The 72,089-nt window shown below is 42.0% G+C and overlaps 2 protein-coding genes across 2 annotated transcripts; both read left to right on the forward strand.

Annotated features, from left to right (window-relative positions):
* Positions 1-2,023: 2,023 nt before the first annotated feature.
* Positions 2,024-30,923, forward strand: otop1 (otopetrin 1). Its single transcript, XM_067991454.1, has 7 exons — positions 2,024-2,105; positions 10,317-10,709; positions 15,432-15,568; positions 15,661-15,719; positions 17,774-17,904; positions 21,208-22,157; positions 30,019-30,923. Exons 2-7 carry the CDS (start codon positions 10,349-10,351, stop codon positions 30,187-30,189), a joined length of 1,809 nt encoding a protein of 602 aa, XP_067847555.1. The 5' UTR covers positions 2,024-2,105; positions 10,317-10,348; the 3' UTR covers positions 30,190-30,923.
* A 24,464-nt stretch (positions 30,924-55,387) lies between these two features.
* Positions 55,388-56,713, forward strand: drd5a (dopamine receptor D5a). Its single transcript, XM_068007504.1, has one exon. The coding sequence runs from the start codon at positions 55,388-55,390 to the stop codon at positions 56,711-56,713; it is 1,326 nt and encodes a 441-aa protein (XP_067863605.1).
* Positions 56,714-72,089: the final 15,376 nt, after the last annotated feature.

Below are 72,089 nucleotides of genomic sequence, written 5' to 3' on the forward strand. Positions count from 1 at the left end.
GTGTCCATACTTAAGAAAAGACATACTTGCTCTCGAGGCAGTACAAAGAAGGTTCACTCGGTTAATCCCGGGGATGAGGGGGCGGACATATGAGGAGAGGTTGAGTAGATTGGGACTCGACTCATTGGAGTTCAGAAGAATGAGAGGCGATCTTATTGAAACATATAAGATTGTGAAGGGGCTTGATCGGGTGGATGCGGTAAGGATGTTCCCAAGGATGGGTGAAACTAGAACTATGGGGTATAATCTTAGAATAATGGGCTGCTCTTTCAAAACTGAGATGAGGAGAAACTTCTTCACTCAGAGGGTAGTAGGTCTGTGGAATTTGCTGCCCCAGGAAGCTGTGGAAGCCTCATCATTAAATAAATTTAAAACAGAAATAGACAGTTTCCTAGAAGTAAAGGGAATTAGGGGTTACAGGGAGCGGGCAGGAAGTTGGACATGAATTTAGATTTGAGGTTAGGATCAGATCAACCATGATCTTATTGAATGGCGGAGCAGGCTCGAGGGGCCGATTGGCCTACTCCTGCTCCTATTTCTTACGTTCTTATGTTCTTATTCTCTAGTATAGAACTACCATGACCTTTCCCACTATAGAACCCTAAAAGTAAAATTCATCACAAACATACATGCAAAAATTCACATGTACCTATTACCTTGGCTCCTGCCACTGACTTCCCAAGTTCAAAATCTTTATCATCTCAGGCATAAAACTTGTGAATTTGCTAACGGCATGACCATCCAAACACTATCAAAAGATGAGGGTGCATTCCAACTGTACATAAGTTACACCGATGTGAGAGAGCATGTGTTCTGATGTGTCAAGTCCCACCTTTATGTGCAGCAGATTGTAGCTGGGGCCATGTGGTACTTGGTCCTAGCCACAGTTAGAATAGCACAACAGAGTACAGTACATCAAACCTCAAAATATAGGCCTATTTACCTGGTTGGTATGTCTATAACCAAAGTTGCATGTTGTGGTAGTAAAGAGATTTCTCCCTTATGGTGACAGCCAAAAAATTCATTCAACTGCATGTGCACTGAGGCAATAAAACTTGCCTAAATATGGCAAAAAACCAAGTGGCTCATTGGTTGGCAAACTACATTGCTACCAGCTGGTGAGTACATAATCCTGGCAAGAATTAAGTTCATTCTATGTGGGCAATTTTTTTCATGTTGTATTAAAAGGTATTTGCATGGAAACCATGCAAAGTAGTCACCACAATTTTGTTAATTGGTTATGGTTACAATGTTTGCCAGTTATGCTAGCCATCTATCTTGGATCCCAAGCATATGGGTTCCTTAAAAAGAGACACACTATTAGAGGTTTGCATCATTGACAATATGCTCTTGGCCAAGTGTGAAGTGAAAACTGTTCAAACATTTGTGTAAAATTATTTTTTGAAACTAATTTTATTTATGTATTGTTTGGTTATGGTCCTCGTAATGGATCACAGCAAGTTTCTCTAACCCTGTTCACGTACTTGTGATTCAGGGAGTACTTGTTGCACTGGCTCTTATCATGTCATTTGAACCTAAATGGGAATGCTTGGGTGGTTTTGTTACTCAATAGTTAAAATTAAAATCTATTTACTGTTGTATGTATATTATATAAGTCAACTAATTAGGAGTTATAGCACTAATAGAAAATTCTAAAGTTGCCACAAAGTAACCAAACATTATTAGAACTCCTCATTGTGTAACAGCGTTTGTAGTTCAGTCATTGCATGTTTTAGTTGAGTGCTTTTTACAGATATATGAAAGTTGATTCCTATCTCCATTCCAATAATACATGGATTGTTATAAGGATATGGGATCTGTCATTGAATTTGACTTAGTTCTGTTTTGCAACATTGTAATTAACTCTACCTGTCAGTGTGTGTATACCATACACATTTGGAAGGACTGAAACAAGACTGGTATTTTCACATTTGTAATGCTGCAGCACCCAGTATGTCTGTAAACAATCTACTGAATTTAACCAATTTCTTTTTACAGCTTTAACATTGCACTGTGGCCTGTGTGGTCTTTCTTTACTCCTTTTGTCCTTTTCACTCAATTTATGGGTGTCGTAATGTTTGTGTCACTGCTGGGATGATCTGCAAGTAAGTTTCTAATATTACTAGTTCTAACTGTTTTATCTTTAGCAAAATATATTTTTTTTCTTGTATTAATATGGGAATTACTGCAGTTAGTGGTGCTAAGCACTATCGACAAGCAGCTGCAGGGTCCAATCCCCAATTTAAGCTGCTAATTGATCTCAGTTGGGGTGGTACTTGTTCTCAGCACTCCTGGTCTTGGTAAATAGGGATAGGGGGAAATCATCCAGGCTTGCTCACAATTGCTTTCCAGTAATCACTGCTGGAAAGTGAGTATATGTGGATGTTGGGTGAGGCCCTACATAATTGAATACCTTGCCTTACACTTACTGACCAGAGTCACATGGTGAATAGCTACTTCAAAGCACCCATAGAACCATACCCTAGCAAGAATCAATGCCTGGACAGGAGAGGAGCAGAAAAAATTGGAAGACAGTTTGAATCAGTTAAAGAGTAGGTTTTGGAATCTGAAAAAAAAACCTTTGTCAACTGACGCCAGTGGAAGATTTTAATTTTCTAATTTAATTACCGTTCTGTTTTTTTTATGTAGCAGTAAAATATTTGAGTATTTAGCTTAAGTCCTTTTACAAATGTATATCTAAATTCTAATTCTGATCCTGATCTCTGGCTGAAAGTAAATTGAGTATCTTTATGTTCTTCTGACACGGTGACTTTGTTACTCTTCTAGTTTGTAGTAAACTTTGCTAAATTAGGTAACCATTGACCCAGTCTAAAGGAATACAAAGCACACATGTATTCCGTGTCAAAAAACTTTTGGTTTCAAGAAGTGAATTGAGCACAAGTGCATCTCTGCCATTCACTTGGTCGAATAAGATACAAAGGACAAAAGTCCTGAAATCCACAATGCCATGTGCATGTTTTCAACTTAATTTTCAATTATTTAAAATAAAAAGGTATATTTGCCTATGTTCCCTTTTCCTCCCCACCTCTTCCTTAGTTATTGTAACCTAGTGTAAAGAACAGACAAGCTGCTCTTATTGTCAGTGTTATGTAATCAGCTGCTTGGAGGTGCATAAGAGCAGGCCACCTGTCTCTTTCACTATTTTTTGTTTGTAAATTTCTGCCTTTCCTCCCTGGCCTTCATTCACTGCCTTTCCCATGACAGCTTTGGGGACTGGAAGCACGAAGAATTGTTCATGAAAACCAGACGTTTTACCAGTACAAATTTTTGATCAGCAAGGGAGTCAAAGGATGTGGGGAAAGGTCAGGAAAGTGGAGTTGAGGTAAAAATCAGATCAGCCATGATCTCATTAAATGGCGGAGCAGGCTCCAGGGGCTGAATGGCCTACTCCTGCTCCTATCTCTTATGGTCAGTCTTCAGCACAACGCTTAAGGGTCCACCATTCTGTGCTGCCTCACAGCTCTGGTTCTGATTAGAGTTATTACATGTACATCACCATTATTTACTTTTCACCAAATTAGCATGCCGGGTAACCTTTCAAAAATAATCCTTCAATGAATACTTTCACATTGCATAGGTAGGAGTAGATAAAATTAACTTAATTATAGCATTGCTAGAGTTGTCCAATTGTCAGTGAAATCGTAGGTCAGTATTTTAAATGTATATAAGTGCATTGCAGGTAATTTTACTAAGGAATTGTTTTTTATTTTCTCTCATTTCAGAGCTCAGCTTGATGTTTCCTGTAAATAACGAATTTGTCTTTTAAAGGCTTGCGATTGTCTCAAAATATTCAAGTAAATGAAATGGAAAGCTTTAGCTCAGTGAATTTCACTGGCGTAATGTTTTTTAAAAATAAGCACGAGCATAATTTATCCATGGTCCATAATTAGGTTTGCTGCACTAGATTGCTTTTATACTAGGTAAAGAAAATCACAATTGTATGCGATTCTGTGAATAAGACTACACAACAGTGTAATTAAAGAATTCAATAAAATATATTTGTAAATCATGAACAAATAATAATATATAAAAGTGACCTTTGAACACAACTTTAGAACTGCCTGCAATTAGAGCAGGGATAAGATATTTAAGGGATAATTCTACGTATCTGTGTTGCCAGTGGGTGAGACTCCCTGATGGCATGTACTGCCAAGGAAAATTGCTCCTTTATATACAAATTTGTAAGCCAATGACTGGTATAAAACAGAAAGAGAATCCAAATGAGTGCATACTTTAATTTGTTCTCCACTTTTTTCACTCCTATGATTGCTGTCCGAAACCTGCAGAAAGAGGGTGGGCAGGTAACCTGATCCCAGGCCTCTGCAAGTGCCCTTCTGAACCAGCAGTTAGTACTTTTTTTCCTCCATTCTTTCCTGAGGGGCAGCACCTGGCCAGGGCTGTGCGTTTTGTTTTAGTGGATTGAGTGCCCCAACGACTGCTCTTCAAAATAAAGAGCAGGTTAGAAAAGTTGTCACTTTAGCAATGCAGTACCGACTTGGAAGGAGACAGCTCTTGCACATCACCCAGTGGCTGTTAGAGAATGGCAAAGGCTCTCAAGCAAGTAGTCTGCTTGTTTTCCCTGCCAGAGATTGCAAGTGATGTGGAAAGACCCTCAGTGAAATGTTGAAGGGATTGTGTGTGTGTGTTTGTGTGTGTAAGTAACTTAAAACAGAATATGCTAAGAATTTGAATGTGCTTTAAATGGATGGAGATTGCTGTTTCTTTTGGCCTAACTCCATTTAAAAATAGTATGTGGACTCTTAAGCGTGCGTTTGACAGTACTTTTGTAATCCAGTTGTAATATGCCTTTAAATTTAAATAGCATTTCTACAGTATATTAAAACCATTGGAACATTAGTGTATAAACTAAATGAAATGATGTTTTTTTTGCCTCTTGTTTAAAATGTATGTTGCCAATATATTCCTCAAGTTTGAATAAAAATGTAAAGTATCTGAAGACCAAAATGTTTGCCTCAACCAGCTACTTAACGTATATAATATTCATCTGATTGTGTTTTGTTTTTGTATGGTCTTTTGGCAAAATATGAAAAATTAAATGTACTGATGTAATAAATAAAATTGATGCTGTGTGTGCTCGTCGCTAAAATCATGATCTCCAGTGTCTCCAAGAACGTATGAATTCTGTTGCTCCACTAGGGCAGCAGGGGCGATTATACCCAGCAGCGATAGATGTTCTTGAAGTGAAATAACAGTGCTTACCCACAATAGTATCCACACCCCTTGTGGTTGCAACAATCTCTGTCTAAGCAATGTTATGTTTCAAAACCTGCCCAATGAGATCAGTGCTATTTGTTTTCAGGTATCTTATTTTGAAACATCATTAATGAAATAGACTTACTGTGCTGGCAGTAGCTAACTACCAAATAAGAGTGTTCTGCAGTATAAAGTGTACAGTGAACAGTTTGTCAATTTGTATGCAAGAAGATTTAATATCCAAGTTAAGAACATAAAAGTGCATTTGAAATTCTGACACTGAAGTTCCAGAAATATAAGCTTTCTTTACTGCTCTGAAATGATTGGATATCATAAATTTATTAAATTACTGAATGGAGTCACACAAGGTGTTTTAACTTATGAGGTTCCTAAAATAGTTTATTTGCAGAGGAATAATATGATTGCTGTGTTATTTTCTATTACTTGGACACGTGCTTCAGTTTTCAGGTTAATTCTGAAGTTTCTAGGTCTGCGATTAACCCCTTAGTTACTGATTGGTTTTACTCAGCCATGGTTGCTACATGGGATGTTTAAGAGCTTTCACATATATTTATGGTGGAGAAATTGCAGAAAATAATTAAGAACAAATGTTAAAATGTATAAGTTGAAAGAAAGCAATGCACATAAACATTGATCTTTATGCAATATTTTAAACAGGTGAGCATTTAGTATACATATGGTCGTTTATCACTTGTATGGCATAAATAGCAACCAGAACTCAAGGTCCTTTGCTATGCTAGTCATTTCCTTGTGGGTACTTAAATAATGTCAGTATTAGACTATAGCAATCAATCATGATTTTTATAAATTAAACTCTTGCTCCTACTTTTGACTTAACACAATTTAAGTAACCTTTCCAAATTAAAGAGCAGAAATAATTAGTGCAGAATGAAGACCATGCAGTGTCATTCATGCAATCTTTGAAATGGCTCTTGCATGTATGCCCACAGGGATATTTGCAGGCCATTCAAGAAGGTGGTCTTAGGCTCTAGGTGCACAGTTACTGACCTAAATTAGTAAGAGTATTGAAGATGCTTAGAAATGTACTTCTGCAGAAATGTATAACCTTTATTAGCTGAAATCTTTCAAGATTTGATCATAGACCACACAATAGTTATTCAATTATACTGGCTTTGTAATACACAAAGTCCATGATTTTAGGAAGTCTCAATCCCTGAAGGCATACTGATGTAAATGTGGTAAAGGACATTTCATCCCACATGTGCTAGACCTGCCTCTTGTTGGGTATGGTTCATCATAAAATCAGGCCAACTTTGAAAATTACTACCTGTGCTGCATTAGCCATATACCTGTTGGGCCATTACGTAAAGATTCTACTGGAGATGAAAGATCTTGTTTCTAATGCTTAGTGACTATCTTTCAACCCACCCCGATCATAGATGCATTCCTAATCACTGGGCGAACACCAATATTGCAACTTGAACAATATGGGCGAATGAGGCATAGCCTCACTAAGAGACTTAAGGGGAGTGTGGCTAAATCTTGAAAGATTTCAGGTTCTTAGTTATCAATTTGTGCAGAAGTTTGAGTATCGGTGGCATACTATTGAAAATTTGAAGTGCTCACGCACTTGGAGATTAAGATCATCCTTTTGAAATGGTTTTATACATCACTTGTAGGTATGGATGTGCGAATCTTTCCAAAGGTTATTTGAATGACAGGTATGTGCTGTGTTCTGTACTGTATGATATTTCTCTTTTAAAGACTCCTTTAATTACATATATAGAATCTACAGCATAGAAACATGTCATTTGGCCCAACTGGTCTTTGTTCCACATTCGCCTCTTCCCATACTGCCCACGTATCCTTGCGTTCCCTTCTCCCTCATGTATGCATCAAGCCTCCCCTTAAATGTATCAGTGCTATCTGATTCAACCGCTCCCTTCGGCAGTGAGTTCCACATTCTTATTTCTCTCTGTAAAGAAATTCCTCCTAAATTCTTTATTTGATCTATTCGTGGTTATATTATGCCCTTTTGTTCTGAACTCACTCATAAGTGGAAACAATTTCTCCAAATCCACCCTATTAACCCCCTTCATTAGACGCGACCTGATAGCGGTCTTTAAAATTAAGTTTTCTTTCCAACTAAAAGAACCTAGTCAGATCAATCGTTCCTGATAATTGCATCCTCTCAATTCTCAACATCATTGTAGATCCATATGATGTAAATTATTGATCATCTGACTTGCAACATTGTAATAAATAGGAAAAAGTAAGTGTAATGACAGCTATATATTTTTAAAAACTCTTAAGTATGCCAGCTGGAGCAGTCGTGGGAACTGCAATCGTCATTGGTGTACCTGAGCTAGGAAGGGGGACAATCAGATGAGGTTAAAACTCCTGATCTTATCTACTGGTCGCTGCTGGAAGTCGACATGGAAAGACTTTGGATAGGAATAGGATCAGGCTTGGCTGTGATGCCCCTCATGTTGCTTAGCCTGATGTTCAGTGCCCAAACCCGCACATGCGAATGACTTCATGGGTGAGATACCAGGAAACTGATGGTGTCTTAGAGTTGTTCAAGTAAGTGTGGAACTGGTCCACTGCATTCTAAAATATGGCTTTGCAGTTGGAGTTACCTGTAACAGGTGCAAACTCAAACTGCTCCTTTCTGGATCTCACACGACTTTGTTATAGTGTACTTGGGAATCAGATCAGGCCCTGGTTCTCATGTTACAGGGCTACTTTTGTGCCGATGTGACAGCGACAGTATAACTGTATCCTATATCTTTAAATCAGGGCTAAATCAAGACGTTTGGGGTTACCTCCACCCCCCTCTCCACGGCCTCTTAGACGGAGGAGGTCCAGTAATAAAGGTTGAATTTTTATTCTATGGTTCCCAGGCGTGCATATCCGCGGAAAATCCACACATTTATATGTAAAATAATAATTTTGGTGTTTTTCCCTATTCTATTCACTGATTTGTTTTTGTTCCTAACACAGAGGCCAAAGTTACCAATTGTATTCAAAAAGCTCCACTTATTGATTTTAGAGGTCCGATTGAAACATTACCTCAAACTTGTTTTTCTCTGATCAAAAGATTGCTCTTCATGCTATCTTCCCGTGTCACTATTGGTCTTTCCCTGTTTCTCTCGCCCGTGCTGAATTTTATGTTTCTAAAAATGTTCGCAAAAAAATAGAGTACATATTATTAAAACTAGCATGAGTCAGGAAATTTCAGTAACCCCTGCTTTCTCCCCGCGTCTATATTAATCTTCCCTTTATCGCTTTTTCTCGTTGTTATACTGACTGATTTTGCTGCTTTCTGCAACCTCCCTGATCTCTAGACTTTCTGAACGTTTGTCTTTCTCTCCAGTCATCTCACTGCTGTCATTCTCTCCAATGATCTTCAGCCTTTTCATACAACGATCTCCCAACTGTCCTCCCTATTACCAACCTTTCTGGATAAGATATTCTCCCAGCTCTCTTCCCCGAACCCCTGACATATCTGTAGAATTGCTCTGCCTCTCCCGCTCCCCAACTCTCTGAACCTCCTTGACCAGTGGGCACCGCAGGACGTTAAACTGCTTCATTTAGATTGTGATCTAATTTTAGTTTTTGCATCCTTCAGTTTAATTGGACTACCTGCAGGAGTGTTTTATTGGTGGTGCCATCCTCAGATTGAATGGGACATTTGTGCTGTTTTGTGTTCCGTTGACACTGGGTTACTCAGTGGCACCCTTTTGGGGCTAATTAAAACTGCCCCAACCCTCTGCTCCCTAGATCCCTGGAGAGCCGATCAATGGACACAACAATTTAGCAGGATAGAAAAGATAAATCAGAGTTGCCTAAAGCTTGTTGCTCCTCGACGTTACTGCGCAGGCGAGTCCCGCTGGTTCCTGATACCTTGTATAAAAAGCATGATGTGGAGATGCCGGTGATGGACTGGGGTTGACAATTGTAAACAATTTTACAACACCAAGTTATAGTCCAGCAATTTTATTTTAAATTCACAAGCTTTCGGAGATTTTCTCCTTCCTCAGGCAAATGTTTCAAGATCTAATGTTTCGAGATCTTGAAACATTTGCCTGAGGAAGGAGAAAATCTCCGAAAGCTTGTGAATTTAAAATAAAATTGCTGGACTATAACTTGGTGTTGTAAAATTGTTTACAATTATAAAAAGCAAGACAGCGAGGCAGGCCAAGGTGGCCCTGCTTAAAAGCACACACAGTAAATAATTAGGAACTAACAACAATCTTAACACGTCCTGACACCAACAATCAAAGTCCCCTTTCCACAAAATGAGGAAGAAAATTAAATAAAACCATTTTGCGTTTGTGTACATTAAATTTATTGTAAACACAACCCCTGTAATCAGCACTAGGGTCGGTTTGATAACGCATTAACTAAAACTTAAATAATATAGATAAGTTTGGCACAAGCCCCTTGCTAGGGTGAGCACGTAACTTCGTGAATGGTTACCAACTGAAAAGGAACAAAGCAAAGTGGAAAGATGGGCTGGTTCAATTGGGTCAGTTCCCACGGAACAGGACCTGTGAAGTGAGATAGAATGGGATTGGATGTCAGTCCGACTCCTGTACACTTTGCAGACTCATAGTGACGCCTTCAAATATGTATTAAAAGGCACGGATCGGGTCACTAAATCGTTTGCAGACGGAGAATATCGGGACCCTGCTCGCTACTTCCAAGCTTTTCGGAAACTATACAGAGTGAGATATTAGGTAACGTTTTTGGTTAAACATGACAGAACACTTTGGCAATATAAACACAACGCGCGAATATTACCTGGTGTAGTGAGAATCAACGTTTCACTAGTAACGTGTTGGTGAATGTCTAACGCAGAACAATGTCAAGTAGAATTAAATATAACGATATGAAAGTTTCTGAATTCAAAATGTATTAAAATAAATTTGTCTCTCTATGTCTATCTATCTGGCTATCTATATCTATGTTTGTTAGTTAAAGATAACCAATAATAGTGAAAGTAGACTTTATTTTATCCGTCTGGAATGTATTTACAACTGGAGGGGATTGTAAATGAAAGTATTATTTAAAGGTTGTTTCCTCTTTCCAATCAGGCTGTGCCCACATATCCAGTCCATAGCTAGAGATGGATGAAGGGTGCAGATTAGAGGTTCTGTGTCACCGCAAGCGGTGCTCCAGCAAGTGTTCAGCAGTAGAAGATCAAAGCTTCAGGAAGTTCACTAGCGACCTACCAGAGGCCTGCCCTCTGAAAAATGCCGTTACCCTGAGCGCTCAGTACGGCATCAACATGTTTGTGCTGGGCCTGGTGCTGACGGTGGCAGCGGCATTTCAGAAAGCCGGAGTGGCACAGGAGCACATCTTAGCCTACCTCAGCACCCTCATGGCGATGCAGCTGGCATGGATGCTCTGGTACTTCTTAAGAAGGCACGGAAAGAGAGGGCTGGTCACGGATAAAGATGCCCACGCCGGACCAAGGTGGTTGAGAGGTACAGTACGCAAGTATGCGATGCTAGACTACATTTCAGAGAACATAAATTGTAATTTCTGACGTGTACTGTGACATTTATTTGGATATATTCTCAAATTGCGATGTTTTATTAAAGGCGCTATAATACAGATTTTACTGGGAATTGTCTGTAAAAACATGTTTATATGTTAGGTTTATGATCCACAGTCACAATTACTATCCTGGTAATAGCACGGTGTAGTTGTCCCGTGTGGCTGTATTTTAATATGATGCCATTTGGATCAAGTGGAATATTTCTCATATCTCGAACAATGTGCCAGATTACAGCTTGTGATAAATTCGACTGCAGCACAGATGGTTTTAATGTCACCACTGAAGTGTTTATTTGTATCTTCACACTAACAAGAATTGGGCTTTAGCATTATATGGGGACAGGGGGAGGGATCGGCGCATAACATGTTAACAGAACGTTTGTGAAAGTAATGAACTACAAATGATTTACAGCACGTCAGATATGAATTTAAAGAAATGGGAACAAATTTCTAGCGCACATAGTAAGAAGATAAAGACACCCGTAAAAAGTTCCAATTTGTCAATTAAAGTCTTGTAAACAATTTTACAACACCAAGTTATAGTCCAGCAATTTTATTTTAAATTCACAAGCTTTCGGAGATTTTCTCCTTCCTCAGGCAAATGTTTCAAGATCTCCTTGAAGCCTACGCATTTATACATATTGAACAATACATGGTGTTTACAGACTGCCCCTGCAACTGCCCGTTGCCAAGGCAATCACCGTGTTCAGACAGAGAGGTGTTACCTGCAGAACCCCCGAATACACATTCAACAAAAAAACAAACAGGGAAAAAAAACAGAGAAAAAAAAACACAGAGAGAGGCAGAAACATCCGGAAGGCAGAGAGAGCCAGCAAATGACCCATTATATTAAAAACAGATAACATTTGTTCGCTGGTGGGGTAACGTGTAGCGTGACATGAACCCAAGATCCCGGTTGAGGCCGTCCTCATGGGTGCGGAACTTGGCTATCAATTTCTGCTCGACGATTTTGCGTTGTCGTGTGTCTCGAAGGCCGCCTTGGAGTACGCTTACCCGAAGGTCGGTGGATGAATGTCCATGACTGCTGAAGTGTTCCCCGACTGGGAGGGAACCCTCCTGTTTGGCGATTGTTGCGCGGTGTCCGTTCATCCGTTGTCGCAGCGTCTGCATGGTCTCGCCAATGTACCATGCTCTGGGGCATCCTTTCCTGCAACGTATGAGGTAGACAACGTTGGCTGAGTCACAGGAGTATGAACCATGCACCTGGTGGGTGGTGTCATCTCGTGTGATGGTGGTATCTGTGTCGATGATCTGGCATGTCTTGCAGAGGTTACCGTGGCAGGGTTGTGTGGCGTCGTGGACGCTGTTCTCTTGAAAGCTAGGTAGTTTGCTGCGAACGATGGTCTGTTTGAGGTTGGGTGGCTGTTTAAAGGCGAGTAGTGGAGGTGTGGGGATGGCCATAGCGAGGTGTTTGTCCTCATTGATGACATGTTGAAGGCTGCGGAGAACATGGCGTAGTTTCTCCGCTCCGGGGAAGTACTGGACGACAAAGGGTACTCTGTTGGTTGCGTCCCGTGTTAGTCTCCTGAGGAGGTCTATGCGATTTTTTGCTGTGGCCCGTCGGAACTGTCGATCGATGAGTCGAGCGTCATATCCCGTTCTTACTAGGGCGTCTTTCAGCGTCTGTAGGTGTCCATCGCGTTCCTCCTCGTCTGAGCAGACCCTGTGTATTCGCAGGGCCTGTCCATAGGGGATGGCCTCTTTGACGTGGTTAGGGTGGAAGCTGGAAAAGTGGAGCATCGTGAGGTTGTCCGTGGGCTTGCGGTAGAGTGAGGTGCTGAGGTGCCCGTCTTTGATGGAGATTCGTGTGTCCAAGAAAGAAACTGATTCTGAGGAGTAGTCCATGGTGAGCTTGATGGTGGGATGGAACTTGTTGATGTTATCGTGTAGTCTCTTTAGTGATTCCTTGCCGTGGGTCCATAGAAAGAAAATGTCGTCGATGTATCTGGTGTATAGTGTTGGTTGGAGGTCTTGTGCAGTGAAGAAGTCCTGCTCGAACTTGTGCATGAAAATGTTGGCGTATTGGGGTGCGAATTTGGTCCCCATGGCTGTTCCGTGTGTTTGGGTAAAGAACTGGTTATCGAAGGTGAAGACATTGTGATCCAGGATGAAGCGGATGAGTTGTAGGATGGCTTCCGGAGATTGGCTGTTGTTGGTATTGAGTATTGATGCTGTCGCAGCGATGCCGTCATCGTGGGGGATACTGGTGTATAGTGCCGAGACGTCCATCGTGGTGAGAAGTGTTCCTGGTTCAACTGGTCCGTGGGTACTGAGTTTTTGTAGGAAGTCTGTAGTGTCACGACAGAAGCTGGGGGTTCCCTGTACGATGGGTTTCAGGATGCCCTCGATGTATCCAGAGAGGTTCTCACACAGGGTTCCGTTGCCTGATACGATGGGACGTCCGGGTGTGTTGGCTTTGTGTATCTTTGGGAGGCAGTAGAAGTCTCCCACGCGGGGATTACGTGGGATGAGAATGCGTAGGATGCTTTGAAGGTCTGGATCGAAGGTCTTGATCAGTTTGTTGAGCTGGTGGGTGTGTTCTTTGGTCGGATCTGCGGGTAACCATCTGTAGTGTTCCTGGTTGTCCAGTTGTCGGTATGCTTCTTTGCAATAGTCTGTTCTGTTCTGTATGACTATGGCTCCTCCTTTGTCCGCTGGTTTGATGACGATGTTGCGGTTGGTCTTGAGAGCGTTGATGGCGTTGCGTTGTGCTCGGGTGACATTCTGGACTGTCTTCTGAGTGCGGCTGATGAATCTGGCATTGACGCATTTCCTGACAGCTTGAGCATACATGTCCAGCTGAGGGCAGCGACCCTCCGGAGGAGTCCAGTTTGACTCTTTCCTCTTCGGTTGCTGTACCGCGGATCCCTCTGTCTGCTGTTCCGGATCGTCGATTGTCTCATTGGGTTCGCTGCTGAAATCTTGGGGTTTGTGGTAGAATTCCCGGAGCCTCATTCTCCTGATGAATTCCTCTGTGTCCGCCGCGAGACTAGTGGGGTCCATTTTGGTAGTGGGGCAGAAATTGAGCCCTCGGCTGAGAACTTCGATTTCGTCTGGTTGAAGGGTGTGGTCGGATAAATTGACAATAGACTTCCCTGTGGTTGCAACCGTGGTACCAGGGGAAGCTTGGTCGTTGCTGGTGGTGATGCCGAGTTTCTCAAGCTTCCTGCTCTTGGTTTTCATGTAGGCAGCGTAGTTCCGTTGCCTCGTCTGTTTGGCGGTATAACGTAGCTGGTCTGCTGTGTCCTGAGTACAGGTTGAGAGTATGGACTCTATCTTGGTTTCGAGGTTGTGGCGTCTGCTGTAGAGTTGGTGTATGAGATGGTTGCGGAGTGTGCGAGAGGTACGGCGGCAGAGTCTCTCAGCGTAATCCGAGTTGTATGTGGACTTGAGTGGGTTCGTGATCTGGAGTCCTTTCGGGATCTTGTCTGCTTTCTTGCAGCTCTGTAAAAACTTGATGTCTGTGTCTAAATGCGCGATCTTCTTGGATATCCTTTCCACTGTGAGCCGGCAGTTTGTGGTGTCGATGGTAGTCATAACTACGCCATGTTCTCCGCAGCCTTCAACATGTCATCAATGAGGACAAACACCTCGCTATGGCCATCCCCACACCTCCACTACTCGCCTTTAAACAGCCACCCAACCTCAAACAGACCATCGTTCGCAGCAAACTACCTAGCTTTCAAGAGAACAGCGTCCACGACGCCACACAACCCTGCCACGGTAACCTCTGCAAGACATGCCAGATCATCGACACAGATACCACCATCACACGAGATGACACCACCCACCAGGTGCATGGTTCATACTCCTGTGACTCAGCCAACGTTGTCTACCTCATACGTTGCAGGAAAGGATGCCCCAGAGCATGGTACATTGGCGAGACCATGCAGACGCTGCGACAACGGATGAACGGACACCGTGCAACAATCGCCAAACAGGAGGGTTCCCTCCCAGTCGGGGAACACTTCAGCAGTCATGGACATTCATCCACCGACCTTCGGGTAAGCGTACTCCAAGGCGGCCTTCGAGACACACGACAACGCAAAATCGTCGAGCAGAAATTGATAGCCAAGTTCCGCACCCATGAGGACGGCCTCAACCGGGATCTTGGGTTCATGTCACGCTACACGTTACCCCACCAGCGAACAAATGTTATCTGTTTTTAATATAATGGGTCATTTGCTGGCTCTCTCTGCCTTCCGGATGTTTCTGCCTCTCTCTGTGTTTTTTTTTCTCTGTTTTTTTTCCCTGTTTGTTTTTTTGTTGAATGTGTATTCGGGGGTTCTGCAGGTAACACCTCTCTGTCTGAACACAGTGATTGCCTTGGCAACGGGCAGTTGCAGGGGCAGTCTGTAAACACCATGTATTGTTCAATATGTATAAATGCGTAGGCTTCAAGGAGATCTTGAAACATTTGCCTGAGGAAGGAGAAAATCTCCGAAAGCTTGTGAATTTAAAATAAAATTGCTGGACTATAACTTGGTGTTGTAAAATTGTTTACAATTGTCAACCCCAGTCCATCACCGGCATCTCCACATCAATTAAAGTCACGTGGGAGAAATGTGGCATTTTAAGGTCCGTTTGTGTTCCCCTCGAACTTAAAGTTTGGTGTGTTTTATTACCAGGTGGTTTAACCTTGTTTGCCATCTTGAGTTTAGTTCTGGATATGTTTAAAATTGGATACTACATTGGATATTCAAGTTGTCTCACAGCCGCCAAAGGTGTCTTTCCTGTGGTCCATGCAGTGCACACACTCTCCCAGGCATGTATATGTATCTGATTTTTGGTTTGTTATTATTATTAAGATTGTTAGTTCATTTTATGTGTTTTATAAAAAATATAATTTATTTTCAGGTGTATTTCCTTTGGTTTCATGCAAAGGATGTCATTCAAACTTTCCAAATTATTGAAAGGTAAAACCTGCACCAAATTCTAAATTTGCGTTACATTTCTTCCGTTAGACTGTGTATTAAATGATGTGTACATATTTAAATACCTTGTTTCAGAAAACTCGAGACCTCATGTTGCCTAGAAGCATCCACCCTTTGTTATAGCTGTTTCCCTTACTCTTATGTGTAAATCCAGTAAGACAGGGCAATATGAGAGTAATAGCCCAGTTATATTTGATTTGGTTTTGTATCAATGTGATCTAGTTTATCACGTTGCATCAATGAAAAACTGGTATAACTGATGTTGCTGAACTGATTTCACTCTTTCAGTGCCGTTATGCTCCCACTTTTACTTTGATACCAAATAGTTCCATCACTGCCAAATTACAGTTGCACAACTTTTCAGTACTCCACTACTTTATTAATGGTGGAAGTGTTAGCAACTGTTCTTGATGAGAATACATACGAAACTTTCATAAGCACTAATGCACAATATCCTGAGAATTGTTCATCAGACTTATGTAGAAGTTCATACTTACATTCATTGTACAAAATTGCTTTCAGGTCAGTTAACGGAGACCAAAGGGCAATTTTAACCTAACTCATTCATCTGGAAACTGATGGGACCGGGTGCAACACTGCTTTTACAACCTGCCCAACTTTACTCTCTATTGAAGTCAATGGAGTAATATTGCGTGGGGTGTCAAACTGGCATTCCACCTGATCCGGTGGGTTTTCCGCCCAGTGAGTTAGGTTAAAATTGCCCCTCAAGTCTCTTATGTTTAATTGACAGTGAGCTGGCATTTCTGTTGTTGCCACATTCTCCATCTTCTTGTATGTGGCATCCCAAAATAAACATTTCTAGAAGTAACATATGTTTTCACATAATTTGGCATCTGATGTCAGAATCTTATTTTGTCTGTGGTTAAATTAATCTCCTGACATGTAAGACCATCATTACACTATCTTGTGGGAAATTGCCATTGGATTTTGTACAGTTAGCCATAAAAATGGTAAATAGAGGCTTTGGTCCAGTGGTGATGGAGTAATAAATAATAATTTGCATGTTCTATCTTGTTACCTGTTATGTCTGCTTTATTTTAACAATGTTTTTTCTTTTAACAATAAACCACTTAATACAATAAATGTGTATAAACTGTTATAAAAAACCTATCTTTGAAAAATTGGATAATTGTTTTCTGAAACCAATTTGGTAGAATAAATTTTTGGAAGTTTTAAACTCTTGTGTTTTCTATGAGGCTGTTTTCCATGGTAAAGTTCATAATAGGCCAGATTTTGGTGAAAAAATAATGGCGTTTGAAAGATGCATGCCCTTATTAATGCGCAAATCGGCCAGCGACTTATAGCGTGAATTACGAATCGCCACAAGTTGCTGGATGATTTGTGCTGCTCCGCCGTTAGCTTTGTGAAAACGGTATCTCGCTTAACCTCCCCATGATTTTCATGAAGTTTCTGCATTTGCACATTAATTGCCCATTAAACTCACCACAGAAAGTTAAGTCCAATAATTATCAGTGTAAGTACCCTTTTAACGATGTGATAATTGTTAATGTTTGCCAATCAACCTCGTTTGCCTAGAAAATAATTGTTTTAGAAGATTTTAAAAATGTCAAATTTTAAATTTTAAATTTTTTTCTTACTTTCCTTTGTCTCTTATTTTCTCTCTCTTAATCCAATCTTTCTTTCCCCTTCTTTATTTCTCTTTCTGTACCTGGTTTGACATTGAATTCTCTCATTCTAATTCACTCCTTCACTCAGTCCTTCTGCTGTTTATTTCTCAATCCTTTAATCTTGTCAGTTAAGGAGATACACTGTTGGTCTCATTGTTCACCAAGGTCCCAAATGCCCCGTTGCCCTTGTTGCACTGTTAACAGCTCGCATTTCCAGCAACTTTGTGGGCAAAAAATTTTTAAAACCTAAACGTGCAATTGTAAGTCTAACTAACGGAGCATGCTGTGAGATGACCTGCTCCAGAAAAATCTGGCCTTATGTGTTTTGATGTCTGAATTTATTTTGTATATTTTTGTGCGTATTACAAGATTTTAATTGTTTTTTAGATTTGGAATGATTCATGCTGTCTTTACCAACCTGTTGTTGTGGGTGAACGGTGTAGTTGCAGAGTCAAAACATCAGCTGAGTGACCACAAAAAGCGACTGGCAGCACTTGGCTATGCCAACATAACTGTGGGTAAGAAATTTTTAGTAACTTCAAAATCTTGAACAGGAATAATAGAAAAATAGAGGAGAAATCTTGACCAGTTATAAAGCGATTCGTATTTCTGAAAAAAAAATGCAGAGCAGTGGAGCTGACAGGGTGCCCACTCCATGTCAGAGTTCACCTGCTACAACACCAGAGAAATATGGTCAGGCTATCAGTTCTCTGAGATTATTACTTGAGAAGCATAAAAGTTGTGAGTGCATAAAACAGACTTCCATGCTTATCCCAGGAACACAAGAGGTGCTCCAGCTGCAGTTCAATGGGCTTTACCAATCCAAAAGCTTCACATTCATTTCTAGCAGTGAAGCTTCACACACTGCTTTTCTTGCTTGTCAAATTGTCTACCGGACAATATCATTCTCTAGAACTCTTGTACGCAGAAATTCAAATACAGAATTAACCATAGCTTGCTGAACCAGGGTCACTGGAGCATGTATTTGAGTATGGGGAATCAGTGACTTGCTCATCGGTAAGTTAACATAATTTCTCCAAATCTTTCAACTCTCTCAACAACCAACAGTGTTAAACTTGAGATATTTGCCTATATTATAATTGCCTCCAATTATTATATCATCTAATATGCCAATTTTAAAAAAAAAATTGGGCTAATCAGATAATTCACAAAAAGAGTTATAACGTTAGGCCAGCCTTGTAAGTGGAATTAGAAATCACAATTCACTGCTGGCTCTGATATATTTGATTTGCACCGCATGGTTACAATTTTTACAGTGATGTTGTCTCCTACTAGGGCATGCCTCTCTTGAGGAGTATTAACCTAATATTCCTAGGCTTCATTGAACTACAGTTAGCTATCTCCTGACATCCTTTTTAAGTTCTGTGAGTACCATAGGACATGAAAGATGCACATGTGTAATATGCACTTCTGGGGGAAACCTTCTGAAATGGGAGATCATGGACACTCAATATGGACACTCCAAGTCCAAGGGTGCTTGTGTTGTGCTTATATTAATTTCACAAGTGAAGATCATTATGAGATTGGGATTTTAGTTAATTCCCAAGCAGAGAAGATGTGGGAATGGGAGTAAGGGCGGGTGGTGCTGATACAAAGAGATAACCTGGGTTCAGAATATAGCTGGAGGAAACTGTGGCTATGCTTCCAAAATAAATATGAAATATATTATAATTAGCACATAATCTGGAATGAAGTATATGATCTAAACTGATTATCACAACATAAATGTACTAAAGCCCCATTTCACATATTATAAAATCTGATAATGGGCAATTCGCTCAGATGCCCACATTCTACAAGTCCTAAAATGTTAATGGTATTATTTTAATTCTGTAATCAGCAAGATAGCATGTGAAGTGTTTTGAATTAACTGTAAATTATATCAATAAGGCTTAAAATCAGATGAGTTCTATAAAGATTGGGTGATCCACTCAGCCAGATTACCACCCAGGCAGTGAAAACAAAAATCCACCCCATATTTGCATTTGACAGATTATGGAATCCAGAATCATTAGAAAATAGCTGAAATAGAAAATAATTCCATTTGTTAGGTAATGAAATTGTGCATTCACTGTTGGAAGCAAAAGTCAGATTAATGGAGAAATAACATACTGTTGTAGTGTGCTGACCAGTTAGTATATTGCAAATACATACAAGTCAGCATGAGGTGCAATGGACTCACTAAGCAAAGCACTGATAGGAATAAAGGTTTGAGAACACTCTGGGCTAGATTTTCAATAGAATCAAAATCGGACAGATTCTCTAAAGGGTCCATTCTTCCAGATTACCCCCCAGATGGTGAAGGCAAAAATCTACCCCAAAGATTTTACAGTGAATATCAAAAGTAGCAGCTCTCATTATACAATGCAATGAATTGTAACAGCAGTTACAGCTGGTTAAACTGTAACTCTAGGCTGCTTTATCAAGGATTTCTCATATTTCTGTTATGTAGCTTATTTGATTTAGTCTGTCCCAACATAATGCCATGAAAGCAGATTTTGGTTAATTAAAGAACTTGCAGTTATATAGTGCTTAATACATCCTAAGGAACATCCCAAAGCGATTCACAGCCAATTAATTACTTTTTGAAGTGAAGTCACTGTAATGTAGTCAATTCCAGCTGCAAATTAGCACACAAAGTCCTATAAGCAGCAATGGGACCAGGTAATCTATTCATGATGGTGTTGATCCCGAGCTGAGTCTCTGACCCCGTATCCTCTCTCTTACAAAGACCACCTACTTCTACCTCTGTAACATTGCCTGTCTCTGCCCCACCTCAGCCCATGTGCTGCTGAAACCCTCATTCATACTTTTGCCACCTCCAGACTTGACTATTCCAGTGCTCTCCTGGCCAGCCTCCCATCCTCCACTCTTTATAAATTTCAGTTCATCCAAAACTCTGCTGCCTATATCACATCCTGCACCAAGTTCCACCCTTCCGTCACCCCTGTCCTTGCTAATCTACATGGGTTTCCGGTCTCCCAACAAAAGCAAGTGTGTTACCACTGAGCCAATCTGAATTTAAAATAGTATTTAGCTGCAAGCTCTTAGCCATTTTAATGTATAGTGTTACCTAAAGTGTTCCAAATGATACATGATAAAGGAATTGGTTGACCCACAGACAATTTTTGTGGCAACCAAACAGCCAGAACGGTCTGATCCGATGACTCAGATGTTAGTGCTATGGTCAGTCACAGTGCTAGTGTTTTTTGAGAGATCTTTAAGTGGGGCACTTCAAGTGCAGCACTACACAATCCTGAGGGATTGTGTAGTGCTGCAGAGATGGAAGGAAGGCAAAATAGACTTCCACTACTGGAATCTAGCCAGTGTGATGGGATTAAAGTTTTCTCTTCCTGTAGTTGTAAGAGTCCTGGTGTAATAAATATGGAACCTAGCTCTCAGAGGATGCAGGTCCACAATATGAACTGTCCACGAATTGGCAATAAATAACATGTAAATAATAGGTTACTTGAAAACACAGGATTAAAGTGGTTGAAATTGTATGTTATACTGCTTTAATGTGGATTTTCCATTAAATTGTTTTTATGATGCAATGGATGGTGTTGCCTGTTCAATATTGCCTTACTGGGATGTAGCATACTGGACTGGATAGCAGTATGGAAGAATATTCAGGTTTATAAGGATATTGGGAGGCCCAGATTTTGTAATTGTGATGTCTAAAATAAGGTACGTACTAACATCTAACTATGAGTACACAATGGATATGCATACCAGCCAAGACATTTTGTAAATATTGCTTCGGGATAATCTGTGTAATGCTTTATTCCATCTCTTTGCAGAAAAGGCTGGACCAAATTGCAACTGTACCACAAATGCATGTGCTGTTTTCTACAAAGGTTTCTATTACATGTACCCCTTCAACATTGAATACCACGTATTTGCATCTGCCATGCTTTATATCATGTGGAAGAATGTCGGACGCAAACTTGAAGACCACAAACCTCACAAACTCATGTTTAAGACACACTACAGCATATTGCCAGGACCAGTTCTGGGAGCTGCTGTATTCGCAGCCACAATAGGAATTTTTATTGTGTACAGCATAAAGGTGGGATATTCAAAAGACCATCGAAAGTCCGCTGTGGCTATGTTTTACTTATACGGTATCACAGTACTTAGCTTAATGTCTGCAGCAGCTACAACCGGCCTGGCCATTTATAGAATAGACAAAAGATCGGTAGATTGTTCCAAAAACCCCACCAGAAAGCTGGATAGCTACCTTCTGGTCAGCACAGCATGTGCCTCCTGGCTCCTGTCTTGGTGCTCTATCGTGGCGGCGATTTCTGCAGAAGCCCGCCCATATTACACGTGGCTGAACTTAGCCTTTTCCACATTAGTCATCATTGAGAAATACATACAAAACATGTTTATAATCGAATCCCTTTACCGTAAACGCGATAAAGCTGAAGAGGAAGTCGGAAGGATCCAGGGGATCCTTGCAGTTTCAGCTTCCAATAACCTTCCTCTGACAGCCTCATATTGTGGCATTGTCAATAAAGCCTTGGAGAATTCCGATCAAGAGTTGTCTTGTGCGGCTCCCCGGCGCATCCCTCTGACCAAACCATCGCTCGATCGAGGTGACAGCAGCAGCGTATGCAGTAGTCAGCTCACTCTTTCCGAAGACGCTGTTTCCTTTCCTCTGTCGAGATTCAGGGAAACGGAAAAACTGGACAAAAAGAGACTAGTACTGAAGAACGTCGCCGCGTTTCTGTTCCTGTGCAATATTTCGGTAAGTCAGATTTAGAAATATATTTTAAGAACAAGTTAAAACAATCTTTCAGCTTTCATTCATAAAATAAAGTATGATATTTTTAAAGCGGCATTCACTAGGAAATATTGCTGCAAGATGAGGAAAAAAGTGGAAGACTTTGAAAACAAATCAAATATTCGGGATGATATATTCAAGAAGAATAAGTGTGAGCCAATCACTCAAATAATAAATAGGACATTTTTTACACAAAACCTTTAAGAGAAGGAAGAAAATGGGAAGTGCAAAAAGGATCATTTGTGATGAATGTAGCTAAAGATGTTAAAGAAGAAAGACTTGCATTTATACAGCACCTTTCACAACATCCCAAAGTGCTTTACAGCCAATGAAGTACTTTTTGAAGCGTAGTCACCATTGTAATGTCGGGAACATGGCAGCCAATTTGTGCACATCAAGCTCCCACAAACAGCAATGTGATAATGACCCGAGAATCTGTTGGTTAAGGGATATATAATGGCCAGGACACTGGGGAGAACTCCTGTGCTCCTCTTCAAAATATTGCCCTGGGATCTTTTAGGCCCACCTGAGAGGGCAGATGGGGCCTTGGTTTAACATTTCATTCCAAAAGACTGCACCTTTGATAGTGCAGCATTCCCTCAGTACTCTACTGGAAGTGATGGCCTGGATTATATGCTTCAAGTCCCTAGAGTGGGACTTGAAGCATATAATCCCTAGAGTGGGACTTGAACCCACAACTTTCATGGCTTAGAGGTAACGAGTGCTACTCACTGAGCCACAGCTGACAGCAGCAAAAGTTCTTCCAGTATCGTAATAATAAAGAAGCAATTAATAAAGAAGCAATAATGAAGCAAGAGAGGAGATTAGAACTGTCATAGATTTAGTAGTTGAAATATTAATAGTTGAAATATTAAATGGTAGATGGGTCACAACATTTCATTTCATAAAGCACTGAAAACTTCTGTGCCAACCTGGCTCTCTGGATAATCCCAATATAAAAGTGTCCACATTTACCTGCAATATCTGTTACGCCTGTTGATGGCACTGTGACAATGCGTTTCAATGTAAAGCTTCGAGAACTTTAGTAACGCCTTCATAACAGGAACAAACTAGGAGAAACCAATGCTTGTTCAGAAATGAAGGAATCTTGCCAATACAGGTAGGTATCTCTTTTTTTAAATTAAAAAATGGGGTCCTCTTCAAACTTTAAATATTGGAATAAAAATAGAAAATGCTGGAAATACTCGGCTAGTCAGGCAGCATCTGTGAAGAAAGAAAGAGAGTTAACGTTTCAGGTTGATGACCTTTCACGGAAGAAGTTGAAGATTTAACAGTTTTTAAGCAAGTACAGAGCCAGGCAAAGGCGGGGAGGAAGGGGAGGGGAGGAAAGAACAAAAGGGGCGGAGGGCAGGCATGATTAAATGTCAAAAGGGATGATGGTGCAAGGGAAGGAGGGTGGTAAGGGGACAAGTAAAGAAACAAAAGATGGGTCTAGAGGAGCTGTAAATGGCAACATCAGAACCATTACAAGCACTTGCTGTCCGAAAAAATGGGAGCAGTGGTTATGATCTGAAGTTATTGAAATCATTGTTGAGTTCGGAAGGTTGTAAAGTGCCTAAACAAAGGATGAGGTGCTGTTCCTCGAGCTTATATTGAGTTTCATTGGAACAGTGTAAGAGACCGAGGACAGAGAGGTCAGAGTTCGAGTGGGATGGAGAATTAAAATGGTAAGTGACCGGAAGGTCAGGGTTAGGCTTGTGGACTGAGCGGAGGTGTTCAGCAAAGTGATCACCCAATCTGTGTTTGGTCTCCCCAATGTAGAGGAGACCGCATTGTGTGCAGTGGATACAGTATATACTAAATTGAAAGAAGTACAAGTAAACTGCTGTTTCACCTGGAAGGAGTGTTCGTGGCCCTGGATGGTGGGAAGGGAGGAGGTGAAAGGGCAGGTGTTGCATCTCCTGGGCTCACACTGGAAGGTGCCATGGGGGGGAGAGCAGGTGTTGGTGATGGAAGAGTGGACCAGGATGTCGTGGAGGGAACGGCCCCTTCGGAATGCTGAAAGGGGAGGGGAGGGGAAGATGTGTTTGGTGGTTTCCATCACACTGGAGGTGATGGAAATGGTGAAGGATGATTCTTTGAATGTGGAGGCTGGTGGAGTGGAAGATGAGGACAAGGGGGACCCTATCGTGGTTCTGGGAGGGGGGGGAAGGGTGAGGGCAGAAGTGTAGGAAATGGGATGGACATGGGTGAGGGCCCTGTCAACTACAGTGGACTGGAATACTCAGTTGAGGAAAAAGGAAGACATATCGGAAGTACTGGTGTGGAAGGTGGCATCGTCAGAACAGATGCAACGGAGACGGAGAAACTGGGAGAAGGGAATAGAGTCCTTACAGGAAGCTGGAGTGGGGGGGGCGGTGGGGAGGAAGTGTAATCAAGGTAGCTGTGGGAGTCGGTGGGCTTATAGTAGATACTGGTTGACAGCCTATCCCCAGAAATGGAGATAGAGAAGTCGTGGAAAGGAAGGGAAGAGTTGGAGATGGACCATGTGAAGGTGAGGGAAGGATGGAGATTGGAAGCAAAGTTGGGAGCAAGAACAGGAAACAGCACCAATACAGTCATCAATGTACCGGAAAAAGAGGTGAGGGAGGGGACCTGAGTAGGACTGGAACAAGGAATGTTCCACGTATCCCACAAAAAGGCAGGCATAGCTAGGACCCATACGGGTTCCCATAGCGACACCTTTTAATTGGAGGAAATGAGTGGAGTCAAAGGAGAAGTTGTTCAACGTTCAGGTTCAGCCAGGCGGAAGAGGGTGGTGGTGGATGGGGACTGGTTGGGCCTCCGTTCAAGGAAGAAGCGGTGGGCTCGCAGGCCGTCCTGGTGGGGATGGAGATGTAGAGGGACTGGACGTCCAGGGTGAAAAAGAGATGGTTAGGGGCGGGGAGCTGGAAACCATTAAAGTGGCAGAGGGCGTCAGAAGAGTCATGGATGTAGATCGGAAGAAACTGGACAAGGGGAGAAAAAAGAGTCGAGAAAGGAAGAAATAAGTTCCAGGGGCAAGAACAGGCCGAAACGATAGGTCTACTGGGGCAGTCCTGTTTATGGCTCTTGGGAAGGAGGTAGAAGCGGGGTTGGGGGACTATGAGGTTGGTGGTCGTGGGGGAAGATCTCCAGAGGAGATGAGGTCAATGATGGTCTGGGAAACTATGGCCTTGATGTTCGGTGGTGGGGTCATGGTCCAGGGGGTGGTAGGAGGAGGTGTCAGAGAGTTGGCGTTCAGCCTCCGCAAGGTAGAGATCTATTTGCCAAACAACAATAGCTCTGCCCTTGTCAGCAGGTTTAATGACAATGTCAGGGTTGGACCTGAGAGAACGGAGTGCTGTGAGTTCAGAGGGAGGTAGGTTAGAGTGAGTGAGGGGAGTAGAAAAATTGAGACGGCCGATGTCACATCGGCAGTTCCCAATGAAAAGATCAAGAGAGGATAAGAGGCCAGATGGAGGGGTCCTGGTGAAACGAGAATTCTGAAGGCAGGAGATAGGGTCCGCTGTGGGCACGGAGACGAAGGCGACAGAAGAAGAGCTCAGCATCGTGTCGAGCTCGAAATTCATTGAGGTGGGGGGCATAAGGGGATGAAACTGAGGCCTTTGTTGATGACTGATGGTTTGGGGTCAGAGAGGGGACAGTCAGAGGGGATAGTGAAAACACGACAAAGGGTGAGATTGGAGGGAGGGATGGGGTCAGAGGAAAGTGAAGGGGAAGAAGGATCAGGAGGGGCGTTGGTATCTAAGAGTTGTTGAAGCTTGCGGTCCTTGATACCTGAAAGGAAGAAAAAAAGCTTTTTGTTAAAGTGCCGGATGAGGCGAAGGAAGAAATGGAATCGCGGAACAGGACAATCTGAAGTAGAGTGAGCCGGTGTTGCTGAAGAGAGAGGTCGAGAGTGTGCATGTGGCAGTGCATGGCGTTGAGCCTGGATCTCAGGAATCGGCAAGAGCAGTGATTTAAGGAGCGCTGAATATTGGAACCTCGACAATGTTTCAAAAATTGTGCCTAATTATTTTTTTAATTGGGGCCGATTATAAGTAATGAAGCTGATACATATGTAGGCTTCGAAATATCAGAATCTCTTCAATGTTAGTAAAATTGTGGCTTCCTTGTTCATTGAAAAATTGGTGACACCCCCCGAGATACTTTTCCAATCCTCCCACTGGGGTACTTTCCCCCCATCCTGATACATTTCAGACCTCCCGTACAGAGTTATTTTGCAATTCCCCAATCCCCACTGAGGTACCTTTGTTACTCCCCCACTGCCATTGAGGAAGAGTTATCCCCTTTCCCTCATCCTCTCCTATCTCTTTCTGCTTCCCTCCTCCTTCCCCCTTGTCCTCCCTCCCCTACTCCTCCTTTTAATAAGAAACAACCAGTGTGGGTCTACAAGTGGAAGATCCTGCTTAACAAACCTTCTTAACTTTTTTCAGGATGTTACAGATAAATTAGGTAACAACACTCCATATGATATGTTTTTACTGTGACAAAATGTTTGACAACATTTCACATGAAAGGTGTCTAATTGAACCCAAAATAGCATGAATCCAAGATAACACATGTGAATGGATAAGAAGTTGGATTTTTTAAAAAAAGAAACAGAATATTGGTGAGAGGTGCAGTGTCAGGCTGGAAATGGTGTTCAGTGGAATCCCACAAGGGTCCGTGTTTGGATCCCTATAGTTTCTAATCTTCATGAATGATCTAGATTTGGAAACCAACTATATATAAGCTCATCAATTATCAAGATATCACCTGTGGCTCAGTGGAGCACTCCCATCTCTGGGTCAGAAGGTTGTGGGTTCAAGACCCACTCCAGAGACTTGAGCACAAATTCAGTGCAGTACTCGGGGATTGCTGCACTGTCAGAGGTGCTGTCTTTCAGATGACTCGTTAAACTGAGGCCCTGTCTGCCCTCTCAGGTGGATGTAAAAGATCCCATGGCCATATTCAAAGAAGAGCAGGGGAGTTCTTCCCAGTGCCCTGGCCAATATTTATCCCTCAACCAACATCACTAAAACAGATAATTTGGTCATTATCTGTTGCTGTCTGTAAGATCTTGCAAATTGGTTGCCATGTTTCCCTACATTACAACAGTGCAAACTTCGAAAGTACAGCATTGGCTGTAAAGCACTTTGGGACGTCTTGAGGTTGTGGAAGGCGCTATATAACTGCAAGTTCTTTCATTCTTCCCTATTATGTTCATAGCACAAAAATAAGGAGACAAGTCGAGACAAAGGGTGCAACAAAAGACTTACAAAAGGTGTTAGATTGGTTATATAATTGGACAAACAATAAAATCTCAAACAATAAAATCTAACTGATAAATGTAAAATATATAAGGATCAAAAAAAGTTGGATATATGTATGAAATAAATGGAATTGAATTAGCAGATTGAGATTTAGAAAGGGACTTGAGGGTAGTAATAGACACATCACATTCAATGTGCAGCCAATGGAGCAATTCAATTAAAAAAGCTGACAGAATGCTTGGATATATAGCCACAATGATGGAATATATAAATCTACAGTTATGCTAAGGCTTTATAATGCACAAGCAAGACCACACTTAGTATTTTGTTTTCAGTTTTGGTCACTCAGCCACCAAAAAAGATATTCTTACATTAGAACAAGTACAGATGAACAATAAAACTAATTCCAGATGTAAATGAGATTGAGCTATAAGGAAAAATTAGGAAAGCTGAAACTTTACATCCTAGAAAAAAGGAAGTTGAGGGGGATCTTATTGAAGTATATCAATATTAAATGGCACAGATAAGGTAAACTCAAATTATTATGTACAAGCTTACCAAGAAATTGGGACTAAGGTATATAATTGGGAGTTCGTGAACACAAATTTGAAACAAATACCAGGAAACCTCTTTAGTCAGAGTGATAAACACTTTGAATAATCTAGCAAGCAAGGGAATAGGGGCAAAAATATTGAGGTATTAAAATACAATTAGATGCCATGATGGCAGAGCTGATGTGCTAGAGGGATAAACGTTGATGAGCCAAATGGCCTTTTCTTATCCCTGACTTTCGTTATGCTGTTAAGTTTTTTATGTTCTTAACTTTCGAACATTATGAGCACTTACAATATGTCACAAACAATGTTAGCAATTTAATGAGTAACTGGGTTCAAAAGATTAAAGAAACTACATCTGAAGCTGGATACATTTATATATTATTTTTAAAAATTGTATGGCATACACTTACTGTTCAGAAACCTTTTTTCCTGTTGTCATGATTCTTGATCAGGTTTTTATGTCAACATTTACCATTGTAAATTGCTGTGTCAACATCTCACATTCAATCTTGCTATGTCAACTGTCACAATGTAGTTACAGGCTTTGGCCACCAGGTGATCTTGTGAAGGGAGATTCTGAAGTGTCTTTCCCAAATCTGTCACCATCTTGTATCTGTAAAAAAAACCTTCATATTCATCGACTGACTGTGGGCAACATGATGGGCGATTTAGTAGTTCCTTTTGAATAAACCAATTTGAGTTGCAAAATTAATCATTTAAGACAGACAAATGGCATGCAAAAATGTGAACTAAGGATTATTAAGCTTTTGAATAGTAACACTAATCATCTTTAGAAATAACAGAACCATTAATAACCTCGTTGAGTTATATTGGTAAAGGATAGGTTTTATTGATGAAGTATGTTATTAATGCAAAACATACATTTGCTAGTGTTTACCAATGTTATGGCCAGTAGTTCCATAACATAAGTGGAGGTTATCATAGGAACATAGGAACAGGAGTAGGCCATCCAGCTCCTTGAGCCTTTTCAGCCATTCAATTAGATCATGGCTAATCAGTATCTTAACTTCACCTACTCGCCTCGGCTCTGTAACCCTCAATACCCTTGTCTAACAAAAATCTATCCATCTCAGTTTTGAAATTTTTAATTCACCTAGCCTCAACAACTTTTTGGGGGAGAGAGTTCCAGATTTCCACTACCCATTGTTGAAGAAGTGCTTCCTGACATCGCCGCTGAACGGCTTAGCTCTAATTTTAAGGTTATACCCCCTTGTTCTGGACTCCCCCACCACAGGAAATCATTTCCCTCTATCTACCCTATCAACTCCTTTAATAATCTTAAACATCAATTACATCACCCCTATATCTTCTATACTCAAGGGAATACAAGCCTAGTCTATGCAACCTAGCCTCGTAATTTAACCCTTTCAGCCCCAGTATCATTTTGGTGAATCTGCGCTGCACCCCTTCCAAGGCCGATATATCCTTCCTGAGGTGTGGTGCCCAGAACCGAATGCAGTACTCTAAATGGGGTTTAACCAGAGCTTTATATAGCAGTAATATAACTTCCACTCCTTTGTATTCCAGCCCCCTTGAGCTAACGGCCAACATTCCATCAGCCTTTTAAATTATTTTTTGGACCTGTCCACTGGCTTTTAGTGATTTTTGTACTTGGACCCCTAAATCTCTCTGCTCTTCCACAGTTCGTAGCTTCTTGCCATTTAGAAAATACTCTGATCTATCTTTCTTAGGTCCAAAGTGGATGACCTCACATTTCCCCATGTTGAACTCCAACCTATCAATAACACCCTGAGCCAAATACTGAGGTATAAAGCTGTAATCAGCAATTCAGCTACATATAGAAGATGTAAAATACAGTAGTACAGATACTAAGCCCATTGGAGGCCAAAAAAGACTTGTGCTAAGTTAATCTTTTTGGTATGTTGCATGTTGGCATTACTCTAAAGATTCTGTTTGTGAGTAAATAGCTACCTGATAATGGCAATTAGTAATCCACCTGATTCTAAATTGTTTCTTTTCTTTTTAAAGTTTTGGATACTTCCAGCTTTTGGAGCTCGGCCCCAGTTTGACAATGGTTTGGAAGAAAATGTTTATGGCTTTGAAACGTGGATTCTAATCGTAAATCTTGCAATGCCTTTTGCTATTTTCTACCGCATGCATGCATCTGCATCACTTTTTGAGGTGTTCTGTGTAACTTAACCAATGTTTTAACTAGTTTTAATAAAAGGCACCTATTTGTGAGCTGATACATAAGAGAAGCTATATTAATGGATTTGATTTTGTTGTACCTGAATGTGGAATGGGCATTGTCTGAAAGTCCATATTTTTAACTTTCTACTATGATGCATGTACAGGAATGTATTATATTTGCTATTATATAATAGTAAATCATATTTTTCAATATTAAATGGGTACTATTGGGTTGCATTTAACATTTGCACACAAAGCTTGTGACATTGTTCTGTATATCTGTTAGAAATAAGATGATGCATTCTTGCAGAATTTGTATAGCCCTCTTTACTGTAGTAATGTTATGATGCTACACAACCTTGTTTCAGTTAAATGCCACCAACACACTATAGTAATCCTTCTCACATGCATAACTTGATTTGTGTCTAAGCATTAACCACAGTTCATATTAGCATTGTATATCTAGGTCTTTATAAAGTTCATATAAATCCCCATATCATATTGAAAATGAAAACTGACACAGTTGACATGTTACAAATTGATAAATAGTAGTAAATGCTGTGACACACACTAATACTAGTTGGTCTCTAAACAATAGTTTCATATTTATTGTTAATGTTTTGGATTATATTGACCTCAGAAAAAAAATAATACTTTAGACAATGTTAGCTTCAAAATACCTTCCAAAAATGTATTTAATTGCATATACACTGGATAAAGATAGTTGCTGTTTTTAAGTTATTTTAGTTTATATACTGTATATGTGAAAGATTATGTCAATATGATGTAAGGATAATGTAGCATTTATAAAATTCCTTGTGTCTTTTTATTGTAGTTTATTTTATATATAATGTGCTTTCAGTAAATGAAAATGAGCAGGGTGAAGAAATGACACTATGATCAGTAATACAGTTTTAAAGGAAAAGTTACACTTGATTACAGCTTGTAATGGATAACTTATTAAACATGTATCGCAAGGAGGATCAGCCTCGCTTTGTCTGCAGAGACTTTTGCAAGCAAAAGAATTAGATATTTCTATATGTTTAGGTATATTGCAACACTAAGACTCCTACATTAATTCTTTAGCATTGAATAATAATGATTCATTTGTGGGATATGGACATTACTGGCAAGGCCGCTATTTATTACCCATCCCCAGTTGTGCCTGAGACGGTGTTGGTGGGCATTCTTTAGTCCACGTGGTGAAGGTACTCCCACAATGCTGTTAGGTAGGGAGTTCCAGGGGTTTGACCCAGCGATGATGAAGGCATGGCGATACATGTCCAAATCAGGATGTGATGTGACTTGGAGGGGCACATTATTATAGTAATGAGCAATATTTGATTAACAATGGTAAGGGAATTAGAGCAAACATTTATCTTTACCACAGTCATTTTTCATACATCTATAGCAGCAACAGGCTTGTCTGGTAGCTGGACACTACGGATGTAGTGTTAGTGAATGCATCAAAGCATGGTGCTATGTACACTCCTCTGTCTGCTCTCAGATCTCAGGACTTGGGTCCAATCTTAGTTTTTGCAGGGCCCAGGAAGATTAGACATTTGTGACCTCATTCCATCATGCCCCTTTCCTCTCGGTTATCCGGTCTTTGTTTTACCCCAACTCACGCATAATGTTCTGTTTAAAAACACATCACTTAGTTTGATCAGTAATTGAAATGTACCTTCTGGATTTTCCCCCTAGTGAATACACCAATGGGGCACACCCAGGTTCTGTCTGTCTTTCTCTCTCTCTCTCTCACTCTCTCTCTCCCCCTCCCCTCCAATTGGCTCCCTCTCATACGCATACACAATTCTGGTTCTTCTGGTGCCAACTCAGATTACAGTAAATGGAAAAAAGAAAGCACTTTCTAACAGATGCGCATCCAGAATTCATCTCAACAACAAGAAAAGCACCATCAGCACAAGGAAAACTGGCTATGTCGTCCACAAACATTCCCTGAGAATTCCTCTTTCCCAGCTGTTCCCTTTTGATATAGAGACTGCACACATAGGGGGGTCTCCGGCAGCATGGGATTCATGAGTGCTTAAAGCCAGCTCTGCCAGGGTCAAATCCACGTATGAGTCCCATAAGGAAATAATGAATTCCCCTGAGTATAGGCAGACATCCAGTTCAGAAGAGGTTTGAATGTCACATGGTTAGATATAGGTATAGATGAGTAAATACTCTACATAATATGATGACTGAAGTCTTGTTGGGACCAAAGGGTCATGCACAAGTGCAGCCAGCCAATGTTGAATAAAATATCTTACTAATTTAGATTAAAGTCTTTAAATCCCTTTAGGGTTGACTTTTTCCTGTATTACTCTGGATCATGAAACTATTTTGCCTTCTTGCTACTGAGAGGTTAAAGGTGTGTGAGAGAGAGAGAGACAGATGCAATAATTTCCATGGGGATTCTCCCAATCATCCATTGTAACATTGGTGGAAGATAAACCCCAGAGAAACAGCATAAATGGTTATTTACGCTGTTTCTTCATGGTTTCCACAGATCTTCCAGAACGCCATAGAAAGTCTACCACAGAGACTCCATAGCGGTGATCCATGTTCCTTGACTGGCAAGCAATGGATGAGACATTGGTGTTTTCTTCATTGCAGATTTCTTAGGCTGGATTGTCCTTTCATTGGCAGTTTAGCAGCAGGCAGGACTTCCACTGGCTCACATGATACTGCCACTAACCCATTGCTTTTTCCTCTGGGGTCCCTAATCAAGTACTTGGAGCAGGTTAGGAGTGGTAATAGTGCTCCTCATTGGATTACTGCCACTGGGTCGGAGGGAAATAGAGCAGTGTTGCAGCATTTAATATACCGCAACCACTATAATTAAAGGGGATCTTGACTTTTTGGAAGCAGGAGCCAAAATGACAGAGTAAGCAGTCGTCTGGGGTGGGAGGAGGAGGGGGCAGCAGGAAGGACTCCAGCTGATGTAAAAGATTGAAAGGAACAACTTTTGGGGATTGAGGGTAGGAAGCCCCACAAAGAGGTTGGTTTAGGCTGTATGGAGGGAGGTTGCTGCAGCAGTTAGTACAAATTCCACCACCTCACATTGCAGGAAGTGGTTCAATAACCCTCACTAGGGTGGCCAAAGTAAATCAAGGCACTGTTCATAATGCACATCCTGTATAAATGATAGTGGCTTCACTCACCTCCTTACCTCATACTTTTTCTTGTCATCACCTGGGTGTCAGGAAACTGACCATAAGAGATCATAAGACCATAAGAGATAGGAGCAGGAGTAGGCCATTTGTCCCCTCGAGCCTGCTCCGCCATTTAATGAGATCATGGCTGATCTGATTTTTATCTCAACTCCACTTTCCCGCCCTTTCCCCATATCCTTTGATTCCCTTGCTGATTAAAAATTTGACTAACTCAGCCTTGAATGTATTCAATGACTCAGCCGCCACAGCTTTTTGGGGTAAAGAATTCCAAAGATTCATAACCCCCTGAGAGAAGAAATTCTTCCTCATCTCTGTCTTAAACGGGCGACCCCTTATTCTGAGACTATGCCCCCTGAGTTTTAGATTCCCCCATGAAGGGTATCATCCTCTCAGCATCTACCCGATCGAGTCCCCTCAGAATCTTGTATGTTTCAATAAGATCTCCTCTCATTCTTCTAATCTCCAATGAGTATAGACCCAACCTGTTCAATCTTTCCTCATAAGACAACCCTTCCATACCCGGAATCAACCTAGTGAACCTTCTCTGAACTGCCTCCAATGCAAGTATGTCCTTCCTTAAATAAGGGCACCAAAACTGTACGCAGTACTCCGGTTGTGGTCTCACCAGCACCCTGTACAGTCATAGCATGACTTTCCTGCTTTTATACTCCATCCCCCTAGAAATAAAGGCCAATATTCCATTTGTCTTCCGGATTACCTGCTGCACCTGTATGTTGACTTTTTGTGTTTCATGTACGAGGACACCCAGATCCCTCTGTACCGCAGCATTTTGTAGTATTTCTCCATTCAAATAATATTTTGCTTTTTTATTTTTCCTCCCAAAGTGGATGACTTCACATTTTCCCAAATTATATTCCATCTGCCAAATTTTTGCCCATTCGCTTAACCTGTCAATATCCCTTTGCAGACACTTTGTATCCTCATCGCAACTTGCTATTCCATCTATCTTTGCATCATCAGCAAATTTGGCCACAAGACACTCTGTTCCTTCATCCAAGTTATTGATTTATATTATAAATAGTTGAGGCCCCAGCACTGATCCCTGCGGCACCCCACTAGTTACAGATTGCCATTTGAAAATGATCCTTTTATCTCGACTCTTTGTTTTCTGTTAGTTAGCCAATCCTCTATCCATGCCAGTATATTACCCCCAACACCATGAGCTCTTATCTTGGCAGTAATCTTTTATGTGGCACCTTATCGAATGCCTTTTGCAAATCCAAATATACTGCATCCATTGGTTCCTCTTTATCCACCTTGCCCGTTACTTCCTCAAAGAACTCTAATAAATTTGTCAGACATGATTTCCCTTTCATAAAACCATGTTGACTCTCCTTGATTTTTATTATGAGTCCCCAAATGACCTGCTACTACTTCCTTAATAATGGATTCTAGCTTTTTCCCAATTACAGATAAAGGGAATCTCTGGAAATTGTGAATCTTTGGAAATTGTGAAGCACCATCTTAACTCATAATCATAAGTGAATTCACCTCACTTGTCACAAGAGGTTCTGCGAGCCTTGAAGTTCAGATGGTTTAAAGGGATAATGCACCTGAATTTTTTGAGGGGGTGACTAGGCGTGTGGATGAGGGTAACGCAGTGGATGTGGTATACATGGATTTCAGTAAGGCCTTCGATAAAGTCCCCCACAGGAGACTGGTCAAGAAGGTACGAGCCCATGGAATCCAGGGTGCCTTGGCACTTTGGATACAAAACTGGCTTAGTGGCAGAAGGCAGAGGGTGATGGTCGAAGGTTGTTTTTGTGACTGGAAGCCTGTGGCCAGTGGGGTACCACAGGGATCGGTGCTGGGTCCCTTGCTGTTTGTGGTCTACATTAATGACTTGGATATGAATGTAAAAGGTATGATCAGTAAGTTCGCTGATGATACAAAAATTGGTAGGGTGGTAAATAGCGAGGAGGATAGCCTCAGTCTGCAGGACGATATAGATGGGTTGGTCAGATGGGCGGAACAGTGGCAAATGGAATTTAACCCGGAAAAGTGTGAGGTGATGCACTTTGGAGGGACTAACAAGGCAAGGGAATACACAATGAATGGGAGGACCCTAGGCAAGACAGAGGGATCTTGGTGTGCAAGTTCACAGATCCCTGAAGGCGGCGGAACAGGTAGATAAGGTGGTAAAGAAGGCATATGGGATACTTGCCTTTATTAGCCGAGGCAGAGAATATAAGAGCAAGGAGGTTATGATGGAGCTGTATAAAACACTGGTTAGGCCACAGCTGGAGTACTGTGTGCAGTTCTGGTCGCCACACTACAGGAAGGATGTGATTGCTTTGGAGAGGGTGCAGAGGAGATTCACCAGGATGTTACCAGGGCTGGAGCGCTTCAGCTATGAAGAGAGACTGGGAAGATTGGGTTTGTTTTCCTTGGAGCAGAGGAGGCTGAGGGGGGACATGATTGAGGTGTACAAAATTATGAGGGGCACAGATAGGATGGATACTAAGGAGCTTTTTCCCTTCGTTGAGGGTTCTATAACAAGGGGACATAGATTCAAGGTAAAAGGCGGGAGGTTTAGAGGGGATTTGAGAAAGAACTTTTTCACCCAGAGGGTGGTTGGAGTCTGGAACTCACTGCCTGAAAGGGTTGTGGAGGCAGGAACCCTCACAACATTCAAGAAGCATTTGGATGAGCACTTGAAATGCCATAGCATACAAGGCTACGGACCAAATGCTGGAATATGGGATTAGAGTAGACAGGGCTGATGGCCGGCGCGGACACGATGGGCCGAAGGGCCTCTATCCGTGCTGTATAACTCTATGACTCTAGGTCTCATCATCACAGGATGCATGCATTCATGTGGGGGAAAAGAAATTTCCACGGCATTCATATTCCATTAGTGTGTGCTTCCTACAAAGAAAAAGGCCATGCATAACCAGCACCAGAGCAATGCAACTGGGGCCAGAGCAGGGAGAAGTGAGGTTGGAGGTGTGGTGCCAATTTAAGATTGGCAAAGGCTGGGCAAGGCTCATCATAGGTAGTGTAAACTTTATGTGCTTTCTGGAAGTATTGCAAAGCTCTTACATTCAGCCGTTATTTCTTTAAGGGGAAATGTCATTATGTCCACACCTAAACAAGCTCTTCAGTTTTTTGACATCATTGGGGTATGAGTGAAATATGTACAGGTGTGCAATAACTTTGTTTGATGTGTTAAATTTCATTCATTGAAAGCATTGGGCTATATGCTGTCTCCTTTCTGTGGCTACTATTTCCTGGCTCTTCATCTTGTGCACCCTTCTCATGCTGTGAGGATGGAAGTGCTTCCTCCCTGTCTTCAATATCATCCCCTTCAGCTTCCAGAATCAGCAAACTATTCTTCATTGTGATATTGTTTACGAAGCAGTGATCTACAATGATTTAAAGGATTCTTGCTGGGCTGTATTGCAGCGCTCCACTCGATTTATCCAGACATCTAAAATGAGACTTCAGAATGCTCAACAGCGCTCTCCGTTGTTAATGGCGACACGGAGGAGCAAGTTCCAGCGTTCACACATGCGCAGTGAAATGCTGAAATCCAGAACTTGCTCCTGGTGGTTTGCCGGTGATATGACAACTTTGAATTAAAGTGACATCGCCCGTTGCAATCAGAGAAATCATCGAAAAAGTGCAAACTTGTTTATCTGCCCAGCTGGAAAGTAACTAATTACGCCAGGTAATAAACAGGTACGCTTAAAAATACAGGTCTAAACTTAGTTTTAACAGTGTGGTGAGTCTTAATGACTGACAAACAACTATAAATGAACTTTTAAAAATGTGGAGTCCCATTACTCCTTACTTTAATAGTTTGTGGTCATTAAATTTTAAAAAAATTAAAAATTTATTTTTACTTTTCCCTTCTGTCTCTTTTATTTAATTCAATTATTTCTTACCAGCTCTTTTTTATCGCTGTCTATAACTGTTTTTACATAGGATTTAAAATGTTGTACCTTTTACTTCCTGGTTTAATGTTCCATGCCAGCAGAGACAGTGAATGCAGCAGTCAAAAAATGCTGCGATCTGATTGGTCAAGGGGAGAGATCTATCCTCTCACTTTGCCTGAACTGAGACTGGGCTCTTCTCCACTTCCTATTAGAGGAAGTGGCCGATGAAAAGACCGCGGTAAGTTAGTGGCTTATTATACATCTATGGAGCGGCGAGGAGTGTTGGTTCGCTGCTCCGAGCAATTTCCACCCCAACATGTATATACAGGAAGAGATAATGGGGGTTGTGAGAAAGGAACAGCGATAATCATGGGTGATTTTAATGTACATATAGATTGGAAGAATCTGATTGGCAAAGGTAGCTTGGAAGATGAGTTCATCGAGTGCTTTCGGGATAGTTTCTTAGAGCAGCACGTTCTAGAGCCAACCAGAGAGCAGGCTATTCTAGACCTGGTAATGTGTAATGAGACAGGATTAATTAATGACCTCATTGTAAAGGAGCCTCTAGGTAGCAGTGATCAGAATATGATTGAATTTCGCATTCAGTTAGAGGGAGAGAAGAGTAAGTCTAAGACTAGTTTTTTAAACTTAAATAAGGGCAATTATGAGGGCATGAAGACAGAGCTGGCTAAAGTGAACTGGGAAATTAGGTTAAGGGATAGGTCAGTGGAGATGCAGTGGGAGACATTTAATGAGATATTTCACAACACTCAGCAAAGATACATTCCAGTGAGAAAGAAAGACTCGAGGGGAAGGACGTACCATCCGTGGCGAACGAAGCAAGTTAAAGATAGTATCAAATCGAAAGAAAAAGCATATGACTAGTGGCAGGTCAGAAGATTGGTCAGAATATAAAAAACAGCAAAGAATGACTAAAAGAATAATAAGGAAGGAGAAATTAGAGTACGAGAGAAAGTTATCTAGAAATATAAAAACAGATAGTAAGAGCTTCTACAGGTATTTAAAAAGGAAAAGAGTAAGTAAGGTGAGCGTTGGTCCTCGAGAGAGTGAGTCTGGGGAATTAATAATGGAGAATAAGGAAATGGCGGATGAATTGAACAGATATTTTGCTTCCGTCTTCACTGTAGAGGATACAAATAACATGCCAGAAATAATTGTGAATCAAGAGGTGAAAGGGAGGGAGGAACTTAAAACATTTACAATCACCAGGGAAAGGGTTTTGAAAAAAATATTAGAATTAAAAGCTGACAAGTCCCCAGGTCCTGATGGATTTCATCCTAGGGTCTTAAAAGAAGTGGCTGCAGAGATAGTAGATGCATTGGTATTAATTTTCCAAAATTCCCTAGATTCTGGAAGGTCCCATCAAATTGGAAAATAGCGAATGTAACTCCTCTATTCAAGAAAGGAGGGAGACAGAAAGCAGGAAACTACAGGCCAGTTAGCTTAACACCTGTCATAGGGAAAATGCTAGAATTTATTATTAAGGAGGTTATGGCAGAGCACTTCAAAAATCTCAATGTAATCAGGCATAGTCAACATGGCTTTGTGAAACGGAAATCGTGTTTGACTAATTTATTAGAGTTCTTTGAGGAAGTAACGAGCAATGTGGATAAAGGGGATCCTGTAGATGTGGCGTACTTGGATTTCCAGAAGGCTTTTGACAGGGTGCCACATCAAAGGCTTCTACACAAAATAAGAGCTCATGGTGTAGGGGGTAACATATTAGCATGGATAAAGGATTGGTTAGCTAACAGGAAACAGAGAGTAGGCATAAATGGGTCATTTTCAGGTTGGCAAGATGTAACGAATGGAGTGCCACAGAGATCAATGCTTGGGCCTCAACTATTTACAATCCATATCAATGACTTAGAAGAAGGGACCGAATGTGTGGTTGCTAAATTTGCTGATGACACAAAGGTAGGTAGGAAAGTAAGTTGTGAAGAGGACATAAGAGGCTCGATTTTCGGACGTCCAAGCCGGCGGGTTCGTGGCGGGGGTGCTCCGAAAATCGTGGATTCCCGGGGCGGGTCCAGAGCCCGGCTCCAACCCGCCCACTTCCGGGTTCCCCAGTGACGTGCTTAGATGCGTGCGCAGCCCCCACGTGTGGGATTCCCGCAGGCAATTAAAGCCGGCGGGATCCCACTTAAACCAATTAAGTAGATAGTTCAGGTCGTTTGCAGACCTGATTTGTAGGATATTTGAGGAGGGGTGGGATTTTCAACTCAACTGAGCATGTTTCCCCTTCTGGGGGCAACACTCCCAGTTGAAATGGACGTGTTGCAGCCACCAGCCTGTGGGAGCTGCAAAGGTCCATTTGACAGGTGGTGGGGGGGAGATCCTCACTCATTGCAGGAGGCCACTCTGTCACTTTGGACAAAGTTTGGCCTGCACCACCGTCCTCCTAACAATAAAATTCGCCAACTTGGAACCTCAACCCCGGTGTCAGACACATTTACCTACCTTGCGGACCCCCTCGAACGTACATCTTCCGGATGGGGGCCACCGTAGCTGCAGTCATGACTTCCTCGGAGGATGAACAGCATCACCAGCCTTGCCAGTCACGCCGTCCACCTCTGACACGTGGAGCTCCACAACACAGTGCTGTGACACATCCACCTGCACAGCAGGAGGGAGGGCAACCGCAGAGAGAGATGCGTCGCAGAAGGCACTACCCTCGCCACAGGGTCTACAGACTGAGGCTCAGCTTCCTGGACCTCTCTGAGGAGCAGTGCACATGAAGGCTCAGAGTCAGTCACCAAGTAGTCGCAGACATCTGCAGCCTCCTTAATGACGAGCTGCTCCCGGCTGGCCCGAGCACCATCTTCTTACCTGTCGCTGTCAAAGTCACCACTGCCCTCAACTTCTTCGCCTCCAGATCCTTCCAGGGTGTCACCGGGGACATCACCGGGGTGTCTCAGTCATATGCTCACAAGTGCATAAGGCAGGTCACCCATGGCTTGTTCTGCAGGGCCTCGCACTATATCAACTTCCCCATGGATGACTTCAGCAAGATGGAGAGGGCAGTGGGATTCCATGCTGTGGCTGGCTTCCCACGGGTGCAGGGTGTAATCGATTGCACCCATATAGCAATACAGGCACCTCCACACGAGCCAGGACTGTTCATCAACAGGAAGGGCTATCACTCCATCAACACTCAGCTCATCTGTGACCACCGCAAGAGATTCCTTCACGTGTGCACCAGACACCCTGGCAGCTGCCACTATTCCTTCATCCTCAGGGAGTCCAAGATCCCGCCCCTCTTCCACTCACCCAACACCCTTAAGGGCTGGCTGCTCAGGGACAAGGGATACCCCCTGCACATGTGGCTTATGACATCTCTGAGGAACCCCAACACCGAGCCATATCGTTGATATAATGACAGCCACATCGCTATCAGGTCTACAGTTGAGCATGCTATAGGGCTGCTCAAGATGTGCTTCAGGTGCCTTGATCGTTCTGGGGGAGCACTTCAATATGCACCAGACAGAGGGGGACGCATTATAGTCATCTGTTGTGCCCTGCACAACAGGGCACAACAGAGAGGGGTGCCGCTGGAGGAAGCCCCATCCACATCTGCCACCCATATTGAGGAGGAGGAGGAGGCCGAGGAGGAAAAGGCCGAGGAGGAGGAGGGCAAGGAGGAGGAACAACTCATGGGCAGAACAGCGGCTCACCTGGCTGCTTGTGAGGCCAGGGAGTCACTGATATGTGAAAAGTTCTCCTAACATCCGACTGTGTGAAGGGTCCAGTCCTCATCACCTGGACAGAGGAGCAGCCACACCAGACCCCTCCCCCGCCCCCTGCACAAAACAGTGGTGCAACTACACCTACACCCACTGTAGAATGACCCAATGTGTGGCATCAAGTGTGCATGTTCATGGTGAACCCCATTAAAGGGACCTATTCCACAAGCCAGTCAAGAATGGGCAAGACGTGGCAGTAGTGGTGATAATAATAAGATTTATTGTGAATGTGGAAGAAAACAAATATAAATAAAAGACATGACAAATCATCAAAAACCCTTGTGCATCCCCTTTGTGCTCACAAAACCTTCGCCTTACATTTACAGGAACCCCTATGTGGTGCTACCCCTGTGGCTTCAGCAGAGGTAGTGGCAGGTTACTCTTGACCATGCCCTGACCGATGAGATGCTTTGTGCGGATGCTCTCTGGGTTTTGGTGCCCATGAGGACCCCTCCAAAGACTGCTCCACCTGCACCTGTGCAGCGGCAGACTCGAGCACCTGGAGAGGAGGCAGCACTGCGGGTACTGGTTGAGAGGGGGGCAACGGGTGAGACGTGGAAGCGCTTTGAGTGGCGTCCCCACTTCCTTGTCTACTTTTGCCATCATCCCTCTCCTGGGCCTTCTGGCATCTCTTCTCCTATCAAGGCAAAACACAGAGAGGCGTGATTGAGTGATGGTTGCATAGCGACCCGCTGCATGCATTGGTGTGGGTGGGGGTGACCGTGAGGGAGATGCATGGGAGGGTGCGTGTGAGACATGGCCATGAGATTGTATGAGGATTGGGTTGGGTGTTGGTGTTCGAATGGGAACTGGGGCGGTGAGTAAATGCAGGCAAGGTGAGGATGATGGCTGAGTGGATGTGAGGAGTGATGCGAGAACGTTGTGGTGGCAGTGCAGAAGGAGTTGTGTGGTGGTGGAGGTGATGTGGAAGACGGAGTGTGGGAGAATGCGTAAGTATACACATTTTGGCTGACTTGGGTAGGTAATTAAAGCGCTTCCTGCACTGGACCACGTTCGGGAGATATTACTGCTGCTGGTGACCTCCTCTGCCACCTTGAGCCAGGCCTTCTTGGTGGCAGAGGCAGGCCACTTCCTCCTGTCAGCTGGGAAAAACATTTCCCTCCTCCTCCTCATCCCATCGAGCAGCACCTGGAGTGAGGAGTCAGAGAAACTTGGAGCAACCTTTCCTCTGGCCTGCTCCATGCTCCAAAATTGGTTGTTTTCTGCAGGAGGAGCATTGGAGGACTGCCCCTTTAAATAGGGCTCCTTCTGCTGATAGCCTGTGATGCGGGTGCACAGTGCGCCCACTGCGCAGGTCTAGAACAGGAAACCGGAAGCCACGGTAAGTGCCTTCAATTAGGCTGCGATCGCATACGGAGAACCCTGAATTCACTGGGCACGTTACCCATGCTGCCAACCCGCCTCCCTCCTAAAATTGACCCCAAAGAGTCTGCAAAGGGATATAGATAGGTTAAGTGAGTGAACAAAAATTTGACAGATGGAGTATAATGTTGGAAAATGTGAACTTGTCCACTTTGGCAGGAGGAATAGAAAAGCAGTATAGAATTTAAATAGGAATAGATTGCAGAACTCTGAGGTACAGAGGGATCTGGGTGTCCTAGTACATGGATCACAAAAAGTTAGTATGCAGGTACAGCAAGTGATTAGGAAGGCAAATGGAATGTTACCATTTATTGCAAGGGGAATGGAATATAAAAGTAGAGATGTTTTGCTACAGTTGTACAGGGCATTGGTGAGACCACATCTAGAATACTGTGTGCAGTTTTGGTCTCCTTATTTAAGAAAGGACATAATTGCTTTAGAGGTGGTTCAGAGAAAGTTCACTGGACTGATTCCTGGGATGAGGGGTTATCTTATGAGGAAATGTTGGACAAGTTGGGCCTGTATACATTGGAGTTTAGAAGAATGAGAGGTGATCTTATTGAAACATATAAGATCCTGAGGGGACTAGAAGGGGTAGATGCTGAGAGGATGTTTCCCCTTGTGGGAGAGACTAGAACTAGGGGCCACAGTTTAAAAATAAGGGGTCTCCCATTTAAGACAGAGATGAGGAGAATTTTTTCTCAGAGGGTCATGAGTTTGTGGAACTCCCTTCCCCAGAGAGCGGTGGAGGCAGGGTCATTGAATATTTTTGAGGCTGAGTTAGATAGATTCCTGATTAACAAAGGAGTCAAAGGTTATAGTAGGTAGACGGGAAAGTAGGGTTGAGGTCACTATCAGATCAGCCATGATCTTATCAAATGGTAGAGCAAGCTCGAGGGGCTGAATGGCCTACTCCTGCTCTTAATTCGTATGTTCGTATGTTGGTATCTCCAGGTCGGTCTAAATCTAAAACTTCTGAAGGTGTTGCAACAGTCCCAACTATTTAATTCTGGGATCTTCCTATTAATTCATAAGACGATATAACAGCAGTCTGCCACTAATTAAATGCATTCACATTTACTGGCATCATTTTACCAATTTAAAAATCTTTACTCTTGGCTTCGTTGCAATCGACCCTTTCCAAATACATTTAGAGAATGTTGGTGAATGGAGATAAGGCACTGAAGGCAGTTCATCCAAATTTATTTTAAAAAATGGTAATACTATTCTCTAAACCTAAATGTAAGAACATATAATAGGTACAAATTATTTTATGAAAACAAATGATCTTCAAATAGTTTGAACTACCACCGACCCTTGCTTAAAGTTGGACATTAAACATATTAGCCGAAGCAATTACTTCTCCTGGTGTGCCTTAGTTATCCGAATAAAACGAAGCAGCGTTTAACTGTTTTCCTAGCCGGAGTGCGCTAGGTGGCGATCGCTTGCTTTCACGCTGTTTTCATTCAGTCGGTAAGAGTGTGGGAGAAGGGCAGCTACCGCAGAACCAACTCCTGTAGTTGGATAAATGTATTTTTTAGCACATTCCTTTAGTTCAGTCGAGTTGAATGGTGAAACATTTTCAACATCCATTTCAACCACACTCATTAAGTGAGCTGCATTTGACAGCACGACACCAGCTGTAAATGTGAGTTGAAACGTTTCGAAAGAGTGGATTACTATAAGTTTTGTTTGATTAATCGTAGATGTTTGGTGAAAAAAATCGCAAAGTTTTATAGTCCTGAATTATTTGTCTTTTTCAGGAGGACTGCCCAGAGTCCATGATAGGAACACATTAATTGTATATGATCTGTAAAGGCAACGAGCTTGACGGGCTGAACTATGTATTTCTTATTCCATATTTTCTTATGGTCTTTTTGAATCCATCAACCAGACCCTTATTTGTTTCACTATTATAGTTTACAGGACTTTTGTTTCAAAGATATGCCAATAATCAAGCCGTTTTCGTGTTAACAAACTATTAGCATAATTTTAAGGTTTCTATTGTAGAATCGAAACAGTAGTTAATTTTCACTTGGTAACAGCAGACCTTTTGTAGGTCTGTATATTGCAAACCAAACTCGTGTTTAAATTGCTGTCAACCAGTTGCAGTCAAATAATAAACCTGGTCATTATTGATAAATTTTGAGACAGCTTCTGAAATTCATTGTTGGGCCTCTGTCCCCTCTTTGAAACTGGCAAAGCTGGATAATACTTCAGTGATGGAATGTTTGCATTACATATTGTAAACAGGTCGACTAAAATTGTGTGCCACCAAAAATATCTATCTATCTATTGATCTATTGCAAGTACCAAGCCAAGTTTCTCACTGAAATATTTTCACTGCTTTCCTCCCTCAGCCTCTGCCCGAGAGACTTCTCATCCTTGGTGATTTCAACCTCCATCTCAACTCATCATGCTGTCTCTCCTCTGAGTTCACTACCCTCCTATCCTCCTTTAATCTCTCCCTCCATATAAACTCGCCTGCCCATATTCATGGCCACCCCCTCAACCTTGCCATCTCACATGGCCTCTTTACTCCCATTGTGTCAATCACAGATAAGGCCATCTCTGGTAAACGCCTTGTATTCCTCTCCATTCACATCCCCCTTCCCCCTCCCAGACCCACTTTTTCTGTGTTTGCCCCTGGAAAAAACTCTCCCCCAAGTCACTTGCAACGGCACTGTCAAAATCCCAACAGTCTAGCCATTGGCCCTCCATTCACCACAACATTTCTGCAGCTACCGATCTGCTCAATCACAACCTCACCTCCACCTTTGTTGCCCTTGTCCCCATTAAAACCATTACACTCTCTCATCCTGGTTGTTCCCCCTGGTACGGCCCCATTTCTGCTCCCTTAAGTCCAAGGGACGCAGACTTGAATATTCATGGTGGACAACTGGTTTGGCCATTCATCGTCAGATCTGGTTGGATCACATAAAGCACAATCGGGACCTGCTCTCCTCTGCCAAAACTGCTCACTATTCCCAGATCATCCTTACTCCACTACAAACTGTCTTCTTAAACCCCTCTCCCCTGCCCTCTCCACCCTCACCTCCAACAACAAATGCGAGGAATACATGGACTTCTTTGTCACTAAGATTGAGACCATCTGTTCAGCTGCCTCTGCTGCTTCTCTCCCTTCCCCTAGCCCACCAAGCCATATTTCCCCACAGGATCCCCCCTGCCCTAGCCCTGAACACGCATATTTCTCTAGCTTCACTCCTATCTCCCCTCATTCCCTCTCCGAGTTCATTTTGTACATGATACCCACCTCCTACTCCCTCGACCCTATTCCCACCAAACTGCTGACCACCCAGCTTCTGTTCTTGGCCCCCATGTTAGCTGATATTGTTAACAGTTCCCTTTCCTCAGGTACTGTCCCCCTCCCCTTCAAATCTGCTATTATCACCCCCCTCCCAAAAAAAACCCACCCTTGACCCATCTGTCCTTGCAAACTACTGCCCCATCTCCAACTTCCCTTTCCTCTCCAAAGTCCTTGATGCCTCCCAAATCCGTGCCCATTTTTCCTGCAGCTCCATGTTTGAATCCCTCCAATCAGGTTTCCGCCCCGCCACAGCACTGAAACTGCCCTTATCAAAGTCACAAATGATTTCCCATGTGACTGTGACCGTAGTAAACTATCCCTCCTCATCGTTCTCGATCTGTCTGCAGCCTTTGACACGGTTGACCACACCATCCTCCTCCAACACCTCTCCTTCATTGTCCAGCTTGGTGAGACTGCCCTCACCTGGTTCCATTCCTATCTATCCAGTTGTAGCCAGCTACATAAATGCAAGTTGTTTATCTATCTATTTATCTATTTATCTATCTATTTATCTATCTATCCACTGTCCATCCGTCCATCCACCCACCCATCCATCCATTTGTCCAGTCATCCATCCATCCATTTGTCCATCCATCTGTCTGTCCTTCCATACACCTATTCATCCTTCACAGACTAATGTCAATATTAATCCAGACTCAATGGTAGGCCCGTGCTTTTTATTGTTTGTCTTTCTTACAGCATTATTTTCCTGTACAAGGGTAATTATATTCATGAACTGCACTAAATACAGGTACACATAATTTATTTATATTATGTGACATAATAGTGGGGCTCCTATAAGTAAAGCAGGCAATAATGTGGAATATTGATTAGTGGATGTCTAAATGCTGTGCACTGTGTACCACTGTCTGTTAATATTTATTTTAAATTCACAAGCTTTCGGAGGCTTCCTCCTTCGTCAGGTGAACGATGTGAAAATGAAATCCTCGAAATGAAATCGCATTTATAATTCACAGAACAATGCTTGGTGAGTACAGACAGTTTTTTCAACTTTCAGTTTTTTCAACTTTTTCAGCAGTTGAAAAAACTGTCTGTACTCACCAAGCATTGTTCTGTGAATTATAAATGCGATTTCATTTCGAGGATTTCATTTTCACATCGTTCACCTGACGAAGGAGGAAGCCTCCGAAAGCTTGTGAATTTAAAATAAAATTGCAGGACTATAACTTGGTGTTGTAAAATTGTTTACAATTGTCAACCCCGGTCCATCACCGGCATCTCCACATCATGTTAATATTTATCCAGCTGTGCCAGGAAACTTAACACAATTGCTAATGTATTAACAGTTATTTAAACACAATAGTCACAAGCCAATATGAATTGCTAGTAACAGAAATATGGTGCAACCTTTGTTGCTATTGACTGAATTAACAAGGTTTGGTAGTGCTGATAAGGTCTACAATGGCAGGTATTTGTGATGGGGGTTGTCTTTCTTGGCAGGCTGTCTCCAGGCCAAATCAGCCTTAATGTTAATGTTTACTGGTTACTAATGGTTACTTAATGCCCTGTTACATAGGATAAAACTGCAGTATTCAAAAATTGGATGTGTTTTAAAAGTAGTGCAAAAGCGACCTGTGTTATAATGCCCACTTTTGTATGGGGGAAGGCAGAACTCTGCATAAACAGGCATACATTTATACCCGGATTGCTGTTTACTGGCCTGTGACCGCCACTGATGTACAGTGACGGAGAAAACGTGGTACAATGGAACCCTTGAGTTTCCTATCTTTTAATTTTAAAATTGCACTGCAGTAATGCATAGATAACAGTTCAAATTCGCCTTTTTCAGATGGCTCTGTTGCTGATGCCGATGGCATATTGATAATGTCCGTAAAATTGGCCACTTTGTACACGCATGTTTGATGTTACTGTGCAAAAGACAAATGAGGCAGTCTGGCAGCAGACTATGGTTTGGTAGCCTGGAAATGTCTAAGTAGCCCAGTCCCAGGGCTGTTCAGCTATGCTGATCTTTTATTACTTCTTGCTAAAAGTTCATGAATATCTATTCAATAATACAAGTGGAGAGTGCAGTGTTTTGATTGACTGACGACTAAGTGATTGAAACTATTTCCGCAGCATTAACGACACCTTCTAAGCAATGAACTCACAGTGCAGAACCTAATGACCCAATGGTTATGCACAAACCATCCAGTCAAAGTCCTCTGGGAGAGATGAATTACTGTACTCCATTCTTTTCGCAGTACTAATAACTTTGTGATAGCTAGGGAATGATATTGTATTATGGGCGTCCACCCAATTATTTGCGACTGGCATTGTGAGTAAATAATTTCAAAGACAAAATCTTTGTTCGAAATTCGAACAAAGTTCGAAATTAAAAGTGAAAACAATTTTTTTTCTTATTAATTGAAATCCAGATAAAAATTAGATCTTCATGGGGGGGGAGGGGTGGAGGAAAGTCACATATAGACAACGCCCCTTTAAGAATTTCATCACTATGCACACCCGGCGATCCGCTTCCATTCCTTTTATATCGAATACAAATAAAACGGGAAAAAAAAGCTGCTGGTGCTGGAAATCTAAAAGGAGAAGTTCTGAAGAGGAGTTCTGTCTGTGTTTCCCACTACAGACGCTGACTGACACCCTTTGTATTTCAGCATGTTCTATTTTCATTTCCGTCTACATGGGATCTTGTTTTGGCCACATCCTCAGTTCTGTAACTCAGACTATAACTGGTCTTGGCCGTCGGACTACACGTTAGCAAATCAGAGTTACCGCTTTCTTAGTAATATTTAGAAACCTTTTCAGACTGTTTTCTAGGAATTTTTTTTGTGGTTTTTAGTGCAGTTTTGCCTAGGTTGACGGATTTTTCACTCTTCTATCCACCGGAGCCTGCTTCAGCTCAATTCCTATTCATAGAATCATAGAAAGTTACTGCACAGAAGGAGGCCATTCGGCCCATCGTGTCCATGCCTGCCGAAAAAGAGCAATCCAGCATAATGCCACTTTCCAGTTCCAGCACTTGGTCCGTAGGTTAGGGCACTTCAAGTGCACATCCAAATACTTTTTAAATGTGATGAAGGTTTCTCCTCTACCACCCTTTCAGGCAGTGAGTTCCAGACCCCCACCACCCTCTGGGTGAAAACATTTCTCCTCAGCTCCCCTCTAATCCTTCTATCAATTACTTTAAATCCTTGCACCCTGGTCACTGACCTGTCTGCTAAGAGAAATAGATCCTCCCTATCTAGGCCCCTCACAATTTTATAAACCCCAATTAAATCTCCCCTCTGTCTCCTTTGTTCCAAAGAAAACAACCTCAGCCTATCCAATCTTTTCTCATAGCTAAAATTCTCCAGCCCTGACAACATCCTCATAAATCTCCTCTGTATCCTTGGAACCCGTCGATCATTACCCTTTGCATCCTGCCACTGAGCCAATTTTGGATCCAACTTGCCACTTTCCCTTGGATCTCATGGGATTGTACTTTTTTTGACCAGTCTGCCATGTGGGATCTTGTTAAAAGCCTTGCTAAAATCCACGTAGACTACGTCAAACATGTTACTCTCATCAACCCTCCTTGTTACCTCCTCAAAAAATTCAACCAAGTTAGTGAGACATGACCTTCCCTTAACAAATCCATGCTGACTGTCCTTGATTAACCTGTGCCTTTCTAAATGACAACTTAAGCTGCCCCTGAGAATTGATTCCAAGGTCCCTCTCTTCCTCTACACCTGTCTGTATCCTCCCATTTATTGTGTATTCCCTTGCCTTGTTTGCCCTCACCAAATGCATTACCTCACACTTTTCCAGATTGAATTCCATTTGCCACTTTTCTGCCCAACTGACCAGTCCAGTGTTATCTTCCTGTAGTCTAAAGCTTTCTTCCTCACTATCAACCAATTTTTGTATCATCTGCAAACTTCTAAATCATGCCTCCTACATTCAAGTCCAAATCAATAATACATATCACAAAAAGCAAGAGACCTAGTACTGAGCCCTGTGGAACCCCACTGGAAACAGCCTTCCAATCACAAAAACACCCATTGACCGTTACCCTTTGCATCCTGCCACTGAGCCAATTTTGGATCCAACTTGCCACTTTCCCTTGGATCCCATGGGATTGTACTTTTTTTGATCAGTCTGCCATGTGGGATCTTGTTAAAAGTCTTGCTAAAATCCACGTAGACTACGTCAAACATGTTACCCTCATCAATCCTCCTTGTTACCTCCTCAAAAAATTCAACCAAGTTAGTAAGACCATGACCTTTCCTTAACAAATCCATGCTGACTGTCCTTGATTAACCTGTGCCTTTCTAAATGACAACTTATGCTGCCCCTCAGAATTGATTCCAATAATTTGCCCACCACTGAGGCTAGACTGACTGGCCTATAATTATTCAGTTTATCCCTTTCTCCCTTTTTAAACAATGGTACAATGTTAGCAGTCCTCCAATCCTCCGGCACCACGCTTGTATCCAGTGAGGATTGGAAAACGATGGTCAGAGCCTCTGCTATTTCCTCCCTTGCTTCTTTTAACAGCCTGGGATACATTTCATCCGGGCCTGGCGATTTATCTATTTTCAAAGATGCTAAACCCCTTAATACTTCCTCTCTCACTATGTTTATCCCATCCAATATTTCACACTCCTCCTCCTTAACTATAATCTCTGGTTTGTCCCACTCTTTTGTGAAGACAGATGCAAAGTATTCATTAAGAACCGTACCCACATCTTCCTTTTTGGTCTCTAATAGACCCAACTCTTTCCTTAGTTATTCTCTTGCTCTTTATGTATTTATAAAACATCTTTGGGTTTTCCTTGATTTTACTTGCCAGTATTTTTTTATGCCCTCTCTTTGCTTTCCTAATTTCCTTTTTAATTTCACCCCTGCACTTTCTCTACTCCTGTAGGCTTTCTGCAGTATTGAACTCTTGGTATCTGACATAAGCTTTCCTTTTTTGCTGTATCTTACCCTGTATGCTCCTTGTCATCCAGGGGGTTCTAGATTTGGCAGCCCCACCCTTTTTCTTTGTGGGAACATATTTGATCTGAACCCTCACTATCTCTCCCTTGAATGCCTCCCAGTGCTCTGACACTAATTTACTTTCAACTAGTTGTTTCCACTATCCTGACTGTATTGCTGAAGAGTTGCACACCAAAACTAGCTCCCCATGCCAAGCTATTCTGGTGCAGCTCTGATACTGGCATTGTAGGGAATTCCTTATTTTGTGTGATTCTTGGACACTGGACGAATAGTTAAGCAAAGACAGTCACCCTCACTCACTGAAGTTTTGTTAATCAAAAGTAATTATTTAATGATATTATTATTCATACGAGCATTCATGAAGCAAAATCAAACCATACATATGACTTTCCTTTATAAAATCCCGTTATACACTTAATAATTCACAATGCTATTATGTAATGACTTAACAAATCGTATACACATCAGGCAAATCATTAATACATATACAACCTTTCAACCAAGGATTTTGCACATTGGGCCTGAAGGTTGATCAGCTCTTCAGAACTCGAGTTCCTCTTCTTCTTGCGTGATGTTCAACTGTAGTGTGCGTTCCTTGTGACTGCCAGGTAGTGAAGAGCGAGAGAGAGAGAGAGCGAGAAAGAGGAGGGAAGAGGACAGAGAGCCTTCTTCTCTCAAAGTCTTTTTATATTGTTTTTACCAATAGGATGTAGGATTGGGGAGGGTCATTCTTTTTGTCCAATCTCTCCCTGTTGCTATGCCTCAATCATTAACATACTTCAATGATTGACAGTTTAGGCTTTGATCATGTGACTGGAGACCCTTTGATGTAGAAAAGACCCTGTGTTCCCAATGATGGGTTGTAAAAGGCTCCTTACATCCTATACCCAGACATTCTTAATGGTCCTTGCATTTCCAATTTTGATTGCTTCAGTGGCTTCAAATCCATTCCTTATTCCATTTGACCTTATGCTGGGTGCAACACTGTTTGATGTTTTACAAATCCCAGTTCTTTTGAACAGATTACCAGATAGGAATGAGAGGCCCATGCTTTTTTCACACCTGTCATTGCTTTCCTGATCTGAAGTCTTTGATGTATGTCCTTGTTGCCTTTTTCTACATTACTCCCTGCTGTGTTGAAAAGCCTGTGCTTCTAAAAGCCTGTGTGTTTTAAAAGCCTGACAACGCTTTAAGCTCAATATTATCCATCTAGATTATTTATTTAATAATCTAGATATCTATCTGCAGTACAATGCCTTCGATCCCGAAACTCAGACTTCTCCAATGCCTTCCGTGTCAGTGAGGGAAAAACAGGATTTGTGAGAATGCAGTTTACCACACTACTGTGTTTGCAGGTTTTCAAATGTCTTTGTTTAAGAAGGGTATAGTTAACCCTTTCCTTCAAATATCTTTTGTTAAAGGGGTTTTGAACCCCACAGCATCTACCTGACAATATTAAAAATTACCCAAATATGTCCTATCCACAAAAAAATGGACAAATCTAACCAGACCAATTACAGCCATATCAGCATCCTCACAATCAAGAACAAAATAATGGCACCAAGTGACACCTATTCACCAATAGTTTGCTTGCTGATGCTCAGTTCAGGTTCTCCCAGAAGCATTTAGTTCCATATGTTGTCCTAGCCTTGATCCAGATATGGCCACAAGAGCTGAATGCCACAGGGAAGGGGAGAGTAATTGTTCTTGACATTTAAGCAGCATCCAACTGAGTATGGAGCCAAGGATCCCTCGCAACACTGAGGTCAGTGGCAGTCAAGGGGAAAATCCTCCAGTGTCTGTGGTTGTTGTAAGCCAATCAATTCAGCCCTAGGACATTGCTGCAGCAGTTTTGGAGTGCAGCATCCTTGGCCCATTCATCTTCAATTGCTTTATCAATTGACCTTCCCTTCATCATAAGGTCAGGAACTAGGCTTTTTGCTGATTCTATAGTACTCAACTTCACTCCGAACTCCTCTGAGAATGAAGAAGCTGAATATCCCACCATCAATTTCCTGGGAGTTACCATTGACTAGAATCTTAACTGGATTAGCCATATTAACAATGTGGCTATAAGAGCAGGGTAAAGGCTGGGTACTCTGTGATGGGAGGCTCGCTTCCTGACCCCATCAATGCCTCTCTACCATGTACAAGGCTCAAGGCAAGAGTGTTATGGAATATTCACCATGTGCCTGGATGGTGCAGCCACAATAGCTCAACGCCATTCAGACTGATCAACGTCCTGTCCTGACACTTCGGGAACTAACACAGAACACCACAGACTAATTTGGTGTGGGTTTACACCCATAACATCCAGAAGGCTGAGTTGCAAGTCTTAAACACATAATTTCAGGGATGCAGCAACCAAAGATTTGGTGCTTCCCAAAATATGCAAGGGATACTCAGTGGAAGCCATGCCTAGAGCACTCGCTTATCTCCCACGGTTCAGAGCTACCCATGCAAGAGCCTGCGGACAGCATAACGTCTAAACCACCTTACTATCACTTGGCATCCGTTATCACTCCTCCTAAAGTCGTTTTTTCTGCTAAGATATCCCTTTCATTTAGAAGCTGATAAGGTTATTGTGCCCCACAAACCTCACTATCGTTCTCTAATTTCCCAGATGAAGCGCATATGTGCGACGTTCTGATTATATTCTGTATAAAAGATAATTCTGATTATTTTACGAAAACTCCATCTTTATTTTGGCGATGACCAGATGTCACTGGTTGTGTTGAGAGCTCCACAGCTCATCAGGGAATGCGATAAGAAAACAACAGCATATAGAGCGTAAACTGAAACAATGCAGCTACTCCATACAATATCATGGTCTCTCCATTCCTTTGCATGTATTTATATATAAATTTCTATATATTTGGCTACTCAGTTGTCATATGCATAAGTATTCATGTCTTCCGGCTTCTAAAACGGCAATGTCTAAATCCCCACAAACTGACAGGAGCAGTCACTACATAAAGTGGTTATTACCAATAGGGTTATCTTGACTGCTTCGCATTGGAAAACTATAGCCTACAGTCCTACTTTCATTTACTGTTCATCGCTATTTAAATCAAATACTGACAGGTTACAAGTGACAATAAATAGGGGTTCATTGTATGTCAATGAAATCTGCTAATGAGCGGGCTCATTACACGGTGACATATCGGTCACCAACCTTTTAGAGACTGAGATAGAGTTTATTGCCAGGAGATGAATGTGAACAGGTTCCCTCTCTGTATTTTGGGGTGTGATGGGAGTATGTAGTACTGTACATGCCAGACTGGGCACACTGATCGCAGCTACCACGGCTTTGCAAGGCTACAAAAATCTACATACTAACTTTGAGGACGATTTTGCGCCCTTCATTCGTATTAATGGAAATGCAGCTTACAGTGCCCGAGACATATGGGGCCATTAGAGAGCGGAACCATCCCGTCCTTTCATTAGAGCTTCAACTCTCTCATTAAACTCTGCCCAAATCCTTCATCCCGCGACAACAGCCAAAACAAGACAATTCTTCCAAAATTCCTGCCGGCGCCTTTAGTAATTCCGAACTGTTGCCGTGCACTGCCTAAATTCCGATTCATTGCCTATTTTTTTCTTTCCTTATCGGATCCGAAAAGAAAATACAGTAATGAGAGGGGCGGGAAATAATCATGTTTGGCATCATATATTCAACCATTGACGACGTGTGACAACTCTTAATGTCAGTGTTTGGTTATCTACGTGTCAGCCTTGAGGTTCCCTGTTACGCTCTGCAGCTGATAAGAGAGGACGGCTGCAGAGAACCTTAGTTAATAATAGCAACCTGTGGTAAATACCGCATCAGTCACGAATGACACGGGCGCTAGCTGTGTGTTTTTTTTATTCTTACAGATTTGACTGGATCCTTATGTGAACTGTGACCCTGTCCTGTCTGAGTGCGTCCAGAAATCACTGATAAGGAATCGGATGTACAGGGAGAGTCTAAGATTGGGAATGCGATTAGCTTCTTAAAAAAAGAGACACATTGGCACTTTTCTAGTTGGCCAAGAGGAGGAAAAGTAGTTTTCCTTGAAGGAATTTGAATTATTTGAATTAAACAGCGATTATTTTTCTGGCGCGATTTTGGATTTTAACTCTGCGTGTATTTTTTTGTTAGTAAATTTATTTTCAGAGACGCTTCAATCAAATGAATTAGTTCCAAAAGCTACCACGGAGGGGCTTTCTCTCCCCCCCCTCCCCTTCCCCACTTACAAGGATCAAATTAAGCATCGACTGAGAGATATGGAAAATGAGTGATTTCCTGATCTTCTATTACGCAGTGAGACAGATTGCAAGCATTTCTGTTTGCGCTCCGGTAGACTCTCTTCGGGGACCTAGCACTAAAATCATCCCGTTTGTACACAAGATTTTATCGAATATATTGGCACTGTCGCTCCCTTCAATGTCGAAGCCCGCTCGAATTGCAGTTTTCACGTGGGGCTTTTTAGGGGAAGGAAAATCCAGCAGTAGTATCTCGTCTGATACGTCGATCGGTGCTACGCTAGCAAGAGCCCAAAGTGAGGATGTGGGCAGCGTGCAGTCAAACTCTTGACTTTAAACGGCTTTCCTTAAAGGATGCTCTCTGGCTTGTGCTCGGACCGTGAGTCAGGCATGGGTGGTCGGATCTGACAGCAGTGGAGGCAACTCCAAGCCACTTCCCTGGAAGGCATGATGCCGAACAGGACGCTCAATGAGGAGCCAACAAGTGCCAAGAAGGAGCTGGTGACTCGCGTCCTCGCTGGGAGCCTACTCTCCTTATTAATCCTTTTCACCTTGTTTGGGAACACCCTGGTCTGTGCCGCTGTTGTCAGGTTTCGCCACCTTCGGACTAAAGTCACCAATATCTTCATCGTCTCCTTGGCGGTCTCGGACCTCTTGGTGGCCATCCTGGTGATGCCATGGAAAGCGGTGGCAGAGGTGGCTGGTTACTGGCCTTTCGGGGCGTTCTGCAACGTTTGGGTGGCTTTTGATATCATGTGCTCGACCGCGTCTATCTTCAACCTGTGTGTGATCAGCGTGGACAGGTACTGGGCCATCTCCAGTCCTTTCCGCTACGAGCGCAAAATGACCCGCCGGGTGGCTTCCGTGATGATCGGGTTGACCTGGGCACTCTCCGTCCTCATATCTTTCATACCCGTGCAACTCAACTGGCACACGACCGACCCCGAAGCGGCTGCCCTGCCGAACAGCACCGCCACCGCCTCCCCGCCAGAGAACTGCGACTCCAGCCTGAACAGGACTTACGCCATCTCCTCCTCCCTGGTCAGTTTCTACATCCCCGTGGCCATCATGCTGGTCACTTACACCCGGATCTACAGGATCGCTCAGATCCAGATCCGGCGGATCGCTTCACTCGAGAGAGCCGCCGAGCACGCAAAGAGCTGCCGCAGAAGGAAACGGGACTCTCAGCAGCGGCAGCACATTCAGCACCACAGCACCCTGAAGAGCTCCTTCAAGAAGGAGACCAAGGTGCTGAAGACCCTCTCCGTCATCATGGGGGTTTTCGTCTGCTGCTGGCTGCCTTTCTTCATCCTGAACTGCATGGTCCCTTTCTGCGACCGGAGCTCCCAGGCCACCTCCTCCAGGTTGCCCTGTGTCAGCGAGACCACCTTTGATATTTTTGTCTGGTTCGGTTGGGCAAACTCCACCCTCAACCCGGTCGTCTACGCTTTCAACGCGGAGTTTCGCAAAGCTTTCTCCAGCCTCCTGGGCTGCCACAACTTTTGCTCCAGCAACCAAGTGGAGACCGTCAACATAAGCAACGAGCTGGTGTCCTACAACCAGGATACGGTCTTCCACAAGGAGATCGTAACCGCTTATGTCAACATGATTCCCAACGTGGTGGACTGTATGGACGACAAGGAGATCTTCGACAGGATGTCCCAGATCTCGGCCACAAACGAACTACCCACAGATTCGGTTTATGAGATGGAGTGCGACGCAGACGTGTCTTTAGATAAAATCACGCCCTTTACCCCGAATGGTTTGCATTAATAATAAAAAGAGAAAACAGAATCCGTGTAGGCGACTCCTTGCTCACCCGCCCCTCCTCAAATAAGTTGCGATCTATAGATTGCATTGGAAACAAAGCATCAGAGCAAAATAAATCACTTTGTTAACTTCGACTGTGGCGTCTTCAATGAACAGATCCCGTAGATTCAAATGACAGCTAGATTGTAATTTGTAGGGAAATTTATAAACCATCGTGAACCCTAAACACGCGAGAAGTTTTTCATTCTGGGAGGAAAAAATGTAAATTGATTTTCACAAATCGTTTCAACCAATTCATTTTTTTTTTGCAAATCCAGGTAATTTGAGTTAGCTGACACTTGGGTAAGTGATGCCAGGTTTTTACTGTCTGTTGTGTCGTCGTTGTCCTTTAGATTTCACTTATGGCCATTTCTTTACATCGAGGTTGAAGATCAAAGACTCCCGACAGTACATGGCTCCGTGTACCAGCGGCACACTGCCCATGGCCGTCCCAACTCACTCTCCTTTCCCAATCCCGCTGCTCAAGATAAAAACAAACTTGAAACTTGTTCCACTCAGTTGATAATTAGACATCAAATTCACTTACAGGTCGGAATCTTTTCCCATGGATTTCATATTTTATGTATTAGTGAATGCAGATACCTCTAGACACTGTCAAGATGGCGATCTAGTTTGTGACAAAATATTTTTCAATGATTTAACACCAGTTCACAAATTTATTCCAATAAAGTATTCATTATACCAAATTGATGTAATTCGATTGATCGTCTTCTACCCACGCTTCCTTTTGTACTATTTTTCTCTCCTCCTCCTCAAGGCTTTGACTGTCGCTAGGGTTTCATGGGTACCAGTAGCCCTCCAGCACCTTGCCCAAGCGGCCATCCTTCATGTGTGAGCCCATACAGTGAATGTTCTCAGGCTATTGAATGGGGGTGGGGGGTGGGGAGGAGGTCTGAGACTGATCCAGTCCTCACCCCATGTTCACACATGCACATTTTTCACTAAGAGTCACTGAATAGCAATTAGTTTCAGGGTGCTGAGACTAATTGTATCACTCTAGCTCAGCGTAGATCATGAATTGAATCTTAGATCTTCTGTTCTGTATAGCAGAGTTATGTACTGCCTGATATGTATGGTCTGTAAGGCACAGTTATATACTGCCTTTATGAACTGGACCATCCAGGGTGTAATATCTAATATTTTGTAATATACATGCCTGGCTAGCACTGCGCCCACTCCTGGTGCCTGGCCAGGGTACATATTACAAAACTGTGCACTTCCAGTTCATAATTTTGTGCCTATTAAAATGAATGGGCAGAAAACTGTGGGCTGGAAGTGCGCAATACTGCATTCCCTTGTGTGTCAGGAGTGGGCGCAGTGGAATTTTTACTCCATGTTTTCTAAGGTTTGGAACATTGTTTTGCATAATTGCTGGGAATAATATTGATTAATATCTGTTATTTAAAACAATAGTTCAGTATGGTTAGCAATACTATCACATTTCCCTTTATCTGCCATTGTGCTACATCGGATCATAGAGTGTTTACAGCACAGAAGGAGGCTGTTTTGCCCATCGAGCCCATGTCGGCTCTCTGCAAGAGCAATCCAGCTAGTCCCACTCCCTCGCCCTTTCCCCGTAGCACTGCAGATTTTTTCCCTTCAAGTACTTATCCAATTCCCTTTTGAAAGCCATGATTGAATCTGCCTCCACCACCCTTTCAGGCAGTGCATTCCAGATCATAACCACTCGCAGCATAAAAAGTTTTTTCCTCATGTTGCCCCTGGTTCTTTTGCCAATCACTTTAAACCTGTGTCCTCTTGTTCTCGACCCTTGCGCCAATGGGAACAGTTTCTCTCTATCTACTCTGTCTAGGCATCAAGAAAGAATCTCTGTTATAGTAAGGTTTTTTTCATGTGTTAGTAAAACAATTGCAACACAGAGGGCTACACTCCTCATTCAATATGCATAGATCTCCTGTTAAGATTTCTGTAAAAGGTAGCTGGTTTGCTCACTTCTCAATCAAGAGAAAAAAAATAAGGACAATTCTTCAAAATATAATATACTCAAAACAACAGAGACCATAAATGTTACTTAGCAACTCAAGTCACTTCTTCAAAGATTATTGTATTATTCTATTCAGAAAAGTAGAGTCTCCTTTCTCAGTCTTCCCCAAGACTGAGAAAGGAGAAGTCAAGGTGTTGGCCCTGATGACCAAAGCTATTGTAAGGCACTTCGCAAAATTTATTATAAATTATAAATATTCTTTTGAAATAGGAGTTAAGAAGTGTGGTAATTTCTCAGCTTGTAAAGTAGAATGACTGCAATTCTTTTTAAAATAATGTGCTTAAAATAACATTTGAAGTACATACAAGTCAGTAGTTCTATTTTTCTTCAAATTTTTATTTTGACATTCTGGAAATTTACAGAACTATTGAATTCCTTCACAAATGTCTTATGTTATCATATTTCTTTCTTATGAACAGCTATTAAAGTGCCAAATATTTTCCTCTTCAATAATCCTTAACTCTCTAACATGCCCAAGCCCATCAAAAAAACATGTTCCCTTATTGTGGGGGAGGCGTTGGTGGGAGGAGGCTCTTCCAGCACCTCTCACATTTTGGACAGGATATAAGTAAAGGCGTAAAGGTTTTTCCTCTGATATGTGATCCCTCTCTTCCCTCTAGATTCCAACCTCTCTCTGTTCACTTCAATCTTTCTTGTCTCTCTTTACGTTATTGATACTATCATCAGTGCTTTTCTAAACGTTCTGCTCTTGTTATTCCAAGCCATAGATACACAACCCTACACGCTCTTCCTGCTTCCTGCATCATCATGATGTCGAAATCAAAGTTTCCTACTCCAACAATTTTTTCCTCAGGACTTCAAAACTGTGGAACTCCTTACTTTCTCCAGTCTTCACTTCCACCTACAGTCTACAGGCTTTTGAAACCTAAACTTGGTGTCAACTAATCACTAATTTCTGATTACCCCAACTTCTCTTATCCTCTTCAAACTTGGTGCTGTCTCACACTATGTGCCATAGCCCTTCACTTTGGTATTTGAATAAAATAGTTATTTCTTGAGTGTTTTACTGATATTCACTGAACCCACATGAGGATATTTCTGTTTCAGATTTTTTTTAGTGTCTCAAACAAACTAATGAAACACCTAAAGTGTCCTGCACATCAGTAATAAATGAACATGTAATGACATCTCAAATACCTACAAAGCAGAAACACAATTTCGAAAGTAATAAGATCTACCTTACATATCTCAATAATGGTCACAAACCAAACCTGGAACCTTTTCAAATACAAAGCTTTCCACGTATATGTGCAGCAAACTAAACTGCAGTTGCATAGTTACAACTCCTGTCATGTGATTTCTCCCTTACCCTTTGTCTAATTGGGAAATATGTCTGTTAAGCCTAGAAATTACGCTGAACAATATTAGCATAAAAATGCTTAATTCATTCGTATGAAATTACTTTTCTATTTTTACAGAAGCTTTAATCCATTCCTTTTAAACAGGCTAACTCCTTACAGACAAAGTAATTTTATACAAAAGCGTTAAGTGTTCATACACTTATATCACTCAACATAATTTCTGGGCATTAATGTGTAATAGTCTAGGTATCTTAAATATCAATTTGAACATAATGAGCCATAATTTGCTGTAACAGGGCATCTAATGGCATCTGCTGTTAGTTAGACTTGCCCTTGTACGTGTAGGTTTTTTAATTTTTTGAGTGGTAAGTTGCTGAAAGTGCGAGCTGATAATGACGCAACGAGGGAAACAGGGCATCTGGGACCTGAATGAACAGGGGAAGCAACAGGGTATCTCCTTAACGAATCAGATTGAAGGGTTGTGAAATTAACAGCGCAAGGACTGAGAATCAGGTGTAAATTAGAGCGGGTGAATTCAATGTCAAATCAGGTACAGAAAGAGAAATAGAGAGAGGGAAAAAAGATTGGATTAAGAGAGAGAAAAAAAAGAGACAGAAAGGAAAAGTGAAAAAAATGTTACATTTTTAAAATCTCCAACAACAATTAAAATTGAAGGAATGAGACTCCACACTTGTAATAGTTAATTTTCAGTGCTAGAGAGATTGACTGGCAATAATTAACACTTAACATGTCATTAAAATGGTACTTAGACTGAAATGGACAAGACTTAACTTTCTGTGGCAAATTTAGTTCGTACCTACTGTGCAAATACAGCAACTTTGCGCCATTCAATACATTTCAATGGTGAGGCAGACAGCAAGATGCCGTTTTCGTGAAGCTAATGACGGAGGGGGGCAACTCGGACAGCAACTTTTGAATTTTTAATTTTAACTGTGCATCTGCCCCTTTCCTGAAGTTGCTTTAGCATTTATGCATAAATAACAGCGAGCGCCGTTAGCCTCACTGTTATTTTGACAGCAAATTATGGCCCACTAAGATGAAAATTGTTGCAAAAATAATGGTGTAACTGATAGTATCATTCAACATTATTGTATATGTGCTTTGATACCATTCAGCAATTACAGTTTCTTGGTGTACAAAGAATAATAAAAGGCCTCAGTGACACTGTGGATTTGAACACTATTATTTCTGTGCTTGGACATGCTTTCAATCCACTTCCTTTCTTGGATAGTTAAAAGTCTTAAGTGAAAATAATTTAAATAGTGTCAAGTCCATTTCAAATCAATACAAGTCAACAGTAATGTATAAAAATCATATTCCAATAAAATGGTTCACATTAGTCACTTAGTTCCATTTCATAATCCTAGGAATATAAAAACATGGAACGTAGGAACAGATGTAGGCCATTCAGCCCCTCGACCCTGTTCCGCTATTCAATTAGATCATGTCTAATCTACACCTCAAGTCCATTGACCCGTCGTTGTTTCATATCCCTTGATACACTTACCAAATAAAATTCTATCAATCGCAGTCTTGAAAATTTTCAATTGACTCAGCATCCACAGCATTTTGGGGGTGTGAGTTCCAGAGTTCCACAACCATTTATGTGAAAAAATGCTTCCCGATTTCACTTCTAAATGGCCCAGCTTTAATTTTAAGATTATGCCCTCCTTGTTCTGGATTCCCCCAAGAGTTTTTCTATATCTACTCTATTGAATCTCTTTATCATTTTAAATATCTCAATTAGATGACCCCATCAACCATCTAAACTCATTGGAATACAACCCAAGTTTATGCAACCTGTCCTCATAATTTAACTCTTTAAGCCCTGGCATCATTCTGGTGAATCTGTGCTGTACCGCCTCCAAGTCTAATATATCTTTCCTGAGGTTCGGTGCCCAAAACTGAACACAGTACTCCAGATGGGGTCTGACAAGACACTTTACAATTGAAGCATCACTTCCTCACTTTTGTATTCCAATCCCCTTTGGATAAAGGCCAACATTCCATTAGCCTTTTTGAATACTTTTTTTTAACCTGTGCACTGGCTTTTGGTGGTTTGTGTACGTGGACACCTAAATCCCTTTGTTCCTCCACAGCTCCTACTCTCTCGCCATTAAGAAAATTTTCCGCTTTGTCTTTCTCAGATCCAAAATGGATGACCTCACATTTTCCCACATTGAACTCCATCTGCCATTGTTTTGTCCACTCACTTACTCTGTTTATGTCCCTTTATAACTTCCTGCTTCCATCCACACAACTTACTGTCCTCCTAACTTAATATCATCTGCAGTCTTGGATATACAACTCTCTATTCCTTCATCTAAGTCATTTATATATATATAGTGAAAAGTTGAGGCCCCAGTACAGATCCCCGGGGAACACTACATCCCACCAATCAGAGAACGCTCTCTTTATCCTTATTCGCTATCTCCTACCTCCCAACCAATTACCGACCCATGTCACAAGATTACCTACGTGCACTCTAATTTTTGCTAATAATCTCTTGTAAGAAACCTTATCAAATGCCTTCTGGAAGTTCATATAGACAACATCCATAGACTCCCCTTTCCATCATGCCAGTGACCTCCTCAAAAAATTCAACTAGAGCAGTTAGACATGACCTACCTTTTATAAGTCCATGCTGACTCACTTTGATTAGCTCATACTTGTCCAAGTGTTCGGTCACTCTGTCTCTGATGATAGATTCTAGTAACATCCTCACAATTGATGTTAAACAGACAGGTCTGTAGTTTCCTGGTTTCTCACAAGTGTTGCAATTGGATTCACGACAAAGGAGGAATTAACATCACAATGTAGTAAAGAAGAATATAAATTTGTTAAATTTCAAAATTATTTTATGTACATATAAGAGTATTTGAATTATTTTCAATTCTCTTTATTTATTAATAATGACAATAGAAGGCTGATTCCTCCCTGGTTGCTATAACTATGAAGTAAATGACCTTATTGTAGCTTCCCACTTGCAGACCGGAAAGGTTTGTGTCATAGCCAGCAGCAATCTTGCAGGGAGTCAGATGTTGCTGAAGCACCAGAACCGGAGCAAAAAAAAGGCAGTCAACATGAAGGTATGAAGGTATGTGACAAATGTTATTTATTTCTCCTTCACCATGTGAAAAACAATTTCAGGCACCGTTTGTGCACTTATTTTTGTTGAAATGTTTTATTTAAAGTAATTCAAGCTTAATTACTTGAAATTGGAAGAACAGTGGGGGAAGGATTCCTCTGGTTACTATGTGTAACAATATTGTAAATTCATTCATGAAGATTTCCTCGGTATTTCTAGTAAAAATGTAAGTGTTTTCAGAAAGAACATGTTCGAACCACTGACCAAAGGAAATCTTCATGATTGTATTTATGATGCTACTACACATAGCAACCAGAGCAAGTCTTGCCCCAAGAACTTTGTTTATTGGCAAAATTGGCTGATGTATTTGTTAAATAATGCATAGTACACAGTGCTGGCTTCCCCTGAGTTAAGTTCTGTAGCGTTAGTTAAAGTAGTATGCGTCAGATTATATTAAAAGCACTCACTGGGGATTGGGTTGTTTTATTTAAAAAATGGATTTTTGCCAAATACAGCAGTTAACTGCCTCAGTTACTTGAACAGTGAGATCAAAACATGAAGGGTTAGGATAGGGTAAATAGTAATTGATTGTTTCCATTGATCAGCAAGGCAGTAACAACATTTAAGATAATCATAAAAATAATTTAAGGGGTGGTTAGGAAAAAATTCTTCACAGAGGGAGATTAGAACGTGGCATTTTCTGTCACAATCAATACATTTTTTTGAGGGAATTGGTAGCTTGAAAAGAAGGAATATTAAAGGGTATAGGGAGCGAGCAGGAGAGTTGGATTAGAGTAGACGGGGTAGATTTTGACTTTTGGGCTGCCAACCAGTGGAGCGTGGTGGCTGGCCGTTTCAGCGGCAAAGAGGTCACTGTGATTTTGAATCTGACCGGTGAGCTGTGGACGCCAAATGGACGTCCCGAGGCAGCTCGCCGATTTTAGGTCACAGGAATGTCGGCCGGCTGAGATGCTGGTGGCAGCTGCAGGCAGGTCCTGGGATAAGGGGAGGCGAGGCTGAGGGGGGTGAGGCTGGGCCGACAACGGCTCCCAGTATTTTTGTGGGGGCTGGAAGAACACTCCTTCTCCTGGCCCCACAAAAATAAATACTGACTTACCTGTGGACTGCCAGCTGATATTGGACAGAGCATGCGCAGCACATGCTCCACCCAGTACTTTCCTAAAATGGCAATCAGGGTCCTATGTATGTAAAAGGACCTCGATTTGCATTTTAAATCGGCCTACCGCCTGTCGCAGGGAGGGCGCTCTGGCTGCCCAGTAGTATGCCTGGCAAGAGGATTGCTGTGGCTGATGGAGGGAACAGTGGTAAGTCTTTCCCTGTGATTTCCGGAGTGCTACTCCCCATTTCCTCCGGAAAGGAGGCCTCAAAATTTTGGCCAATGGTTCATGCAGAGAAAATAGCAGCAAAGATTTTATGGATCAAATGGGCTGTATCTGTGCTGTAACATTCCATGATTCTACATAGAGACCAGAAGAATTCTCCCTCAGTGTTTTTTCCAGATATGCCAGATGAGCAAGTATTTCATCATCTGTGGGAATTCCTAACTAACTACGGACTGGATTTTCAAGTGAGCAGTTGGTATGGATTTACTATTAATACAATGTTAAGGTTATTATTCCAGATATGTTTTTATTGTTAACAGCGAGTTCATATTACACTTAAATTTTTGCCAGCAATGTTCATACATTTTAATATCTGAAAAATAGAATATTCCTGATGTAAAAATGTGAGGATAAAGTTGAGGGGAAACAACTATCTGGGTGCTTTAACTTAAATTATTTTTAAAACATCCATCCCAAATGTCATGCAAAGACACACCTGAAGTCCTGTCCTGCGAGGACAGAGGCATTTAAAAATAAATTAGTGGTGTGGTGTTAAAATCAGCTTTACCACTAGGTGAAACTATTGAAAATAGGATAGCAACATTTTTGCCAACTGGAAAATTCAATCGTTTAGGTTGCTAAGAATGCTAGAAAGCAACAATCTTAGTCCCTCTGGTATACGAATCATTGGGCCAGAACTTACTGTCAATAATAGTGAAGCTAATAGCGGTCACTATGACTAATGCACCAGGCGTACCTAAAAATGAGGTGCCAACCTGGTGAAGCTACAACTCAGGACTACAAGCATGCTAAACAGCGGAAGCAACATGCTATAGACAGAGCTAAGCGATTCCACAACCAACGGATCAGATCAAAGCTCTGCAGTCCTGCCACATCCCGTCGTGAATGGTGGTGGACAATTAAACAACTAACGGGAGGAGGAGGCTCTGTAAACATCCCCATCCTCAATGATGGTGGAGTCCAGCACGTGAGTGCAAAAGACAAGGCTGAAGTGTTTGCAATCATCTTCAGCCAGTAGTGCTGAGTGGATGATCCATCTTGGCCTCCTCCCGATATCCCCACCATCACAGAAGCCAGTCTTCAGCCAATTCGATTCACTCCACGTGATATCAAGAAACGGCTGAGTGCACTGGATACAGCAAAGGCTATGGGCCCTGACAACATCCCAGCTGTAGTGCTGAAGACTTGTGCTCCAGAACTAGCTGCGCCTCTAGCCAAGCTGTTCCAGTACAGCTACAACACTGGCATCTACCCAACAATGTGGAAAATTGCCCAGGTATGCCCTGTCCACAAAAAGCAGGACAAATCCAATCTGACCAATTACCGCCCCATCAGTCTACTCTCAATCATCAGCAAAGTGATGGAAGGTGTCGTCGACAGTGCTATCAAGCGGCACTTACTCACCAATAACCTGCTCACCAGTGCTCAGTTTGGGTTCCGCCAGGACCACTCGGCTCCAGACCTCATTACAGCCTTGGTCCAAACATGGACAAGAGAGCTGAATTCCAGAGGTGAGGTGAGAGTGACTGCCCTTGACATCAAGGCAGCATTTGACAGAGTGTGGCACCACGGAGCCCTAGTAAAATTGAAGTCAATGGGAATCAGGGGGAAAACTCTCCAGTGGCTTGAGTCATACCTAGCACAAAGGAAGATGGTAGTGGTTGTTGGAGGCCAATCATCTCAGCCCCAGGACATTGCTGCAGGAGTTCCTCAGGGCAGTGTCCTAGGCCCAGCCATCTTCAGCTGCTTCATCAATGACCTTCCCTCCATCGTAAGGTCAGAAATGGGGATGTTCACTGATGATTGCACATCAAATAATGAAGCAGTCCGAGCCCGCATGCAGCAAGACCTGGACAACATCCAGGCTTGGGCTCATAAGTGGCAAGTAAATTTTACTCCAGATAAGTGCCAGGCAATGTCCATCTCCAACAAGAGAGAATCTAATGACCTCCCCTTGACATTCAACGGCATTACCATCGCCGAATCCCCCACCATCAACATCCTGGGGGTCACCATTGACCAGAAACTGAACTGAACCAGCCATATAAATACTGTGGCTACAAGAGCAGGTCAGAGGCTGGGTATTCTGCAGCGAGTGACTCATCTCCTGACTCCCCAAAGCCTTTCCACCATCTACAAGGCACAAGTCAGGAGTGTGATGGAATACTCTCCACTTGCCTGGATGAGTGCAGCTCCAACAACACTCAAGAAGCTTGACACCATCCAGGACAAAACAGCCCGCTTGATTGGCACCCCATCCACCACCCTAAACATTCACTCCCTTCACCACTGGCGCACAGTGGCTGCAGTGTGTACCATCCATAGGATGCACTGCAGCAACTCGCCAAGGCTTCTTCGACAGCACCTCCCAAACCCGCGACCTCTACCATCTAGAAGGACAAGAGCAGCAGGCACATGGGAACAACACCACCTGCATGTTCCCCTCCAAGTCACACACCATCCCGACTTGGAAATATATCGCCGTTCCTTCATCGTCGCTGGGTCAAAATCCTGGAACTCCCTTCCTAACAGCACTGTGGGAGAACCTTCACCACACGGACTGCAGCGGTTCAAGAAGGCGGCTCACCACCACCTTCTCAAGAGCAATTAGGGATGGGCAATAAATGCCGGCCTCGCCAGCGACGCCCACACCCCATGAACGAATAAAAAAAAATTGGACAGCAACTTCCGGCGAGAGCAGATGCGTGGTTAAACACAAAAATCCAGAAGTTGCTATCCGAGATGCGCCGCCCCTCCATCAGCTTCACAAAAACAGCATCTCGCTATCTGACTCATCATTCACATTGAACGGTATGAAGTTCCTAAACTGATGTGGTCAATACGGAGTAAACCCACCATGAAAAGTTGGGGGTTGTCTGAAGTGACACGAAGAGTGTCTTGCCAACATTTAAAGTTTATGCATATTTAATTAAGCCTGGATTCAGACAGAGGGAGCTTTTTAGCTGTCAGAGACTTATAGAAAATGTCTATGAGAACCGAGCGTCAGATTTTTTCACAATTTTTTCACATAAAGAGCTGCCTGAGATGCGGCCGGCAGTGCCAAGGATCTGGGTCTTTGACGCTCATTGGCGGAGTTATAGTAGCAGTCTGCAAGACCAGTTTCCGACTCCTATCTCCACGGTCCTAAGACTGACCACGTTCATTCTACAACTGGTGCTAAGGTGGGTGAAGGGGCACCAAATGATACCAGAACAAACTCCGCCGGATGTCCGGAAGCCGAATGGCGGCCCCCAAACCTAGCGAGGTCGGACAATTTAAATGTGGGGAATAGTGTTGCCATTTGTGGCTGCACAGCTCGGCTTGCCTGGCTTTGCTATTTCCAATACAGCAGCTCCCCACTACTGGTCTGCCCCGGCCGGAGGCTTATATTTTCAGCGTGCCTGGTCCGATTCCCTCCGGGCATGACTTGTTCAAAAGAGCTCGGGCAGGCACATCGAATGCTATGCAGACAGTCCTGAACGAGCAAGGGAAACTGGAGATTCGGTGCCACCATGGCCGGGGGGGTCACGGCTCCCGTTTCCTGAGAATAACTTCGGGAGGCAACATCGTATTTCCTCGCGGCAAATGGCGGGTAAAAGGGCTGGCTAATATGCATCGGGCAGTATCAATGAGCCTGGGCTGTGACTTACAGTAGAATGACGGAAGACCGCTTTCCATCCTGTATCTCTGCGGGCCTGAGGCTGACCGACTTTGGTGCACAACTGGGACTAGACTGTATGAAGAGGCACTGAATGATACCAGAACGGACTCAGTCGGACACCGGGAAGTCGAATGAAAGCGTTTGAAATCGAGCGAGGTTGGTCAATTTAAAAGGCGGGGAACAGTAGTGCCGCCTGCCACCGTGTGATCAGACATTTTTTTGGTTGATTCCAGATGCCGCTCAGATGCCCTGTAGATGGCGCCGCACTGTTTCGACCTCCCGCTGATAACAGCTTATCATGCAAAACCTCATGGACAGTCTATGGGCAAGTACAAGTTTAATGAACAGTGGGCACCATTCGTTCGCTGCTCACAACAAATTCTGGCCCAATAAATTGCAGGAAATGTAGAAAGAATTACATTTGTCAAAGACAGTTTGCATTTGATTCAAAAAACTATTTGAATATTACGTAAGTGTCAGATGCAATACAGAAGATCATTTGGGGAAACATATCATACTTGATTTTTAACACAGCACTGAGATCTATCTGAACTTCAAGTATTTTTATTTTACCTAAGTTTTAACAACAAAAATTCACACAACTAAACAAAATTTGATCAATGATGATAGAGAACTGACACTCTTACATGACATCCACTGCTAACATTAAAGTTAAGCAGCTGGGAAGTGAAGCAGTGTGCACACATCCTTTGACCCAAAGTTCAATCTGTGGCTGCTGGCAGCACATTACACTCCACAGGTCTGAGACAAGTATATGTGGTGTGCATGACAAAAGACAAATCTACTTCAACCACAAACCGTTGTTAATGTGATGTATGGATTCTAATCAGCTTCTGTAATTGCAAAAAGCAGAATTTTTTTTCTGGCAACTAGGAACTTATTAAAGAGGTAGAAAATTAGGTAAAGTTGAGGTATGAAAGCTTGTAATATTTACAGGTATGGTGTTTCTGTTAAAAAAAACATTCCTTCAGAGTTTCCCATGTCTCATTAGGTAGATGAATGATTGAATTGCACCAATTATATAATCCAGAATTTTTTGTGAAAAAGATAGTTTCTTCCGGACTAGTAATTTGCCTTTTGCACCATCCCAAGATATAGGTTAGGAATCATTCTACCTGAAAGGGAAATGTTACATTGCTGCCTACTATTCTCAAAGGGAAAGGTTACAGCTTTCTTGCCTAGTTAAGACACAGATCATCACCCATCCAAGATTATAATTTCTATTAAATTGTGCACACATAGTGTGAAGGTTGATATCATTCTTTTTCTCATTGTGCTTACATTCATACATATTATCATTAAAGGATATTAAAGCACAGAAATATGTGTATTGCTATCTTTCGGATAATTTTACCACTATAAAAGTGAAATTATATGCAACACACATTGAGTGCTCTGTGGTAAGGTGTAAGTCAATGATTTTAATCTTACCAAATCTATGATTCAATTATGTAAATATGTTTCAGTTGTGAAGGTCAATGTGGTCCATGGACTTTATGGGTTTTAGAATAATGGAATTTTTTTTCATCTCAACCAAAATCCCATGTGATATTAATGTGTGTAATTAGAAAAAAAATTTCAGCAAGGTCGTTGATTTATATATGTATTCTTTTATTCTGCTAAAATTTTCACATCTCTATAACAATTAAATCTGTCCTTTCAGCTATCTTTGCACTCAGTTGCTTTTTGCTTTTTTGTAAAGGTTATTCATATTCCATCCATATAGCATAATTTGTTTAGTTAAATGTATTTGTGTAAAGTTAATTTCTTACATTTTCTTTAAATGTTCCATTTTGGTTATTGTTTGGTTTGGAACAGAACATTTAGCCAGTCCTTAAAATATCTGAAAAATAATTTTAAAAATCATAAAACTATTGGGGGATGAAATTGCTTTCAGTAGTATTCCTAACAAGCACATTAGTGCATTCATATGAAATTCTATGTACTATTTTAATATATTTGTTAACCTATTTGCTTTAAATCAGTTAAGGAATACGCTGAATTACTACACAGAGGAATTCCATTTGAATGTGTTAGTGAATTTGTTATTAATATCGTTCAGAGTAATTTTACACCATTGTGCCATACCAAACTTTGTTTCATATTCTTTTAGTTCTTTTGGGTTCCCTGAGTCACTAACTGTCAGTACTAAGAGGCTAATAGGCCTCACCATTAAAAATTTTAGTAAAAAAGTCAGTTTTAGTATAAAATGGAAATCTCAACTTTTCTATTAATATATTGGCAGGTGCAATTTCAATCTATTGTTAACTTGACTATGAGAGACTAGTTTTGAATTGTTTCTCAAATATACACTGTATTAGCCAACTGTCAGCTTGGCTCAGTTGGTATCACTCTGGTCAGTGAGTCAGAAGGTTGTAGGTTCAAGCTCCACTTCAGGAGCAGATAAACTAGATGGACACTATGGTATAATGCTGGGGGAATGTTCTGGTAGCTCAGGTGGATGTTAAAGATCTATTTGACGACTTGGTCAACACTAGCAAAAATAAATGAATTGGTCATTCATCTCATTTGTTTATATATCTGCATGCTGTGCGTAACACTGGCAAGGTGGTATTTATTGCCCATCCCTAGTTGCTAGATAGGAGTGATAAGTTTCATCCCTGAAGGATATTAATGAAGCAGTTGAGTTTTTGCAGCAGTTTTCAGGTGCTAGTCTACAAATTACCAGATTTATGAATTCCATTTCATAGATAACCATGGTGGGATTTGAACTCATGACCTCTGGGCTGTTAGTTCAGTGCCACAACCACCAAACTATCACATTCTCATAGAGATTATTAGCTGCAGAATGTTGGCCTACATAACAACAGTCACTCTGGTTTCTGAGGGATGTAATAATGTGCTATATAAAATCCAAGTCTTACTTTCAGATTCAAGTAAGTAAATTACAGAATTTAAATTATTATTGGCCCAGAAATTGCTTTTAAAGCAACAGTGAGCCTAACAGTGCTCACCGTTGTTAGTGGCGATATCAAAGAGCAAGTTCTGGTGACCGCACATGTGCAGTTAGACGTGGAAATCCAGAACTTGCTCTTCCTGGTTTGCTAGCGATGTGACAGCTTCGCCTTAAAGGGATATCGCTGGCTGCAATCAATGGAATCAACGGACCAGCGCCAAGTTGTTCTCCTGCCCAGTTGGAAACGAACTAATCTCACCACAAAACAGGTACCCACTGTTTTTTTAGGTCTAAACTAAGTTTTAACATTGTGGTATGTCTTAATGACTGCCAAACAACCTCCCTGGTACTAAAAATTAACTTTTAAAAATGGAGAGTCTCGTTACTCCTGACTTTAATAGTTTTTGGACATTTAAAAAAATTAATTAAAAAAATGTTAATTTTTTTTTTACTTTTTCCTTCTGTCTCTTTTATCTCAGTCTTTTAACCTTATCCTTTCTTTATTTTGCTTTTTCTATATCATTTTGTAATGCCTTATTGGGCACATCCGGGTTTTTAGTTTGCATGGTTTGTGAATGAACTGCATTTTCTGGTTCTCACAGCGTGGCTTGCTTCAAGCTGATTGTTTGAGGGGCCTTAGAGATCTTTTCACCACTCACAGCCCAGAAAAAAAAACTGATGGTTTTTGAACTCACAGTTCAAGGAATTGGCCACCAAAACGAACTTGGTAATTTAGTGGGTGAATTTAAATCTAATAGTGGCGACCACTGCTGGTTCGTCAGTCAGAGCAATTTACAGGCCATCATGTTTTATTGGGGAGAGGTTTTGTACATTAGATAATGAAAGAAAGTATTACAAGTGATAATAGAACAAAAGGCTACTCCAAATATTAGTAGTAATAAAATTCCAATTTCCATTGC

This window comes from Heptranchias perlo, chromosome 1 (genome assembly GCF_035084215.1).
Source record: "Heptranchias perlo isolate sHepPer1 chromosome 1, sHepPer1.hap1, whole genome shotgun sequence".
Taxonomy (NCBI): Eukaryota; Metazoa; Chordata; class Chondrichthyes; order Hexanchiformes; family Hexanchidae; genus Heptranchias; species Heptranchias perlo.

Excerpts from the sequence above, each read along its gene's own strand:
- otop1 (XM_067991454.1), top strand. The coding sequence starts at position 10,349 with ATGGATGAAGGGTGCAGATTAGAGGTTCTGTGTCACCGCAAGCGGTGC. Across the intron at positions 10,710-15,431 it reads CGGACCAAGGTGGTTGAGAG|GTGGTTTAACCTTGTTTGCC; the intron begins GTACAGTACGCA and ends TTTTATTACCAG. Across the intron at positions 17,905-21,207 it reads CTATGCCAACATAACTGTGG|AAAAGGCTGGACCAAATTGC; the intron begins GTAAGAAATTTT and ends ATCTCTTTGCAG.
- drd5a (XM_068007504.1), top strand. The coding sequence starts at position 55,388 with ATGATGCCGAACAGGACGCTCAATGAGGAGCCAACAAGTGCCAAGAAG.